General features: G+C 37.1%; 1 protein-coding gene and 2 long non-coding RNA genes across 18 annotated transcripts; 2 read left to right on the top strand and 1 right to left on the bottom strand.

Annotated features, from left to right (window-relative positions):
• Positions 1–15,309: 15,309 nt before the first annotated feature.
• LOC149129228 (uncharacterized) lies at positions 15,310–27,766 on the top strand. 2 transcript variants are annotated; one of them, XR_016240179.1, is made up of 2 exons: positions 15,310–15,362; positions 23,689–27,766. It is a non-coding gene; the product is annotated as an uncharacterized LOC149129228 (long non-coding RNA). The 2 variants fall into 2 exon arrangements; XR_016240178.1 differs by lacking the exon at positions 15,310–15,362 and adding an exon at positions 19,132–19,262.
• LOC149129226 (uncharacterized) lies at positions 24,352–68,791 on the bottom strand. Of its 15 annotated transcripts, none has more exons than XR_016240168.1 (8): positions 68,644–68,786; positions 65,301–65,319; positions 63,784–63,957; positions 59,004–60,078; positions 28,337–28,493; positions 27,257–27,683; positions 26,689–26,760; positions 24,352–24,689 (listed from the first exon to the last, which is right to left on the bottom strand). XR_016240168.1 is itself a non-coding variant. In XM_089346690.1 (5 exons), exons 1-5 carry the CDS (start codon positions 68,737–68,739, stop codon positions 24,668–24,670), a joined length of 261 nt encoding a protein of 86 aa, XP_089202816.1. In that variant the 5' UTR covers positions 68,740–68,790; the 3' UTR covers positions 24,352–24,667. The 15 variants fall into 15 exon arrangements, 4 of the variants coding, with proteins under 4 accessions (XP_089202816.1, XP_089202817.1, XP_089202814.1 ...); XR_016240171.1 differs by having other exon boundaries at positions 28,448–28,493; XR_016240170.1 differs by having other exon boundaries at positions 28,337–28,404.
• On the top strand, positions 57,955–65,087 carry LOC149129227 (uncharacterized). Its single transcript, XR_016240180.1, has 3 exons — positions 57,955–58,060; positions 58,189–58,491; positions 64,319–65,087. It is a non-coding gene; the product is annotated as an uncharacterized LOC149129227 (long non-coding RNA).
• Positions 68,792–72,089: the final 3,298 nt, after the last annotated feature.

Here is a 72,089-nt window from a genome sequence, read left to right as displayed (position 1 = left end):
TGAAGCACTTTCCCATACGGTGAAGCACTTTCCCATACGGTGAAGCACTTTCCCATACGGTGAAGCACTTTCCCATACGGTGAAGCGCTTTCCCATACGGTGAAGCGCTTTCCCATACGGTGAAGCGCTTTCCCATACGGTGAAGCGCTTTCCCATACGGTGAAGCGCTTTCCCATACGGTGAAGCGCTTTCCCATACGGTGAAGCGCTTTCCCATACGGTGAAGCGCTTTCCCATACGGTGAAGCGCTTTCCCATACGGTGAAGCACTTTGCCCTACGGTGAAGCACTTTCCCATACGGTGAAGCACTTTCCCATACGGTGAAGCACTTTCCCATACGGTGAAGCACTTTCCCATACGGTGAAGCACTTTCCCATACGGTGAAGCACTTTCCCATACGGTGAAGCACTTTCCCATACGGTGAAGCACTTTCCCATAGGGTGAAGCACTTTCCCATACGGTGAAGCACTTTCCCATACGGTGAAGCACTTTCCCATACGGTGAAGCACTTTCCCATACGGTGAAGCACTTTGCCCTACGGTGAAGCACTTTCCCATACGGTGAAGCACTTTCCCATACGGCGAAGCACTTTCCCATACGGCGAAGCACTTTCCCATACGGCGAAGCACTTTCCCATACGGCGAAGCACTTTCCCATACGGCGAAGCACTTTCCCATAGGGTGAAGCACTTTGCCATACGGCGAAGCACTTTCCCATACGGCGAAGCACTTTCCCATAGGGTGAAGCACTTTGCCATACGGTGAAGCACTTTCCCATACGGTGAAGCACTTTCCCATACGGTGAAGCACTTTCCCATACGGTGAAGCACTTTCCCATACGGTGAAGCACTTTCCCATACGGTGAAGCACTTTCCCATACGGTGAAGCACTTTGCCCTACGGTGAAGCACTTTCCCATATGGTGAAGCACTTTCCCATACGGTGAAGCACTTTGCCATACGGTGAAGCACTTTGCCATACGGTGAAGCACTTTCCCATACGGTGAAGCACTTTCCCATACGGTGAAGCACTTTGCCCTACGGTGAAGCACTTTCCCATACGGTGAAGCACTTTCCCATACGGTGAAGCACTTTCCCATACGGTGAAGCACTTTCCCATACGGTGAAGCACTTTCCCATACGGTGAAGCACTTTCCCATACGGTGAAGCACTTTCCCATACGGTGAAGCACTTTCCCATACGGTGAAGCACTTTCCCATACGGTGAAGCACTTTGCCATACGGTGAAGCACTTTCCCATACGGTGAAGCACTTTCCCATACGGTGAAGCACTTTCCCATACGGTGAAGCACTTTCCCATACGGTGAAGCACTTTCCCATACGGTGAAGCACTTTGCCATACGGTGAAGCACTTTGCCATACGGTGAAGCACTTTCCCATACGGTGAAGCACTTTCCCATACGGTGAAGCACTTTGCCCTACGGTGAAGCACTTTCCCATACGGTGAAGCACTTTCCCATACGGTGAAGCACTTTCCCATACGGTGAAGCACTTTCCCATACGGTGAAGCACTTTGCCATACGGTGAAGCACTTTCCCATACGGTGAAGCACTTTGCCATACGGTGAAGCACTTTCCCATACGGTGAAGCACTTTGCCCTACGGTGAAGCACTTTCCCATACGGTGAAGCACTTTCCCATACGGTGAAGCACTTTCCCATACGGCGAAGCACTTTCCCATACGGCGAAGCACTTTCCCATACGGCGAAGCACTTTCCCATACGGTGAAGCACTTTCCCATAGGGTGAAGCACTTTGCCATACGGTGAAGCACTTTCCCATACGGTGAAGCACTTTCCCATAGGGTGAAGCACTTTGCCATACGGTGAAGCACTTTCCCATACGGTGAAGCACTTTCCCATACGGTGAAGCACTTTCCCATACGGTGAAGCACTTTCCCATACGGTGAAGCACTTTCCCATACGGTGAAGCACTTTGCCCTACGGTGAAGCACTTTCCCATACGGTGAAGCACTTTCCCATACGGTGAAGCACTTTCCCATACGGTGAAGCACTTTCCCATACGGTGAAGCACTTTCCCATACGGTGAAGCACTTTCCCATACGGTGAAGCACTTTCCCATACGGTGAAGCACTTTCCCATACGGTGAAGCACTTTCCCATACGGTGAAGCACTTTCCCATACGGTGAAGCACTTTCCCATACGGTGAAGCACTTTCCCATACGGTGAAGCACTTTCCCATAGGGTGAAGCACTTTCCCATACGGTGAAGCACTTTCCCATACGGTGAAGCACTTTCCCATACGGTGAAGCACTTTCCCATACGGTGAAGCACTTTCCCATACGGTGAAGCACTTTCCCATACGGTGAAGCACTTTGCCATACGGTGAAGCACTTTCCCATACGGTGAAGCACTTTCCCATACGGTGAAGCACTTTCCCATACGGTGAAGCACTTTGCCCTACGGTGAAGCACTTTCCCATACGGTGAAGCACTTTCCCATACGGCGAAGCACTTTCCCATACGGCGAAGCACTTTCCCATACGGCGAAGCACTTTCCCATACGGCGAAGCACTTTCCCATACGGCGAAGCACTTTCCCATAGGGCGAAGCACTTTGCCATACGGCGAAGCACTTTCCCATACGGCGAAGCACTTTCCCATAGGGTGAAGCACTTTGCCATACGGTGAAGCACTTTCCCATACGGTGAAGCACTTTCCCATACGGTGAAGCACTTTCCCATACGGTGAAGCACTTTCCCATACGGTGAAGCACTTTCCCATACGGTGAAGCACTTTGCCCTACGGTGAAGCACTTTCCCATACGGTGAAGCACTTTCCCATACGGTGAAGCACTTTGCCCTACGGTGAAGCACTTTCCCATACGGTGAAGCACTTTCCCATACGGTGAAGCACTTTCCCATACGGTGAAGCACTTTCCCATACGGTGAAGCACTTTGCCATACGGTGAAGCACTTTCCCATACGGTGAAGCACTTTGCCATACGGTGAAGCACTTTCCCATACGGTGAAGCACTTTGCCCTACGGTGAAGCACTTTCCCATACGGTGAAGCACTTTCCCATACGGCGAAGCACTTTCCCATACGGCGAAGCACTTTCCCATACGGCGAAGCACTTTCCCATACGGCGAAGCACTTTCCCATACGGTGAAGCACTTTCCCATAGGGTGAAGCACTTTGCCATACGGTGAAGCACTTTCCCATACGGTGAAGCACTTTCCCATAGGGTGAAGCACTTTGCCATACGGTGAAGCACTTTCCCATACGGTGAAGCACTTTCCCATACGGTGAAGCACTTTCCCATAGGGTGAAGCACTTTGCCATACGGTGAAGCACTTTCCCATAGGGTGAAGCACTTTGCCATACGGTGAAGCACTTTCCCATACGGTGAAGCACTTTCCCATACGGTGAAGCACTTTCCCATACGGTGAAGCACTTTCCCATACGGTGAAGCACTTTCCCATACGGTGAAGCACTTTGCCCTACGGTGAAGCACTTTCCCATACGGTGAAGCACTTTCCCATACGGTGAAGCACTTTCCCATACGGTGAAGCACTTTCCCATACGGTGAAGCACTTTCCCATACGGTGAAGCACTTTCCCATAAGGTGAAGCACTTTCCCATACGGTGAAGCACTTTGCCCTACGGTGAAGCACTTTCCCATACGGTGAAGCACTTTCCCATACGGTGAAGCACTTTCCCATACGGTGAAGCACTTTCCCATACGGTGAAGCACTTTCCCATACGGTGAAGCACTTTCCCATACGGTGAAGCACTTTCCCATACGGTGAAGCACTTTCCCATACGGTGAAGCACTTTGCCCTACGGTGAAGCACTTTCCCATACGGTGAAGCACTTTCCCATACGGTGAAGCACTTTCCCATACGGTGAAGCACTTTGCCCTACGGTGAAGCACTTTCCCATACGGTGAAGCACTTTCCCATACGGTGAAGCACTTTCCCATACGGTGAAGCACTTTCCCATACGGTGAAGCACTTTCCCATACGGTGAAGCACTTTCCCATACGGTGAAGCACTTTGCCCTACGGTGAAGCACTTTCCCATACGGTGAAGCACTTTCCCATACGGTGAAGCACTTTCCCATACTGTGAAGCACTTTCCCATACGGTGAAGCACTTTCCCATACGGTGAAGCACTTTCCCATACGGTGAAGCACTTTCCCATACGGTGAAGCACTTTCCCATACGGTGAAGCACTTTGCCCTACGGTGAAGCACTTTCCCATACGGTGAAGCACTTTCCCATACGGTGAAGCACTTTCCCATACGGTGAAGCACTTTCCCATACGGTGAAGCACTTTCCCATACGGTGAAGCACTTTCCCATACGGTGAAGCACTTTCCCATACGGTGAAGCACTTTCCCATACGGTGAAGCACTTTCCCATACGGTGAAACACTTTGCCCTACGGTGAAGCACTTTCCCATACGGTGAAGCACTTTCCCATACGGTGAAGCACTTTCCCATACGGTGAAGCACTTTCCCATACGGTGAAGCACTTTCCCATACGGTGAAGCACTTTCCCATACGGTGAAGCACTTTCCCATACGGTGAAGCACTTTCCCATACGGTGAAGCACTTTCCCATACGGTGAAGCACTTTGCCCTACGGTGAAGCGCTTTCCCATACGGTGAAGCGCTTTCCCATACGGTGAAGCGCTTTCCCATACGGTGAAGCGCTTTCCCATACGGTGAAGCACTTTGCCCTACGGTGAAGCACTTTCCCATACGGTGAAGCACTTTCCCATACGGTGAAGCACTTTCCCATACGGTGAAGCACTTTCCCATACGGTGAAGCACTTTCCCATACGGTGAAGCACTTTGCCCTACGGTGAAGCACTTTCCCATACGGTGAAGCACTTTCCCATACGGTGAAGCACTTTCCCATACTGTGAAGCACTTTCCCATACGGTGAAGCACTTTCCCATACGGTGAAGCACTTTCCCATACGGTGAAGCACTTTCCCATACGGTGAAGCACTTTCCCATACGGTGAAGCACTTTGCCCTACGGTGAAGCACTTTCCCATACGGTGAAGCACTTTCCCATACGGTGAAGCACTTTCCCATACGGTGAAGCACTTTCCCATACGGTGAAGCACTTTCCCATACGGTGAAGCACTTTCCCATACGGTGAAGCACTTTCCCATACGGTGAAGCACTTTCCCATACGGTGAAGCACTTTCCCATACGGTGAAACACTTTGCCCTACGGTGAAGCACTTTCCCATACGGTGAAGCACTTTCCCATACGGTGAAGCACTTTCCCATACGGTGAAGCACTTTCCCATACGGTGAAGCACTTTCCCATACGGTGAAGCACTTTCCCATACGGTGAAGCACTTTCCCATACGGTGAAGCACTTTCCCATACGGTGAAGCACTTTCCCATACGGTGAAGCACTTTGCCCTACGGTGAAGCGCTTTCCCATACGGTGAAGCGCTTTCCCATACGGTGAAGCGCTTTCCCATACGGTGAAGCGCTTTCCCATACGGTGAAGCACTTTGCCCTACGGTGAAGCACTTTCCCATACGGTGAAGCACTTTCCCATACGGTGAAGCACTTTCCCATACGGTGAAGCACTTTCCCATACGGTGAAGCACTTTCCCATACGGTGAAGCACTTTCCCATACGGTGAAGCACTTTCCCATACGGTGAAGCACTTTCCCATAGGGTGAAGCACTTTCCCATACGGTGAAGCACTTTCCCATACGGTGAAGCACTTTCCCATACGGTGAAGCACTTTCCCATACGGTGAAGCACTTTCCCATACGGTGAAGCGCTTTCCCATACGGTGAAGCGCTTTCCCATACGGTGAAGCGCTTTCCCATACGGTGAAGCGCTTTCCCATACGGTGAAGCGCTTTCCCATACGGTGAAGCGCTTTGCCCTACGGTGAAGCACTTTCCCATACGGTGAAGCACTTTCCCATACGGTGAAGCACTTTCCCATACGGTGAAGCACTTTCCCATACGGTGAAGCACTTTCCCATACGGTGAAGCACTTTCCCATACGGTGAAGCACTTTCCCATACGGTGAAGCACTTTCCCATACGGTGAAGCACTTTCCCATACGGTGAAGCACTTTCCCATACGGTGAAGCACTTTCCCATACGGTGAAGCACTTTCCCATACGGTGAAGCACTTTCCCATACGGTGAAGCACTTTCCCATACGGTGAAGCACTTTCCCATAGGGTGAAGCACTTTCCCATACGGTGAAGCACTTTCCCATACGGTGAAGCACTTTCCCATACGGTGAAGCACTTTCCCATACGGTGAAGCACTTTGCCCTACGGTGAAGCACTTTCCCATACGGTGAAGCACTTTCCCATACGGTGAAGCACTTTCCCATACGGTGAAGCACTTTCCCATACGGTGAAGCACTTTCCCATACGGTGAAGCACTTTCCCATACGGTGAAGCACTTTCCCATACGGTGAAGCACTTTCCCATACGGTGAAGCACTTTGCCCTACGGTGAAGCACTTTCCCATACGGTGAAGCACTTTCCCATACGGTGAAGCACTTTCCCATACGGTGAAGCACTTTGCCCTACGGTGAAGCACTTTCCCATACGGTGAAGCACTTTCCCATACGGTGAAGCACTTTCCCATACGGTGAAGCACTTTCCCATACGGTGAAGCACTTTCCCATACGGTGAAGCACTTTCCCATACTGTGAAGCACTTTCCCATACGGTGAAGCACTTTCCCATACGGTGAAGCACTTTCCCATACGGTGAAGCACTTTCCCATACGGTGAAGCACTTTCCCATACGGTGAAGCACTTTGCCCTACGGTGAAGCACTTTCCCATACGGTGAAGCACTTTCCCATACGGTGAAGCACTTTCCCATACGGTGAAGCACTTTCCCATACGGTGAAGCACTTTCCCATACGGTGAAGCACTTTCCCATACGGTGAAGCACTTTCCCATACGGTGAAGCACTTTCCCATACGGTGAAGCACTTTCCCATACGGTGAAACACTTTGCCCTACGGTGAAGCACTTTCCCATACGGTGAAGCACTTTCCCATACGGTGAAGCACTTTCCCATACGGTGAAGCACTTTCCCATACGGTGAAGCACTTTCCCATACGGTGAAGCACTTTCCCATACGGTGAAGCACTTTCCCATACGGTGAAGCACTTTCCCATACGGTGAAGCACTTTCCCATACGGTGAAGCACTTTGCCCTACGGTGAAGCGCTTTCCCATACGGTGAAGCGCTTTCCCATACGGTGAAGCGCTTTCCCATACGGTGAAGCGCTTTCCCATACGGTGAAGCACTTTGCCCTACGGTGAAGCACTTTCCCATACGGTGAAGCACTTTCCCATACGGTGAAGCACTTTCCCATACGGTGAAGCACTTTCCCATACGGTGAAGCACTTTCCCATACGGTGAAGCACTTTCCCATACGGTGAAGCACTTTCCCATACGGTGAAGCACTTTCCCATAGGGTGAAGCACTTTCCCATACGGTGAAGCACTTTCCCATACGGTGAAGCACTTTCCCATACGGTGAAGCACTTTCCCATACGGTGAAGCACTTTCCCATACGGTGAAGCGCTTTCCCATACGGTGAAGCGCTTTCCCATACGGTGAAGCGCTTTCCCATACGGTGAAGCGCTTTCCCATACGGTGAAGCGCTTTCCCATACGGTGAAGCGCTTTGCCCTACGGTGAAGCACTTTCCCATACGGTGAAGCACTTTCCCATACGGTGAAGCACTTTCCCATACGGTGAAGCACTTTCCCATACGGTGAAGCACTTTCCCATACGGTGAAGCACTTTCCCATACGGTGAAGCACTTTCCCATACGGTGAAGCACTTTCCCATACGGTGAAGCACTTTCCCATACGGTGAAGCACTTTCCCATACGGTGAAGCACTTTCCCATACGGTGAAGCACTTTCCCATACGGTGAAGCACTTTCCCATACGGTGAAGCACTTTCCCATACGGTGAAGCACTTTCCCATAGGGTGAAGCACTTTCCCATACGGTGAAGCACTTTCCCATACGGTGAAGCACTTTCCCATACGGTGAAGCACTTTCCCATACGGTGAAGCACTTTGCCCTACGGTGAAGCACTTTCCCATACGGTGAAGCACTTTCCCATACGGTGAAGCACTTTCCCATACGGTGAAGCACTTTCCCATACGGTGAAGCACTTTCCCATACGGTGAAGCACTTTCCCATACGGTGAAGCACTTTCCCATACGGTGAAGCACTTTCCCATACGGTGAAGCACTTTGCCCTACGGTGAAGCACTTTCCCATACGGTGAAGCACTTTCCCATACGGTGAAGCACTTTCCCATACGGTGAAGCACTTTGCCCTACGGTGAAGCACTTTCCCATACGGTGAAGCACTTTCCCATACGGTGAAGCACTTTCCCATACGGTGAAGCACTTTCCCATACGGTGAAGCACTTTCCCATACGGTGAAGCACTTTCCCATACGGTGAAGCACTTTGCCCTACGGTGAAGCACTTTGCCCTACGGTGAAGCACTTTCCCATACGGTGAAGCACTTTCCCATACTGTGAAGCACTTTCCCATACGGTGAAGCACTTTCCCATACGGTGAAGCACTTTCCCATACGGTGAAGCACTTTCCCATACGGTGAAGCACTTTCCCATACGGTGAAGCACTTTGCCCTACGGTGAAGCACTTTCCCATACGGTGAAGCACTTTCCCATAGGGTGAAGCACTTTGCCATACGGTGAAGCACTTTCCCATACGGTGAAGCACTTTCCCATACGGTGAAGCACTTTCCCATACGGTGAAGCACTTTCCCATACGGTGAAGCACTTTCCCATACGGTGAAGCACTTTCCCATACGGTGAAGCACTTTCCCATAGGGTGAAGCACTTTCCCATACGGTGAAGCACTTTCCCATACGGTGAAGCACTTTCCCATACGGTGAAGCACTTTCCCATACGGTGAAGCACTTTGCCCTACGGTGAAGCACTTTCCCATACGGTGAAGCACTTTCCCATACGGTGAAGCACATTCCCATACGGTGAAGCACTTTGCCCTACGGTGAAGCACTTTCCCATACGGTGAAGCACTTTCCCATACGGTGAAGCACTTTCCCATACGGTGAAGCACTTTCCCATACGGTGAAGCACTTTCCCATACGGTGAAGCACTTTCCCATACGGTGAAGCACTTTCCCATACGGTGAAGCGCTTTCCCATACGGTGAAGCTCTTTCCCATACGGTGAGGCGCTTTCCCATACGGTGAGGCGCTTTCCCATACGGTGAGGCGCTTTCCCATACGGTGAGGCGCTTTCCCATACGGTGAAGCGCTTTCCCATACGGTGAAGCACATTCCCATACGGTGAAGCACTTTGCCCTACGGTGAAGCGCTTTCCCATACGGTGAAGCGCTTTCCCATACGGTGAAGCGCTTTCCCATACGGTGAAGCGCTTTCCCATACGGTGAAGCGCTTTCCCATACGGTGAAGCGCTTTCCCATACGGTGAAGCGCTTTCCCATACGGTGAAGCGCTTTCCCATACGGTGAAGCGCTTTCCCATACGGTGAAGCTCTTTCCCATACGGTGAGGCGCTTTCCCATACGGTGAGGCGCTTTCCCATACGGTGAGGCGCTTTCCCATACGGTGAGGCGCTTTCCCATACGGTGAAGCGCTTTGCCATACGGTGCAGCACTTTCCCATACGGTGAAGCACTTTCCCATGCGGTGAAGCACTTTGCCATGCGGTGAAGCACTTTGCCATGCGGTGAAGCACTTTGCCATGCGGTGAAGCACTTTGCCATGCGGTGAAGCACTTTGCCATGCGGTGAAGCACTTTGCCATGCGGTGAAGCACTTTGCCATGCGGTGAAGCACTTTGCCATGCGGTGAAGCACTTTGCCATGCGGTGAAGCACTTTGCCATGCGGTGAAGCACTTTGCCATGCGGTGAGGCACTTTGCCATGCGGTGAAGCACTTTGCCATACGGTGAAGCACTTTTCCATACGGTGAAGCTCTTTCCCATACGGTGAAGCACTTTCCCATACGGTGAAGCACTTTGCCATACGGTGAAGCACTTTGCCATACGGTGAGGCACTTTCCCATACGGTGAGGCACTTTCCCATACGGTGAAGCACTTTCCCATACGGTGAAGCACTTTCCCATACGGTGAAGCACTTTCCCATACGGTGAAGCACTTTCCCATACGGTGAAGCACTTTCCCATACGGTGAGGCACTTTCCCATACGGTGAAGCACTTTCCCATACGGTGAAGCACTTTCCCATACGGTGAGGCACTTTCCCATACGGTGAAGCACTTTCCCATACGGTGAAGCACTTTCCCATACGGTGAAGCACTTTCCCATACGGTGAGGCACTTTCCCATACGGTGAGGCACTTTCCCATACGGTGAGGCACTTTCCCATACGGTGAGGCACTTTCCCATACGGTGAAGCACTTTCCCATACGGTGAAGCACTTTTCCATACGGTGAGGCACTTTCCCATACGGTGAAGCACTTTCCCATACGGTGAAGCACTTTGCCATACGGTGAAGCACTTCCCATACGGTGAAGCACTTTGCCATACGGTGAAGCACTTTCCCATACGGTGAAGCACTTTCCCATACGGTGAAGCACTTTGCCATACGGTGAAGCACTTTCCCATACGGTGAAGCACTTTCCCATACGGTGAAGCACTTTCCCATACGGTGAAGCACTTTCCCATACGGTGAGGCACTTTCCCATACGGTGAGGCACTTTCCCATACGGTGAAGCACTTTCCCATACGGTGAGGCACTTTCCCATACGGTGAAGCACTTTCCCATACGGTGAAGCACTTTCCCATACGGTGAGGCACTTTCCCATACGGTGAAGCACTTTCCCATACGGTGAAGCACTTTCCCATACGGTGAAGCACTTTCCCATACGGTGAAGCACTTTCCCATACGGTGAAGCACTTTCCCATACGGTGAAGCACTTTCCCATACGGTGAAGCACTTTCCCATACGGTGAAGCACTTTGCCATACGGTGAAGCACTTTCCCATACGGTGAAGCACTTTCCCATACGGTGAAGCACTTTCCCATACGGTGAGGCACTTTCCCATACGGTGAGGCACTTTCCCATACGGTGAAGCACTTTCCCATACGGTGAAGCACTTTCCCATACGGTGAAGCACTTTCCCATACGGTGAAGCACTTTCCCATACGGTGAAGCACTTTCCCATACGGTGAGGCACTTTCCCATACGGTGAGGCACTTTCCCATACGGTGAAGCACTTTGCCATACGGTGAAGCACTTTCCCATACGGTGAAGCACTTTGCCATACGGTGAAGCACTTTGCCATACGGTGAAGCACTTTGCCATACGGTGAAGCACTTTGCCATACGGTGAAGCACTTTGCCATACGGTGAAGCACTTTCCCATACGGTGAAGCACTTTCCCATACGGTGAAGCACTTTCCCATACGGTGAAGCACTTTCCCATACGGTGAAGCACTTTCCCATACGGTGAAGCACTTTCCCATACGGTGAAGCACTTTCCCATACGGTGAAGCACTTTGCCATACGGTGAAGCACTTTGCCATACGGTGAAGCACTTTGCCATACGGTGAAGCACTTTCCCATACGGTGAAGCACTTTCCCATACGGTGAAGCGCTTTCCCATACGGTGAAGCGCTTTCCCATACGGTGAAGCGCTTTCCCATACGGTGAAGCGCTTTCCCATACGGTGAAGCGCTTTCCCATACGGTGAAGCGCTTTCCCATACGGTGAAGCGCTTTCCCATACGGTGAAGCGCTTTCCCATACGGTGAAGCGCTTTCCCATACGGTGAAGCGCTTTCCCATACGGTGAAGCGCTTTCCCATACGGTGAAGCGCTTTCCCATACGGTGAAGCTCTTTCCCATACGGTGAGGCGCTTTCCCATACGGTGAGGCGCTTTCCCATACGGTGAGGCGCTTTCCCATACGGTGAGGCGCTTTCCCATACGGTGAAGCGCTTTCCCATACGGTGCAGCACTTTCCCATACGGTGAAGCACTTTCCCATACGGTGAAGCGCTTTCCCATACGGTGAAGCGCTTTCCCATACGGTGAAGCGCTTTGCCATACGGTGAAGCGCTTTGCCATACGGTGAAGCGCTTTCCCATACGGTGAAGCGCTTTCCCATACGGTGAAGCGCTTTCCCATACGGTGAAGCGCTTTCCCATACGGTGAGGCGCTTTCCCATACGGTGAAGCGCTTTCCCATACGGTGAAGCGCTTTCCCATACGGTGAAGCGCTTTCCCATACGGTGAAGCGCTTTCCCATACGGTGAAGCGCTTTCCCATACGGTGAAGCGCTTTCCCATACGGTGAAGCGCTTTCCCATACGGTGAAGCACTTTGCCATACGGTGAAGCACTTTCCCATACGGTGAAGCACTTTCCCATACGGTGAAGCACTTTCCCATACGGTGAGGCACTTTCCCATACGGTGAGGCACTTTCCCATACGGTGAAGCACTTTCCCATACGGTGAAGCACTTTCCCATACGGTGAGGCACTTTCCCATACGGTGAAGCACTTTCCCATACGGTGAAGCACTTTCCCATACGGTGAAGCACTTTCCCATACGGTGAAGCACTTTCCCATACGGTGAGGCACTTTCCCATACGGTGAGGCACTTTGCCATACGGTGAAGCACTTTCCCATACGGTGAAGCACTTTGCCATACGGTGAAGCACTTTGCCATACGGTGAAGCACTTTGCCATACGGTGAAGCACTTTGCCATACGGTGAAGCACTTTGCCATACGGTGAAGCACTTTCCCATACGGTGAAGCACTTTCCCATACGGTGAAGCACTTTCCCATACGGTGAAGCACTTTCCCATACGGTGAAGCACTTTCCCATACGGTGAAGCACTTTCCCATACGGTGAAGCACTTTCCCATACGGTGAAGCACTTTCCCATACGGTGAAGCACTTTCCCATACGGTGAAGCACTTTGCCATACGGTGAAGCAGTTTCCCATACGGTGAAGCACTTTCCCATACGGTGAAGCACTTTCCCATACGGTGAAGCACTTTCCCATACGGTGAAGCACTTTCCCATACGGTGAAGCACTTTCCCATACGGTGAAGCGCTTTCCCATACGGTGAAGCGCTTTCCCATACGGTGAAGCGCTTTCCCATACGGTGAAGCGCTTTCCCATACGGTGAAGCGCTTTCCCATACGGTGAAGCGCTTTCCCATACGGTGAAGCGCTTTCCCATACGGTGAAGCGCTTTCCCATACGGTGAAGCGCTTTCCCATACGGTGAAGCGCTTTCCCATACGGTGAAGCGCTTTCCCATACGGTGAAGCGCTTTCCCATACGGTGAAGCGCTTTGCCATACGGTGAAGCGCTTTCCCATACGGTGAAGCGCTTTCCCATACGGTGAAGCGCTTTCCCATACGGTGAAGCGCTTTCCCATACGGTGAAGCGCTTTCCCATACGGTGAAGCGCTTTCCCATACGGTGAAGCGCTTTCCCATACGGTGAAGCGCTTTCCCATACGGTGAAGCGCTTTCCCATACGGTGAAGCGCTTTCCCATACGGTGAAGCGCTTTCCCATACGGTGAAGCGCTTTCCCATACGGTGAAGCGCTTTCCCATACGGTGAAGCGCTTTCCCATACGGTGAAGCGCTTTCCCATACGGTGAAGCGCTTTCCCATACGGTGAAGCGCTTTCCCATACGGTGAAGCGCTTTCCCATACGGTGAAGCGCTTTCCCATACGGTGAAGCGCTTTCCCATACGGTGAGGCGCTTTCCCATACGGTGAGGCGCTTTCCCATACGGTGAGGCGCTTTGCCATACGGTGAAGCGCTTTGCCATACGGTGAAGCGCTTTGCCATACGGTGAAGCGCTTTCCCATACGGTGAAGCGCTTTCCCATACGGTGAAGCGCTTTCCCATACGGTGAAGCACTTTCACATACGGTGAAGCACTTTCCCATGCGGTGAAGCACTTTCCCATGCGGTGAAGCACTTTCCCATGCGGTGAAGCACTTTGCCATGCGGTGAAGCACTTTGCCATGCGGTGAAGCACTTTGCCATGCGGTGAAGCACTTTCCCATGCGTTGAAGCACTTTCCCATGCGTTGAAGCACTTTCCCATGCGTTGAAGCACTTTGCCATGCGGTGAAGCACTTTGCCATGCGGTGAAGCACTTTGCCATGCGGTGAAGCACTTTGCCATGCGGTGAAGCACTTTGCCATGCGGTGAAGCACTTTGCCATGCGGTGAAGCACTTTGCCATGCGGTGAAGCACTTTGCCATGCGGTGAAGCACTTTGCCATGCGGTGAAGCACTTTGCCATGCGGTGAAGCACTTTGCCATGCGGTGAAGCACTTTGCCATGCGGTGAAGCACTTTGCCATGCGGTGAAGCACTTTGCCATGCGGTGAAGCACTTTGCCATGCGGTGAAGCACTTTGCCATGCGGTGAAGCACTTTGCCATGCGGTGAAGCACTTTGCCATGCGGTGAGGCACTTTGCCATGCGGTGAGGCACTTTGCCATGCGGTGAGGCACTTTGCCATGCGGTGAGGCACTTTGCCATGCGGTGAGGCACTTTGCCATGCGGTGAGGCACTTTGCCATGCGGTGAGGCACTTTCCCATGCGGTGAAGCACTTTGCCATGCGGTGAAGCACTTTGCCATGCGGTGAAGCACTTTGCCATGCGGTGAAGCACTTTGCCATGCGGTGAAGCACTTTGCCATGCGGTGAAGCACTTTGCCATGCGGTGAAGCACTTTGCCATGCGGTGAAGCACTTTGCCATGCGGTGAAGCACTTTGCCATGCGGTGAAGCACTTTGCCATGCGGTGAAGCACTTTGCCATGCGGTGAAGCACTTTGCCATGCGGTGAAGCACTTTGCCATGCGGTGAAGCACTTTCCCATGCGGTGAAGCACTTTCCCATGCGGTGAAGCACTTTGCCATGCGGTGAAGCACTTTGCCATGCGGTGAAGCACTTTGCCATGCGGTGAAGCACTTTGCCATGCGGTGAAGCACTTTCCCATGCGGTGAAGCACTTTCCCATGCGGTGAAGCACTTGTATATCTGCTGAATGTATATCTGCTGAATGGATGTCAGTGATTGGCTGAAATTATCGAAATAAGACAATTTTTTACATGAAATAAATTCGAATACAAAAATATTTTTCTGTTCTACAACATAAAATAGATAAGTATACGAAGTTTGAAAGTCTTTCGGTACCAAAAACACTACGTAAAACATTAATGAAAAATGTGGCCCCCGTTTTAAAAAAGATCTTATATATATATATATATATATATATATATATATATATATATATATATATATATATATATATATATACAATGATAATAATAAAGTGACAACAAAAGAATGAAACCTCAATATTAGGTAAATATAGCATTATTTATATATGTATATAGATAGGACAATCAGTAAGTTGTCATAATAGTGTTTGGAGTGTGGATATGTGTATACATATGAGTACGTACATGCACATATATGTTTGTGTGTGTATGCCCATATACATGTTTGTGTGAGTGTGTATGTATGTAGACATTATGAACACAGGAGGTGTTTCTTTCTTTTTTTTATAAATCTCCTTTTACAAAACCACTACATTATAGGGATGTCAAAAAACCGACACCGGCCCCTAAGTGATGGCCTTGAAAAATTCTGTTTTAGTCGAATGAATCGAATCCAGCACTTATTTTGGTCTGCTTTGCTGAACTGCTAGGTTATAGGAGCATAAACACCAACACCAGTTATCAAGCAGTGATGGGAGACAGACACACAGACATGAGGAGACACACACACACATATATATATTCGATGGGCTTCTTTCAGTTTCCATCCACCAAAACCACTCACAAGGCTTTGGTCGGCTTGAGACTATAGCAGAAGACACTTGCTCAAGGTGGCACGCAGTGAGACTGAACCCAGAACCATGTGGTTGGGAAGCAAGCCTCTTACTACACATAATATATGACAAAGATGGTGGGATAGGCTGGAAGTATAAGGTAAGTGATGACGTATGAACGGTCAAGGGGCCTTGCAAGTAAGACAGACATGTGAGCAGAAGGACAACTAGTGCGTATGACTTTTGCTTTCGGGCTTTCGCTTGGGACAGACATGGTGACCCCGCAAGAGTTCAGGGAAATTGGCGTTAGGTTCTGGCCAGAGGTTAGGTCGGTGTATCCTAAGTGGACAGTATAAATGTTGCGAGAGGACCCATGTGACAGATGAACCAAGCTTTTTAGCCCATTTCACACACCTGCTTATACCCACTGATCCACTGACTTGTACGAGTTAAGGCAGCTGGTGTATATATATATATACAAACATATATGCTGTGTGTAGCATCGTGTGAAAGAGGGAAACTAGTATATATTATATAAAAAAAACTTTAAGGCGCTGCTCCAGCATGGCCGCAGTCTAATGAATGAAACAAGTAAAAGAAAGAAAGGAACATGAGAAAAAAAACCCCATACATTTCGTACGTATACCTGCGGCTAAAGACACGCAGCTAGCTTTACTGATTGAGTGTGACAAGGGACGGATTGATGTCTAGCAAGATATATTTAAACGAAGTCTATGAAAAGCATTCGACAATCCAGAATCGACCCACCCTCTCTGATCGAAGTAACCAAGTCTCGAAGGTAAATTCTTCCATTTATTGTGAGATGATGGGGGGTGGATTGGTTCGCAAAAGTTTTGCTTCGTCTCGACGTTTCCATGGAACCTTTGATTTCTTTGTAGGATGCCAAGAAGATTCCGTCCAGATTCTCTGTTGTCGGCTGAATTCCTGATTGTTGTTTCTAAGTTATTTGGGGATGTAAGAGAGGTGGAGTTGCCTCCCCTTGTCCGTCCCTGGTTTGTTTTCGATAAGCCTGGGTTCATTTCTGTGTATGTTTTTGCTTTATTTTCCTTCAGCAAGGGCTTATCCGATGCCTATTCTACGATGAACTGTGTTTCGTAGTTAATAAACAAATTGCTTTGTCTTTGCCAGGCTTGTAGCGAGTTTGTTTCTTCAGATTCACAAGTTGTTTGCCACAGTTTAAAGACACTTTCCAAGCGTTGACCATCTCAATGTTTCTTTAATTCGTTGTAGATTTCCTCATCTATGTTCTTCAATTTTTCTTCATTGCTCAGCGCTCTAAGCTTAAGCAGTTCTATTTCTGTCTTCATGTTTTCCAAGTGTTAGTTTCTCCCATAATTGTCTTTGTTGGTCCTGTTCGTTTGGAATACGTTTAATTTGGAGTTTATGAGGCAGAATTTAACCAGTGTTCATAAATTTCTGCCTTGTGCTTGTTTTTGATGATGTTCCAGAAAGTAACCTTTCTGGCTTTAAGTTTTTCATTCTATATGTCTATAATGCGGTTTTTAATTGATAGTGGAGGGGGATGGGCTTCTATCTTGTGTATCATCTTTAGGTGGATTTTCATTTAAGCAATTATTATGTGGTAAAGAATGAAGAGTGGTGCATAATTTGGACAAATGTTGATTGAGCTGTTGCAGGGATTGTTCTTTCTCTTCTTTTCCTCTTGTGTGGAGCGAGTGAGTTCATCAGTGTTGCTAATCAAAAGTCTCAAATTCGTGTTCATCTCTCTCAGTTCCTTAAGAGTCTCTTCATTCCTTAAGAGTCTCTTCGTCTCAAGAAGATTAAGTTTGTCCAAAGACACCTGGAAAAGGTTTAGTTTTTGAAAGCATTATATTTCGGTTGCCTACTTCCATGAGAGTTACCTTGTCTGTTGGAATACATTTTTAGATTACTGGCGTGTACAATACATGCTCACACATGTATGTATGTATATATATATATATATATATATATATATATATATATATATATATATATATATGTATATATATATATATAGGTAAGTGGTAGGTTTGCCTCGATCCTTCAGGGGTAGTCTGAAGCATCCAAGCAACCAGGGGATGTTTAAATCCGGAGGCACTCCTGGGGATCACCTGTATGGGTACCGTCATGGGAAGAGGGCGTCCAGAGGCAGGTAATATGTTGCTTAAACCGTAGTTTATGCATTTACTTGGAGGACAATCAGTAAGTTGTCATAATAGTGTTTGGAGTGTGGATATGTGTATACATATGAGTACGAACATGCACATATATGTTTGTGTGTGTATGCCCATATACATGTTTGTGTGAGTGTGTATGTATGTAGACATTATGAACACAGGAGGTGTTTCTTTCTTTTTTTTATAAATCTCCTTTTACAAAACCACTACATTATAGGGATGTCAAAAAACCGACACCGGCCCCTAAGTGATGGCCTTGAAAAATTCTGTTTTAGTCGAATGAATCGAATCCAGCACTTATTTTGGTCTGCTTTGCTGAACTGCTAGGTTATAGGAGCATAAACACCAACACCAGTTATCAAGCAGTGATGGGAGACAGACACACAGACATGAGGAGACACACACACACATATATATATTCGATGGGCTTCTTTCAGTTTCCATCCACCAAAACCACTCACAAGGCTTTGGTCGGCTTGAGACTATAGCAGAAGACACTTGCTCAAGGTGGCACGCAGTGAGACTGAACCCAGAACCATGTGGTTGGGAAGCAAGCCTCTTACTACACATAATATATGACAAAGATGGTGGGATAGGCTGGAAGTATAAGGTAAGTGATGACGTATGAACGGTCAAGGGGCCTTGCAAGTAAGACAGACATGTGAGCAGAAGGACAACTAGTGCGTATGACTTTTGCTTTCGGGCTTTCGCTTGGGACAGACATGGTGACCCCGCAAGAGTTCAGGGAAATTGGCGTTAGGTTCTGGCCAGAGGTTAGGTCGGTGTATCCTAAGTGGACAGTATAAATGTTGCGAGAGGACCCATGTGACAGATGAACCAAGCTTTTTAGCCCATTTCACACACCTGCTTATACCCACTGATCCACTGACTTGTACGAGTTAAGGCAGCTGGTGTATATATATATATATACAAACATATATGCTGTGTGTAGCATCGTGTGAAAGAGGGAGGCTAGTATATATTATATAAAAAAAACTTTAAGGCGCTGCTCCAGCATGGCCGCAGTCTAATGAATGAAACAAGTAAAAGAAAGAAAGGAACATGAGAAAAAAAACCCCATACATTTCGTACGTATACCTGCGGCTAAAGACACGCAGCTAGCTTTACTGATTGAGTGTGACAAGGGACGGATTGATGTCTAGCAAGATATATTTAAACGAAGTCTATGAAAAGCATTCGACAATCCAGAATCGACCCACCCTCTCTGATCGAAGTAACCAAGTCTCGAAGGTAAATTCTTCCATTTATTGTGAGATGATGGGGGGTGGATTGGTTCGCAAAAGTTTTGCTTCGTCTCGACGTTTCCATGGAACCTTTGATTTCTTTGTAGGATGCCAAGAAGATTCCGTCCAGATTCTCTGTTGTCGGCTGAATTCCTGATTGTTGTTTCTAAGTTATTTGGGGATGTAAGAGAGGTGGAGTTGCCTCCCCTTGTCCGTCTCTGGTTTGTGTTCGATAAGCCTGGGTTCATTTCTGTGTATGTTTTTGCTTTATTTTCCTTCAGCAAGGGCTTATCCGATGCCTATTCTACGATGAACTGTGTTTCGTAGTTAATAAACAAATTGCTTTGTCTTTGCCAGCCTTGTAGCGAGTTTGTTTCTTCAGCTTCACAAGTTGTTTGCCACAGTTTAAAGACACTTTCCAAGCGTTGACCATCTCAATGTTTCTTTAATTCGTTGTAGATTTCCTCATCTATGTTCTTCAATTTTTCTTCATTGCTCAGCGCTCTAAGCTTAAGCAGTTCTATTTCTGTCTTCATGTTTTCCAAGTGTTAGTTTCTCCCATAATTGTCTTTGTTGGTCCTGTTCGTTTGGAATACGTTTAATTTGGAGTTTATGAGGCAGAATTTAACCAGTGTTCATAAATTTCTGCCTTGTGCTTGTTTTTGATGATGTTCCAGAAAGTAACCTTTCTGGAAAAGGTTTAGTTTTTGAAAGCATTATATTTCGGTTGCCTACTTCCATGAGAGTTACCTTGTCTGTTGGAATACATTTTTAGATTACTGGCGTGTACAATACATGCTCACACATGTATGTATGTATGTATATATATATATATATATACATATATATATATATATATATCATCATCATCGTTTAACGTCTGCTTTCCATGCTAGCATGGGTTGGACGATTTGACTGAGGACTGGTGAAACCGGATGGCAACACCAGGCTCCAGCCTGATTTGGCAGAGTTTCTACAGCTGGATGCCCTTCCTAACGCCAACCACTCAGAGAGTGTAGTGGGTGCTTTTACGTGTCACCCGCACGAAAACGGCCACGCTCGAAATGGTGTCTTTTATGTGCCACCCGCACAAGCCAGTCCAGGGGCACTGGCAACGATCTCGCTCGAAAATCCTACAGGAGCCAGTCAGGCGGTACTGGCAACGGCCACGCTCAAAATGGTGCATCTCATGTGCCACCCGCACAAGAACCAGTCCAGGGGCACTGGCAACGATCTTACTTGGCTTGCCGGGTCTTCTCACGCACAGCACATTTCCAAAGGTCTCGGTCCGTAGTCATCGCCTCGGTGAGGCCCAATGTACGAAGGTCTTGCCTCACCACCTCAGCCCAGGTCTTCCTGGGCCTACCTCTTCCACGGGTTCCCTCAACTGTTAGGGTGTGGCACTTTTTCACGCAGCTATCCTCCTCCATTCTCACCACATGTCCATACCAGCCCAATCGTCTCTCTTGCACGCCACAACTGATGCTTCTAATGTTCAGCTTTTCTCTCAAGATACTTACACTCTGACGGGTATTCACATTGACATTACACATCCAACGGAGCATACTGGCTTCATTCCTTGCGAGCTTACGTATGTCCTCAGCAGTTACAGCCCATGTTTCACTGCCATGTAGCATGGTTGTTCGTACGCATGCGTCATACAGTCTGCCTTTTACTCTGAGTGAGAGTCCCTTTGTCGCCAGCAGGGGTAAGAGCTCTCTAAACTTTGCCCAGGCTATTCTTATTCTAGCAGCTACACTTTCAGCGCACCCACCCCCACTACTAACTTGGTTGCCCAGATAGTGGAAGCTATCAACTACCTCTAGTTTTTCACCCTGGAATGAGATAGAAGTTGTTTCCTGTTTGTCTGCAGTCTTTATTGCACCTGAACATCTGCCACAAACAAAAACTAACTTGCTAGTTAACCTGCCTTTGATGTTGCTGCACCTCTTATGTGTCCATAGCTTGCACCGGGTACATCTTATAGAGTTACTACCTACTCCTTTTCTACATACTGAGCAGGGCCATCTACCTGAAGGGGTTTGTGTTTTATCTACCTTCCTACTTATTAGGCCCTTCAATTCTAGACCTTGCTTCCACACCTGAAACTTCTCCTCTAGTTCTGATAGTGACTCCGCAATTAGGGCAAGGTCATCAGCATAGAGGAGCTCCCAGGGGCAACCTGTCTTGAACTCCTCTGTGATTGCCTGGAGGACTATGGTAAATAATAGGGGGCTGAGGACGGAACCTTGGTGGACCCCTACCTCTACCCGGAATTCATTGCTGTACTCATTTCCAACCCTCACCTTACTGGCAGCATCTCTGTACATGGCTCGCACAGCTCTCACTAACCATTCTTCTATCCCAAGTTTCCTCATTGACCACCAGATAAGGGATCGGGGGACCCTGTCAAAGGCTTTCTCCATGTCAACGAAAGCCAGGTACAGAGGTTTATCCTTAGCTAGGTATTTCTCCTGCAACTGTCTCACTAGAAATAAGGCATCAGTAGTACTTTTACCTGGCACGAACCCAAACTGCATCTCATTTAATTGATTCGCTCCCTAATTAGTTGGGCTTTGACCCTCTCTGTAACTTTCATAACCTGATCTAACAGCTTGATGCCTCTGTAATTATTTGTATCTAAAGCGTCCCCTTTACCTTTGTAGCAGTTGACTATGATGCTGCTACACCAGTCATTGGGTATGACTCCTTCGTGTATCACCTGGTTCGTAATACGGGTGACTAGGCTATAGCCAACACTGCCAGATATTTTGAGCATCTCTGCAGTGATTCCTGATGGGCCGGGGGCTTTCCCGGTCTTCATACTCTTAATTGCTTTATCTACCCTGGTACTATCAACTCGGATAGCTGGTCCCTCTATTGGGTCGACATACGGCAGGCTCTCTTTCTCCCATTCATTCTCTTTATTATGCAATCTATCGTAGTGGCATCTCCAGACCTCTTTCTTTGCAGCCTCATTTAGTGCAAGCGTACCATCATCCATGCGAACACATTTCTCTCCTACAACATCACTATTCTCTCTCCTACACTGTCTTGCAACACGAAATACCTCGAGTCTTTGGTCCTCACGGCGCAGAACATTGGCAAATCTTTCCTTATCTGCTTCCCCTCTGGCTAAATAAACCTGTCGCCTAGCCTCCCTTCTGGCACATTGGTACAATTCCCTGCTACCACCGTTCTTCCAGTCCTTCCAAGCCTGTTTCTTTTGTCTAATAGCCCTGTCTACCTCCTTGTTCCACCACCACGTTACTCTGGGTTGGGAGGGGACCTTACACCACCCACAAATCTGGTCGGTGGCTTTCAACAGGTTGTCCCGCAGAAATCTCCAATTGTCTTCCACGTTGTATGATGCTTTTTAGCCCATTTCACACACCTGCTGTAAAGCGGTTGGCATTTGGAAGGGCATCCAGCTGTAGAAACCTTGCCAAATCAATTTGAGCGTGGTGCAGCCTCTTAGCTTGCCAGTCCTCAGTCAAACCGTCCATGGGAAGCAGAATTAAATGATGATGCTTTATTCACAATTTTATAGACTTCTCTCTCACGCTTCCCCTCTTTTTCTTCACTTTTCCCTTCAACCAATCACATGAAGAAGGCATTACAGTCAGACGAAATAACTAAGGAATAAGACTGAGTTAAAAAGAATTCCACGTTTCACTCGCAGCCTCCCCGACTTCAGCCAATCACATGACAGCCTCATGAATGGGCTGAGTAACGGAGGAAGAAGCAGAATTATTATAAGATTGAATTTTCGTTACCAACCCGGCTGAAACTGGCTCTGGCTCCAACTACAAATGTTGTGTTGTTTTTAGAAGTTCTCAATTAAAATCTCCCACCATACCTTAGTCACGTTCTGTTCCTAAAACTGGCTGAATGATAACTGAGTTATTCAACACAGAGCATCTCGAAATAAATGCACCACTGGGAATGATGTATATTGGCTAATACTGGGTTGGGTACACAAGAAAGTTTTAATATAGAGTTGCACATATTAGTGGATGATCAGTTTGTAATTCTGGATCATTTCCTTGTATCCAGAATAATGTGGCTCCTGGCCTTGCCCGGTTCCATGGTGGTAATGTAAAAAGCATCCTGAACACTATTTATTTATTTACTTATATATTTATTCATTTATTTATTTATGTATTTATTAATTTATATATATATATTTTTTATTTATCTATATTTTTATTTATTTATTTATTTATATATATATATATATATTTATTTATATGGTGTGGCTCCTGGCCTTGCCCAGTTGCTCCCAAGATGTCCAGCCGATGCCAGCAGACAAAATGGATGGTAAATGAGGATAGAATTTATCTATTTTGTATTGTTATTTTGTCTTTTTCGGGATTTGTGGTTTTATTGTCTAATCTTTTTTTCTTTTTTTTTTTTTTTCTTTGTCTTTGCAGCTTTTCCACATAGATGTTGGTATATATAACATTATACATTACATAAATGTGTATGTGCGTGTGTGTGTACAACATGTCCATATACGCATGCATATATACACAGACTGAGAGAAGAAGAAGAGGAGAAGGGGAGTTAGCTGCCTGCTTATATTTGTACTGATGATGTTATTGAAATTACAATAATTATTATTCTTATTAATCTCCCTTCCAACATTCTTGCCTCCTGTTTTCATTTCTTCCTTATTCCTCCTCTTCCTCCCCATCATACCACAACCTCTGACCCCTTGCTGCTTCTCCTTAACCATTTATAGACACGCTCGTGCACATAGACGTCATCTGCCAAATTTCTTTTCTGCTGTGGTGGCGGCAGTGCTGGTGTTGTCCTTTTCTCTCACTATCAGCTTGGTGTAATAATATTTTTCCTTCATAAATGGTAGCTGACCGCACCATACAGTAAGGTTTTAGCAAAGTTGTATTGGAATAATGGGGCTGGGGAGCGGGACATCTTTAAAAATGTGTGTGTGCATGCGTCTTTCTGTAAAAATATATACAAGTTGGGGGGGGGGGGGCCAAAGGTCATGTGCCAAGATTAAGACTAATATCTCTATTGCACATTTCAAAAACAACCCATTTATATTTAATTAGAAAGCAAAACAAATTAGCAAATGTCTGTAGCTTTTATTCTTCGTTGCATGAGGAATATCAACTCCCTGTGACAATGTGTGCACAAATTTCTTTGGACTTTTTTTCTTTTTAAAGCCTCTTTCTGACAGAGACATCTCGGTGGTGAGGGGTCCACTTTGCTATGTGTTGGGCACACCGTATTGCATGAACTTCTCGAACAAATTGACCGGCCGTTGTATGCGATGTTGCTTTTTCTCACGATGCTTTTGGTTGGAGATGTCCACAACTGTTCTGTTCTGTTTTGTTGCACCATCGCAACCAGACTGAAAAACAAGTCCAATGTGCTCCGGAATTGTCAAAGACGTGTTTCAGTTTTTCTAAAATGGAGTGAAATAAAATAATAATAGTAATAATAATAATAATAATGATTTCTTGTTACTCTTATCAAACTCATTGGGCCCCAGGTTAAGCTAAACTCTCCTTATTCTCCCCACCAAAGTGAGGGAGTTTGTGTGTGCTCAATGTTTTCCCATTAGATAGTCTGGTAGGTCTGTTGTCCCTTCATTTAGTTCCTTAGCCATCATAACTGCCCCCATTTCTCTCTCTCTCTCTCTCTCTCTGCCTCTTCAGTATGTATGTGTTGGGGGAGTCTGTAATGTCGTCATGGTTAGTTTTTTTTTTTTCGTTTGTTTTTTCACCACCACAGCTTTACTATTAACAATATTTCAGTCGCATTTTTAAATCTGATAATTTCAGGGCAGGAAACTCATGATTGTCACCTCATCCCTCCCTCCCTATTTCTAATATCTTTCTAAATTCTGTTGCTACAACTACTTTGACGACCACCACCACCACCCACAAGTACTGCTACTACTACTACTACTACTGTCATGTCTCTGAATCGGCAGAGTGTCAGACAAAAGGTGCTTTATGGGTAGGTAAGTCTGTTTCCCTTGCTAGCTTTGAATCTGTCAAAATACAGGATGGGCCCAAAGTCACACACTGAGACCCCCCTCTCCCCCATATTTCAAAAACAGCACTTTATGGTTAATTACAACACAAAACTAATTAGGAAATGTCAACATCCTGATTACAAGGGTTCGAAACATTCACCATTTGCAGATTTTTTTATTGTTTGTTGTACAAGGAACAGAATTTCCTGCAGAGATCTTTGCACTGGTTTCTTTGGACTTTTCTTTAGCACAGATAGGGGAGGGGGCAACCATTGGTATTTGTCCTGCACACTGCATGTTGCATGGACTCTTTGCACTAATCAGGCACAGGCTGTGTGGTAAAGAAGCTTGCTTTCCAACCACATGGTTCCTGGTTCAGTCCCACTGTGTGGCACTTTAAATAAGTGTCCACTAAGCCTCGGGCCAACCAAAGCCTTGCGAGTGGATTTGGTTGACAGAAACTGAAAGAAGCCCGTCGTGTGTATATATATATATATATGTGTGAGTGTATCTGTCTGTCCCTGCCACCATTGTTTGATAGCCGATGGTGTGTTTACGTCCCCCGTAACTTAGCAGTTTGGCAAAAGAGATAGAATAAGTACTAGGCTTAGAAAAAATAATTCCTAGAGTCAATTTGTTCGACTGAGAGGCAGTGCTCCAGCATGGCTGCAGTCATGTGACTGAAACAAATAAAACAATAATCGACCAACAGTGTTTCAATGTTACACAAAATAATAATGATGATTAATAGTAGTATAAGATGTTATATTTTCGTGTGTGACTTTTGGCCCACCCTGTACCCAGAAATATGACCACCACCACAAAAAATAATAATTTTTTTTGCTATTGAAGTATCGAACGGGGTAGACAACTCTAGATATGTTTTGCTCTTATTTGACCTCCGTGAATTACAGCTTGTTTTTGCCAGATGGTAAGATGCATCTGTATACACACACATATACATACATGCTGCTGCATGCAGATAGAGAGATTTGAGTGCACACGGAATTACATTGTGTGTGCATGGTGCGAGATATATAAATTCTGTGCACACATACTTCAATGCACATGTATATCTCTAGTCTTTAAACATATTTAAAGCTGTGGTCATGCTGGGGCACCACCGTTGCCTGTGCTACACTATTATTTGGAACCTCCTCTGATAGGTGGCATTCGGTCAATGAGAGAGTCTGATCACTGCTGCTCTCACCTGCCGTGAAGTAGTCTCATCTGGAACCCTTGGCAGGAAGAGACCCCGTTTTGTGTGTATATATATATCTAAATGTATATGTATAAATCTTGTGTGATCTTAGTTATTGTCTGGTTGCTTGAGGAGGTCAATAACACTGAAACCTATCCAAGGTTGTCCCCCCACTATTGCAATTTATTTTAATTTCTAAACCTTCTTTCTCATTTAATTTACCTTTGTTGGGTTCGTTCTCTTCAAATGAACCTTCATACTTAATTACTTCTTCTCTCGTTATGGATGTAACTTCTGTAATAAAAGTCAGTGGTAGTTTTAACTCTGGGGCAGTGTTCCAACCATGGCCATCTCGTCTTAGAGGGGAATATCTAGCATTTTAATCTATTGTTTTTTTTTTCATTCTTTATTCAAAGCAATTAGAACGGAAGGGTTGATTGGTCACTATATCTAGCGAGGGAGAGGTTAGTAGTTGTGGTGGGAGTAGTGTGAAGCACAGCAGAAGCTGTTGTAACCATTAACAACTTGGATCATTACCATAGTAACTGGTTGTGGTGGTAGTAACAGCAGTTTGGGTTAGTGGATGTCTAAGTGCACCTTAGTAAGTGGTTGATGGAAGGTGACAGCAGAAGCAACTAGTGGTCAAGGGTCCTTTTTCTTCTTCCTCCCATCCACTCCATGCCAATCACTCCCCCCTTCTATCATGTATACATACCTCTTCCTTCATCATTTCAATTTCAACTCTATTTTGAGAGGGTAAAAAAAAAAAAGGATTGACCCTCCCACTTACAGTGTTTGTCTTTTTTATTTGACTGGTGGGTCCACCTGCTGTGTGGTCCTGATCCCTTTCGTCTTTGGACAAAAGGATTCTAGCTGTAGTGAATTATTTTGACTGTGGCCATGTTGGAGCAAATCAACCCTGGGACTTCTGAAGCCTAGTACTTATTATTCTATTGGTCTCTTGTTAAACTGCTAAGTTATGGGGGACGTAAACACACCAACATTGGTTGTCAAGCGATGGGAAAGTGTCTTCTACTTATAGCCTCAGGCCAATCAAGGCCTGGAGGAAGCCTGTCGTATCTATGTGTATGTTTGTCTCTCCACCATCGCTTGGCAACCAATGTTGGTATGTTTAGCAAAAAGAGACGGTACTAGACTTACAAAGTGTATGTCCTGGGGTCGAATTGGTTTGACTGAGCATGGCTGCAGTCAATTGACTGAAAACAAATAAAAGAATGTCTACATAGTCTTTTTTATCATCGAAAATATGTTTTTCTCGAATAAAAAAAAATCATTTAAAGATGGTTTTTGATGAATAAATAAAATAAAAACCACAAAAATTATGCAAAGAAGAAAACACGTCTTAATCCAGAAAATCCCATCGTGGGACGCGCGGAAGGTAATAATGTCAAATCGATAATGTTTATAGTATAACCAACAGGTGAGGAGTAGCTAAAAACAAAAAAAACGACGCCATTATAAGGCCCCCCCCTTAAAAATTTTTCCGGGTTTTGACACTTTAGCGACATCAAATCTCGAAAATTTTCTGGAGAAAATCTAGGGAACCGGTGTCGCTAAAGTGTCAAAATTTTCTAATTTTTGACACTTTAGCGACATCGGTTCCCTAGATTTTCTCCAGAAAATTTTCGAGATTTGATGTTGCTAAAGTGTCAAAACCCGGAAAAATTTTTAAGGGGGTGGACCAATGAAATGGCGTTTTTTTTTTTTTTTGTTTTTTAGACTTACTCTTCCCGTATTTTTCGATTTTCTGGTTATCGGAAAGACACCGGGTTTCCGACACATTTTTTATTATTTTTATTTCCAGGTAATTGAATAGTATTTTTAATTACGATAATTAAATAAATATTACATTTTCGAAATGCTTCACTTGGGTCGTCGCGTTGGTTTCAAGGGAGGTAACTCTCTGCATTTTCCATTCTGTTTGGTGGTCAAGAGATAAATAAAATAAAACTATATTTACGTTGTGATTTCGAATCCTGGCTTTGTCAGCTTTATTTTTCAAGTTTCTACAACATTTAAGTATGATAATTTAGTGTCTACAATGTCTAGTAAGGTATGTGTATATATTATGAATCAAGTAGTAATGTGTGTATATTATGAACCTAGTGATCTATGTGTGTGTATATATTATGAATCTAGTAGTGTATGTATATTATGAATCTAGTAAGGTGTATGTGTATTATGAATGGAGTAATGTATGTATGTGTATATATTATGAATCGAGTAATGTATGTACTTGTGTGTACATATTATGAATGTAGTAATGTGTGTGTGTGTATATATTATGAATCGAGCAATGTATGTACTTGTGTGTATATATTATGAATGTAGTAATGTGTGTGTGTGTGTATATATTATGAATCGAGTAATGTATATATTATGAATGGAGTAATGTATGTATGTGTATATATTATGAATCTAGTAGTGTGTGTGTATATATTATGAATCAAGTCATGTATGTATGTGTATATATTATGAATCGAGTAATGTATGTGTATATATTATGAATCTAGTAAGGTGTGTGTATATATTATGAATCGAGTAATGTGTGTGTATATATTATGAATCAAGTCATGTATGTATGTGTATATATTATGAATCGAGTAATGTATGTGTATATATTATGAATAGCGTAATATATGTGTATATATTATGAATTGAGTAATGTGTGTGTATATATTATGAATCGAGTAATGTGTGTGTGTATATATTATGAATCGAGTAATGTGTGTGTATATGTTATGAATGGAGTAATGGATGTATGTGTATTTATTATGAATCGAGTAATGTATGTGTATATATTATGAATCTAGTAAGGTGTGTGTGTATTATGAATGGAGTAATGTGTGTGCTTGTGTGTATATATTATGAATCGAGTAATGTATGTATGTGTATATATTATGAATCGAGTAATGTATGTACTTGTGTGTACATATTATGAATGTAGTAATGTGTGTGTGTATATATTATGAATCGAGTAATGTATATATTATGAATCTAGTAATGTGTGTGTATATATTATGAATCGAGTAATGTATATATTATGAATCTAGTAAGGTGTGTGTGTGTATTATGAATGGAGTAATGTGTGTGCTTGTGTGTATATATTATGAATCGAGTAATGTGTGTGTGTGTGTATATATATTATGAATCGAGTAATGTATGTATGTGTATATATTATGAATCTAGTAATGTGTGTGTATATATTATGAATCGAGTAATGTGTGTGTATATATTATGAATCAAGTCATGTATGTATGTGTATATATTATGAATCGAGTAATGTATGTGTATATATTATGAATAGCGTAATATATGTGTATATATTATGAATCGAGTAATGTGTGTGTATATATTATGAATCGAGTAATGTGTGTGCTTGTGTGTATATATTATGAATCAAGTAGTAATGTGTGTATATTATGAGCCTAGTGATCTATGTGTGTGTATATATTATGAATCGAGTAATGTATGTATATTATGAACCTAGTAATGTATGTGTATATATTATGAATTGAGTAATGTATGTGCTTGTGTGTATATATTATGAATCTAGTAATGTGTGTGTGTGTGTGTAAATATTATGAATCGAGTAATGTACATGCTTGTGTGTATATATTATAAATCTAGTAGTGAGAGTGTGTGTGTATATATTATGAATCTAGTAGTGTATGTATATTATGAATCTAGTAAGGTGTATGTGTATTATAAATGGAGTAATGTATGTATGTGTATATATTATGAATTGAGTAATGTATGTATGTGTATATATTATGAATCGAGTAATGTATGTATGTGTATATATTATGAATCGAGCAATGTATGTACTTGTGTGTATATATTATGAATGTAGTAATGTGTGTGTATATATATTATGAATCGAGTAATGTATATATTATGAATCTAGTAATGTGTGTGTATATATTATGAATGGAGTAATGTATGTATGTGTATATATTATGAATCTAGTAGTGTGTGTGTGTATATATTATGAATCGAGTAATGTGTGTGGGTATATATTATGAATCGAGTAATGTGTGTGTATATGTTATGAATGGAGTAATGGATGTATGTGTATATATTATGAATCGAGTAATGTATGTGTATATATTATGAATCTAGTAAGGTGTGTGTGTATTATGAATGGAGTAATGTGTGTGCTTGTGTGTATATATTATGAATCGAGTAATGTATGTATGTGTATATATTATGAATCTAGTAATGTGTGTGTGTGTGTATATATATTATGAATCGAGTAATGTATGTATGTGTATATATTATGAATCTAGTAATGTGTGTGTATATATTATGAATCGAGTAATGTGTGTGTATATATTATGAATCAAGTCATGTATGTATGTGTATATATTATGAATCGAGTAATGTATGTGTATATATTATGAATAGCGTAATATATGTGTATATATTATGAATCAAGTCATGTATGTATGTGTATATATTATGAATCGAGTAATGTATGTGTATATATTATGAATAGCGTAATATATGTGTATATATTATGAATCAAGTAATGTGTGTGTATATATTATGAATCGAGTAATGTGTGTGCTTGTGTGTATATATTATGAATCAAGTAGTAATGTGTGTATATTATGAGCCTAGTGATCTATGTGTGTGTATATATTATGAATCGAGTAATGTATGTATATTATGAACCTAGTAATGTATGTGTATATATTATGAATTGAGTAATGTATGTGCTTGTGTGTACATATTATGAATCTAGTAATGTGTGTGTGTGTGTGTAAATATTATGAATCGAGTAATGTACATGCTTGTGTGTATATATTATAAATCTAGTAGTGAGAGTGTGTGTGTATATATTATGAATCTAGTAGTGTATGTATATTATGAATCTAGTAAGGTGTATGTGTATTATAAATGGAGTAATGTATGTATGTGTATATATTATGAATTGAGTAATGTATGTATGTGTATATATTATGAATCGAGTAATGTATGTATGTGTATATATTATGAATCGAGCAATGTATGTACTTGTGTGTATATATTATGAATGTAGTAATGTGTGTGTATATATATTATGAATCGAGTAATGTATATATTATGAATCTAGTAATGTGTGTGTATATATTATGAATGGAGTAATGTATGTATGTGTATATATTATGAATCTAGTAGTGTGTGTGTGTATATATTATGAATCGAGTAATGTGTGTGGGTATATATTATGAATCGAGTAATGTGTGTGTATATGTTATGAATGGAGTAATGGATGTATGTGTATATATTATGAATCGAGTAATGTATGTGTATATATTATGAATCTAGTAAGGTGTGTGTGTATTATGAATGGAGTAATGTGTGTGCTTGTGTGTATATATTATGAATCGAGTAATGTATGTATGTGTATATATTATGAATCTAGTAACGTGTGTGTGTGTGTATATATATTATGAATCGAGTAATGTATGTATGTGTATATATTATGAATCTAGTAATGTGTGTGTATATATTATGAATCGAGTAATGTGTGTGTATATATTATGAATCAAGTCATGTATGTATGTGTATATATTATGAATCGAGTAATGTATGTGTATATATTATGAATAGCGTAATATATGTGTATATATTATGAATCGAGTAATGTGTGTGCTTGTGTGTATATATTATGAATCAAGTAGTAATGTGTGTATATTATGAACCTAGTGATCTATGTGTGTGTATATATTATGACTCGAGTAATGTATGTATATTATGAACCTAGTAATGTATGTGTATATATTATGAATTGAGTAATGTATGTGCTTGTGTGTATATATTATAAATCTAGTAGTGAGAGTGTGTGTGTATATATTATGAATCTAGTAGTGTATGTATATTATGAATCTAGTAAGGTGTATGTGTATTATAAATGGAGTAATGTATGTATGTGTATATATTATGAATCGAGTAATGTATGTATGTGTATATATTATGAATCGAGTAATGTATGTATGTGTATATATTATGAATCGAGTAATGTATGTACTTGTGTGTACATATTATGAATGTAGTAATGTGTGTGTGTGTATATATTATGAATCGAGCAATGTATGTACTTGTGTGTATATATTATGAATGTAGTAATGTGTGTGTGTATATATTATGAATCGAGTAATGTATATATTATGAATCTAGTAATGTGTGTGTATATATTATGAATGGAGTAATGTATGTATGTGTATATATTATGAATCTAGTAAGGTGTGTGTGTATTATGAATGGAGTAATGTGTGTGCTTGTGTGTATATATTATGAATCGAGTAATGTATGTGTATATATTATGAATCGAGTAATGTGTGTGTGTGTGTATATATATTATGAATCGAGTAATGTATGTATGTGTATATATTATGAATCTAGTAATGTGTGTGTATATATTATGAATCGAGTAATGTGTGTGTATATATTATGAATCAAGTCATGTATGTATGTGTATATATTATGAATCGAGTAATGTATGTGTATATATTATGAATAGCGTAATATATGTGTATATATTATGAATTGAGTAATGTGTGTGTATATATTATGAATCGAGTAATGTGTGTGTTTGTGTGTATATATTATGAATCAAGTAGTAATGTGTGTATATTATGAACCTAGTAATGTATGTGTATATATTATGAATCTAGTAATGTGTGTGTGTGTGTATATATATTATGAATCGAGTAATGTATGTATGTGTATATATTATGAATCTAGTAAGGTGTGTGTGTATTATGAATGGAGTAATGTGTGTGCTTGTGTGTATATATTATGAATCGAGTAATGTATGCATGTGTATATATTATGAATCTAGTAATGTGTGTGTGTGTGTATATATATTATGAATCGAGTAATGTATGTATGTGTATATATTATGAATCTAGTAATGTGTGTGTATATATTATGAATCGAGTAATGTGTGTGTATATATTATGAATCAAGTCATGTATGTATGTGTATATATTATGAATCGAGTAATGTATGTGTATATATTATGAATAGCGTAATATATGTGTATATATTATGAATCGAGTAATGTGTGTGTATATATTATGAATCGAGTAATGTGTGTGCTTGTGTGTATATATTATGAATCAAGTAGTAATGTGTGTATATTATGAACCTAGTGATCTATGTGTGTGTATATATTATGAATCAAGTAATGTATGTATATTATGAACCTAGTAATGTATGTGTATATATTATGAATTGAGTAATGTATGTGCTTGTGTGTATATATTATGAATCTAGTAATGTATGTGTGTGTGTGTAAATATTATGAATCGAGTAATGTATATGCTTGTGTGTATATATTATAAATCTAGTAGTGAGAGTGTGTGTGTATATATTATGAATCAAGTAATGTATGTATATTATGAATCTAGTAAGGTGTATGTGTATTATGAATGGAGTAATGTAGGTATGTGTATATATTATGAATCGAGTAATGTATGTATGTGTATATATTATGAATCGAGTAATGTATGTACTTGTGTGTACATATTATGAATGTAGTAATGTGTGTGTGTGTATATATTATGAATCGAGCAATGTATGTACTTGTGTGTATATATTATGAATGTAGTAATGTGTGTGTGTATATATTATGAATCGAGTAATGTATATATTATGAATCTAGTAATGTGTGTGTATATATTATGAATGGAGTAATGTATGTATGTGTATATATTATGAATGGAGTAATGTATGTATGTGTATATATTATGAATCTAGTAGTGTGTGTGTGTATATATTATGAATCGAGTAATGTGTGTGTGTATATATTATGAATCGAGTAATGTGTGTGTATATGTTATGAATGGAGTAATGGATGTATGTGTATATATTATGAATCGAGTAATGTATGTATGTGTATATATTATGAATCTAGTAATGTGTGTGTATATATTATGAATCGAGTAATGTGTGTGTATATATTATGAATCAAGTCATGTATGTATGTGTATATATTATGAATCGAGTAATGTATGTGTATATATTATGAATAGCGTAATATATGTGTATATATTATGAATCAAGTAGTAATGTGTGTATATTATGAACCTAGTGATCTATGTGTGTGTATATATTATGACTCGAGTAATGTATGTATATTATGAACCTAGTAATGTATGTGTATATATTATGAATTGAGTAATGTATGTGCTTGTGTGTATATATTATGAATCTAGTAATGTGTGTGTGTGTGTGTAAATATTATGAATCGAGTAATGTATATGCTTGTATGTATATATTATAAATCTAGTAGTGAGAGTGTGTGTGTATATATTATGAATCTAGTAGTGTATGTATATTATGAATCTAGTAAGGTGTATGTGTATTATAAATGGAGTAATGTATGTATGTGTACATATTATGAATCGAGTAATGTATGTATGTGTATATATTATGAATCGAGTAATGTATGTACTTGTGTGTACATATTATGAATGTAGTAATGTGTGTGTGTGTATATATTATGAATCGAGCAATGTATGTACTTGTGTGTATATATTATGAATGTAGTAATGTGTGTGTGTATATATTATGAATCGAGTAATGTATATATTATGAATCTAGTAATGTGTGTGTATATATTATGAATGGAGTAATGTATGTATGTGTATATATTATGAATCTAGTAAGGTGTGTGTGTATTATGAATGGAGTAATGTGTGTGCTTGTGTGTATATATTATGAATCGAGTAATGTATGTGTATATATTATGAATCGAGTAATGTGTGTGTGTGTGTATATATATTATGAATCGAGTAATGTATGTATGTGTATATATTATGAATCTAGTAATGTGTGTGTATATATTATGAATCGAGTAATGTGTGTGTATATATTATGAATCAAGTCATGTATGTATGTGTATATATTATGAATCGAGTAATGTATGTGTATATATTATGAATAGCGTAATATATGTGTATATATTATGAATTGAGTAATGTGTGTGTATATATTATGAATCGAGTAATGTGTGTGTTTGTGTGTATATATTATGAATCAAGTAGTAATGTGTGTATATTATGAACCTAGTAATGTATGTGTATATATTATGAATCTAGTAATGTGTGTGTGTGTGTATATATATTATGAATCGAGTAATGTATGTATGTGTATATATTATGAATCTAGTAAGGTGTGTGTGTATTATGAATGGAGTAATGTGTGTGCTTGTGTGTATATATTATGAATCGAGTAATGTATGCATGTGTATATATTATGAATCTAGTAATGTGTGTGTGTGTGTATATATATTATGAATCGAGTAATGTATGTATGTGTATATATTATGAATCTAGTAATGTGTGTGTATATATTATGAATCGAGTAATGTGTGTGTATATATTATGAATCAAGTCATGTATGTATGTGTATATATTATGAATCGAGTAATGTATGTGTATATATTATGAATAGCGTAATATATGTGTATATATTATGAATCGAGTAATGTGTGTGTATATATTATGAATCGAGTAATGTGTGTGCTTGTGTGTATATATTATGAATCAAGTAGTAATGTGTGTATATTATGAACCTAGTGATCTATGTGTGTGTATATATTATGAATTGAGTAATGTATGTGCTTGTGTGTATATATTATGAATCTAGTAATGTATGTGTGTGTGTGTAAATATTATGAATCGAGTAATGTATATGCTTGTGTGTATATATTATAAATCTAGTAGTGAGAGTGTGTGTGTATATATTATGAATCAAGTAATGTATGTATATTATGAATCTAGTAAGGTGTATGTGTATTATGAATGGAGTAATGTAGGTATGTGTATATATTATGAATCGAGTAATGTATGTATGTGTATATATTATGAATCGAGTAATGTATGTACTTGTGTGTACATATTATGAATGTAGTAATGTGTGTGTGTGTATATATTATGAATCGAGCAATGTATGTACTTGTGTGTATATATTATGAATGTAGTAATGTGTGTGTGTATATATTATGAATCGAGTAATGTATATATTATGAATCTAGTAATGTGTGTGTATATATTATGAATGGAGTAATGTATGTATGTGTATATATTATGAATGGAGTAATGTATGTATGTGTATATATTATGAATCTAGTAGTGTGTGTGTGTATATATTATGAATCGAGTAATGTGTGTGTGTATATATTATGAATCGAGTAATGTGTGTGTATATGTTATGAATGGAGTAATGGATGTATGTGTATATATTATGAATCGAGTAATGTATGTATGTGTATATATTATGAATCTAGTAATGTGTGTGTATATATTATGAATCGAGTAATGTGTGTGTATATATTATGAATCAAGTCATGTATGTATGTGTATATATTATGAATCGAGTAATGTATGTGTATATATTATGAATAGCGTAATATATGTGTATATATTATGAATCAAGTAGTAATGTGTGTATATTATGAACCTAGTGATCTATGTGTGTGTATATATTATGACTCGAGTAATGTATGTATATTATGAACCTAGTAATGTATGTGTATATATTATGAATTGAGTAATGTATGTGCTTGTGTGTATATATTATGAATCTAGTAATGTGTGTGTGTGTGTGTGTAAATATTATGAATCGAGTAATGTATATGCTTGTGTGTATATATTATAAATCTAGTAATGTATGTATGTGTATATATTATGAATCTAGTAACGTGTGTGTGTGTGTATATATATTATGAATCGAGTAATGTATGTATGTGTATATATTATGAATCTAGTAATGTGTGTGTATATATTATGAATCGAGTAATGTGTGTGTATATATTATGAATCAAGTCATGTATGTATGTGTATATATTATGAATCGAGTAATGTATGTGTATATATTATGAATAGCGTAATATATGTGTATATATTATGAATCGAGTAATGTGTGTGCTTGTGTGTATATATTATGAATCAAGTAGTAATGTGTGTATATTATGAACCTAGTGATCTATGTGTGTGTATATATTATGACTCGAGTAATGTATGTATATTATGAACCTAGTAATGTATGTGTATATATTATGAATTGAGTAATGTATGTGCTTGTGTGTATATATTATAAATCTAGTAGTGAGAGTGTGTGTGTATATATTATGAATCTAGTAGTGTATGTATATTATGAATCTAGTAAGGTGTATGTGTATTATAAATGGAGTAATGTATGTATGTGTATATATTATGAATTGAGTAATGTATGTATGTGTATATATTATGAATCGAGTAATGTATGTACTTGTGTGTACATATTATGAATGTAGTAATGTGTGTGTGTGTATATATTATGAATCGAGCAATGTATGTACTTGTGTGTATATATTATGAATGTAGTAATGTGTGTGTGTATATATTATGAATCGAGTAATGTATATATTATGAATCTAGTAATGTGTGTGTATATATTATGAATGGAGTAATGTATGTATGTGTATATATTATGAATCTAGTAAGGTGTGTGTGTATTATGAATGGAGTAATGTGTGTGCTTGTGTGTATATATTATGAATCGAGTAATGTATGTGTATATATTATGAATCGAGTAATGTGTGTGTGTGTGTATATATATTATGAATCGAGTAATGTATGTATGTGTATATATTATGAATCTTGTAATGTGTGTGTATATATTATGAATCGAGTAATGTGTGTGTATATATTATGAATCAAGTCATGTATGTATGTGTATATATTATGAATCGAGTAATGTATGTGTATATATTATGAATAGCGTAATATATGTGTATATATTATGAATTGAGTAATGTGTGTGTATATATTATGAATCGAGTAATGTGTGTGTTTGTGTGTATATATTATGAATCAAGTAGTAATGTGTGTATATTATGAACCTAGTGATCTATGTGTGTGTATATATTATGAATCGAGTAATGTATGTATATTATGAACCTAGTAATGTATGTGTATATATTATGAATCTAGTAATGTGTGTGTGTGTGTATATATATTATGAATCGAGTAATGTATGTATGTGTATATATTATGAATCTAGTAAGGTGTGTGTGTATTATGAATGGAGTAATGTGTGTGCTTGTGTGTATATATTATGAATCGAGTAATGTATGCATGTGTATATATTATGAATCTAGTAATGTGTGTGTGTGTGTATATATATTATGAATCGAGTAATGTATGTATGTGTATATATTATGAATCTAGTAATGTGTGTGTATATATTATGAATCGAGTAATGTGTGTGTATATATTATGAATCAAGTCATGTATGTATGTGTATATATTATGAATCGAGTAATGTATGTGTATATATTATGAATAGCGTAATATATGTGTATATATTATGAATCGAGTAATGTGTGTGTATATATTATGAATCGAGTAATGTGTGTGCTTGTGTGTATATATTATGAATCAAGTAGTAATGTGTGTATATTATGAACCTAGTGATCTATGTGTGTGTATATATTATGAATCAAGTAATGTATGTATATTATGAACCTAGTAATGTATGTGTATATATTATGAATTGAGTAATGTATGTGCTTGTGTGTATATATTATGAATCTAGTAATGTATGTGTGTGTGTGTAAATATTATGAATCGAGTAATGTATATGCTTGTGTGTATATATTATAAATCTAGTAGTGAGAGTGTGTGTGTATATATTATGTATCAAGTAATGTATGTATATTATGAATCTAGTAAGGTGTATGTGTATTATGAATGGAGTAATGTAGGTATGTGTATATATTATGAATCGAGTAATGTATGTATGTGTATATATTATGAATCGAGTAATGTATGTACTTGTGTGTACATATTATGAATGTAGTAATGTGTGTGTGTGTATATATTATGAATCGAGCAATGTATGTACTTGTGTGTATATATTATGAATGTAGTAATGTGTGTGTGTATATATTATGAATCGAGTAATGTATATATTATGAATCTAGTAATGTGTGTGTATATATTATGAATGGAGTAATGTATGTATGTGTATATATTATGAATCTAGTAGTGTGTGTGTGTGTATATATTATGAATCGAGTAATGTGTGTGTGTATATATTATGAATCGAGTAATGTGTGTGTATATGTTATGAATGGAGTAATGGATGTATGTGTATATATTATGAATCGAGTAATGTATGTATATATATTATGAATCTAGTAAGGTGTGTGTGTATTATGAATGGAGTAATGTGTGTGCTTGTGTGTATATATTATGAATCGAGTAATGTATGTATGTGTATATATTATGAATCTAGTAATGTGTGTGTATATATTATGAATCGAGTAATGTGTGTGTATATATTATGAATCAAGTCATGTATGTATGTGTATATATTATGAATCGAGTAATGTATGTGTATATATTATGAATAGCGTAATATATGTGTATATATTATGAATTGAGTAATGTGTGTGTATATATTATGAATCGAGTAATGTGTGTGTTTGTGTGTATATATTATGAATCAAGTAGTAATGTGTGTATATTATGAACCTAGTAATGTATGTGTATATATTATGAATCTAGTAATGTGTGTGTGTGTGTATATATATTATGAATCGAGTAATGTATGTATGTGTATATATTATGAATCTAGTAAGGTGTGTGTGTATTATGAATGGAGTAATGTGTGTGCTTGTGTGTATATATTATGAATCGAGTAATGTATGCATGTGTATATATTATGAATCTAGTAATGTGTGTGTGTGTGTATATATATTATGAATCGAGTAATGTATGTATGTGTATATATTATGAATCTAGTAATGTGTGTGTATATATTATGAATCGAGTAATGTGTGTGTATATATTATGAATCAAGTCATGTATGTATGTGTATATATTATGAATCGAGTAATGTATGTGTATATATTATGAATAGCGTAATATATGTGTATATATTATGAATCGAGTAATGTGTGTGTATATATTATGAATCGAGTAATGTGTGTGCTTGTGTGTATATATTATGAATCAAGTAGTAATGTGTGTATATTATGAACCTAGTGATCTATGTGTGTGTATATATTATGAATTGAGTAATGTATGTGCTTGTGTGTATATATTATGAATCTAGTAATGTATGTGTGTGTGTGTAAATATTATGAATCGAGTAATGTATATGCTTGTGTGTATATATTATAAATCTAGTAGTGAGAGTGTGTGTGTATATATTATGAATCAAGTAATGTATGTATATTATGAATCTAGTAAGGTGTATGTGTATTATGAATGGAGTAATGTAGGTATGTGTATATATTATGAATCGAGTAATGTATGTATGTGTATATATTATGAATCGAGTAATGTATGTACTTGTGTGTACATATTATGAATGTAGTAATGTGTGTGTGTGTATATATTATGAATCGAGCAATGTATGTACTTGTGTGTATATATTATGAATGTAGTAATGTGTGTGTGTATATATTATGAATCGAGTAATGTATATATTATGAATCTAGTAATGTGTGTGTATATATTATGAATGGAGTAATGTATGTATGTGTATATATTATGAATGGAGTAATGTATGTATGTGTATATATTATGAATCTAGTAGTGTGTGTGTGTATATATTATGAATCGAGTAATGTGTGTGTGTATATATTATGAATCGAGTAATGTGTGTGTATATGTTATGAATGGAGTAATGGATGTATGTGTATATATTATGAATCGAGTAATGTATGTATGTGTATATATTATGAATCTAGTAATGTGTGTGTATATATTATGAATCGAGTAATGTGTGTGTATATATTATGAATCAAGTCATGTATGTATGTGTATATATTATGAATCGAGTAATGTATGTGTATATATTATGAATAGCGTAATATATGTGTATATATTATGAATCAAGTAGTAATGTGTGTATATTATGAACCTAGTGATCTATGTGTGTGTATATATTATGACTCGAGTAATGTATGTATATTATGAACCTAGTAATGTATGTGTATATATTATGAATTGAGTAATGTATGTGCTTGTGTGTATATATTATGAATCTAGTAATGTGTGTGTGTGTGTGTGTAAATATTATGAATCGAGTAATGTATATGCTTGTGTGTATATATTATAAATCTAGTAATGTATGTATGTGTATATATTATGAATCTAGTAACGTGTGTGTGTGTGTATATATATTATGAATCGAGTAATGTATGTATGTGTATATATTATGAATCTAGTAATGTGTGTGTATATATTATGAATCGAGTAATGTGTGTGTATATATTATGAATCAAGTCATGTATGTATGTGTATATATTATGAATCGAGTAATGTATGTGTATATATTATGAATAGCGTAATATATGTGTATATATTATGAATCGAGTAATGTGTGTGCTTGTGTGTATATATTATGAATCAAGTAGTAATGTGTGTATATTATGAACCTAGTGATCTATGTGTGTGTATATATTATGACTCGAGTAATGTATGTATATTATGAACCTAGTAATGTATGTGTATATATTATGAATTGAGTAATGTATGTGCTTGTGTGTATATATTATAAATCTAGTAGTGAGAGTGTGTGTGTATATATTATGAATCTAGTAGTGTATGTATATTATGAATCTAGTAAGGTGTATGTGTATTATAAATGGAGTAATGTATGTATGTGTATATATTATGAATTGAGTAATGTATGTATGTGTATATATTATGAATCGAGTAATGTATGTACTTGTGTGTACATATTATGAATGTAGTAATGTGTGTGTGTGTATATATTATGAATCGAGCAATGTATGTACTTGTGTGTATATATTATGAATGTAGTAATGTGTGTGTGTATATATTATGAATCGAGTAATGTATATATTATGAATCTAGTAATGTGTGTGTATATATTATGAATGGAGTAATGTATGTATGTGTATATATTATGAATCTAGTAAGGTGTGTGTGTATTATGAATGGAGTAATGTGTGTGCTTGTGTGTATATATTATGAATCGAGTAATGTATGTGTATATATTATGAATCGAGTAATGTGTGTGTGTGTGTATATATATTATGAATCGAGTAATGTATGTATGTGTATATATTATGAATCTTGTAATGTGTGTGTATATATTATGAATCGAGTAATGTGTGTGTATATATTATGAATCAAGTCATGTATGTATGTGTATATATTATGAATCGAGTAATGTATGTGTATATATTATGAATAGCGTAATATATGTGTATATATTATGAATTGAGTAATGTGTGTGTATATATTATGAATCGAGTAATGTGTGTGTTTGTGTGTATATATTATGAATCAAGTAGTAATGTGTGTATATTATGAACCTAGTGATCTATGTGTGTGTATATATTATGAATCGAGTAATGTATGTATATTATGAACCTAGTAATGTATGTGTATATATTATGAATCTAGTAATGTGTGTGTGTGTGTATATATATTATGAATCGAGTAATGTATGTATGTGTATATATTATGAATCTAGTAAGGTGTGTGTGTATTATGAATGGAGTAATGTGTGTGCTTGTGTGTATATATTATGAATCGAGTAATGTATGCATGTGTATATATTATGAATCTAGTAATGTGTGTGTGTGTGTATATATATTATGAATCGAGTAATGTATGTATGTGTATATATTATGAATCTAGTAATGTGTGTGTATATATTATGAATCGAGTAATGTGTGTGTATATATTATGAATCAAGTCATGTATGTATGTGTATATATTATGAATCGAGTAATGTATGTGTATATATTATGAATAGCGTAATATATGTGTATATATTATGAATCGAGTAATGTGTGTGTATATATTATGAATCGAGTAATGTGTGTGCTTGTGTGTATATATTATGAATCAAGTAGTAATGTGTGTATATTATGAACCTAGTGATCTATGTGTGTGTATATATTATGAATCAAGTAATGTATGTATATTATGAACCTAGTAATGTATGTGTATATATTATGAATTGAGTAATGTATGTGCTTGTGTGTATATATTATGAATCTAGTAATGTATGTGTGTGTGTGTAAATATTATGAATCGAGTAATGTATATGCTTGTGTGTATATATTATAAATCTAGTAGTGAGAGTGTGTGTGTATATATTATGTATCAAGTAATGTATGTATATTATGAATCTAGTAAGGTGTATGTGTATTATGAATGGAGTAATGTAGGTATGTGTATATATTATGAATCGAGTAATGTATGTATGTGTATATATTATGAATCGAGTAATGTATGTACTTGTGTGTACATATTATGAATGTAGTAATGTGTGTGTGTGTATATATTATGAATCGAGCAATGTATGTACTTGTGTGTATATATTATGAATGTAGTAATGTGTGTGTGTATATATTATGAATCGAGTAATGTATATATTATGAATCTAGTAATGTGTGTGTATATATTATGAATGGAGTAATGTATGTATGTGTATATATTATGAATCTAGTAGTGTGTGTGTGTGTATATATTATGAATCGAGTAATGTGTGTGTGTATATATTATGAATCGAGTAATGTGTGTGTATATGTTATGAATGGAGTAATGGATGTATGTGTATATATTATGAATCGAGTAATGTATGTATATATATTATGAATCTAGTAAGGTGTGTGTGTATTATGAATGGAGTAATGTGTGTGCTTGTGTGTATATATTATGAATCGAGTAATGTATGTATGTGTATATATTATGAATCTAGTAATGTGTGTGTATATATTATGAATCGAGTAATGTGTGTGTATATATTATGAATCAAGTCATGTATGTATGTGTATATATTATGAATCGAGTAATGTGTGTGTATATATTATGAATCAAGTCATGTATGTATGTGTATATATTATGAATCGAGTAATGTATGTGTATATATTATGAATAGCGTAATATATGTTTATATATTATGAATCGAGTAATGTGTGTGCTTGTGTGTATATATTATGAATCAAGTAGTAATGTGTGTATATTATGAACCTAGTGATCTATGTGTGTGTATATATTATGACTCGAGTAATGTATGTATATTATGAACCTAGTAATGTATGTGTATATATTATGAATTGAGTAATGTATGTGCTTGTGTGTATATATTATGAATCTAGTAATGTGTGTGTGTGTGTGTAAATATTATGAATCGAGTAATGTATATGCTTGTGTGTATATATTATAAATCTAGTAGTGAGAGTGTGTGTGTATATATTATGAATCTAGTAGTGTATGTATATTATGAATCTAGTAAGGTGTATGTGTATTATAAATGGAGTAATGTATGTATGTGTATATATTATGAATCGAGTAATGTATGTATGTGTATATATTATGAATCGAGTAATGTATGTACTTGTGTGTACATATTATGAATGTAGTAATGTGTGTGTGTGTATATATTATGAATCGAGCAATGTATGTACTTGTGTGTATATATTATGAATGTAGTAATGTGTGTGTGTATATATTATGAATCGAGTAATGTATATATTATGAATCTAGTAATGTGTGTGTATATATTATGAATGGAGTAATGTATGTATGTGTATATATTATGAATCTAGTAAGGTGTGTGTGTATTATGAATGGAGTAATGTGTGTGCTTGTGTGTATATATTATGAATCGAGTAATGTATGTGTATATATTATGAATCGAGTAATGTGTGTGTGTGTGTATATATATTATGAATCGAGTAATGTATGTATGTGTATATATTATGAATCTTGTAATGTGTGTGTATATATTATGAATCGAGTAATGTGTGTGTATATATTATGAATCAAGTCATGTATGTATGTGTATATATTATGAATCGAGTAATGTATGTGTATATATTATGAATAGCGTAATATATGTGTATATATTATGAATTGAGTAATGTGTGTGTATATATTATGAATCGAGTAATGTGTGTGTTTGTGTGTATATATTATGAATCAAGTAGTAATGTGTGTATATTATGAACCTAGTGATCTATGTGTGTGTATATATTATGAATCGAGTAATGTATGTATATTATGAACCTAGTAATGTATGTGTATATATTATGAATCTAGTAATGTGTGTGTGTGTGTATATATATTATGAATCGAGTAATGTATGTATGTGTATATATTATGAATCTAGTAAGGTGTGTGTGTATTATGAATGGAGTAATGTGTGTGCTTGTGTGTATATATTATGAATCGAGTAATGTATGCATGTGTATATATTATGAATCTAGTAATGTGTGTGTGTGTGTATATATATTATGAATCGAGTAATGTATGTATGTGTATATATTATGAATCTAGTAATGTGTGTGTATATATTATGAATCGAGTAATGTGTGTGTATATATTATGAATCAAGTCATGTATGTATGTGTATATATTATGAATCGAGTAATGTATGTGTATATATTATGAATAGCGTAATATATGTGTATATATTATGAATCGAGTAATGTGTGTGTATATATTATGAATCGAGTAATGTGTGTGCTTGTGTGTATATATTATGAATCAAGTAGTAATGTGTGTATATTATGAACCTAGTGATCTATGTGTGTGTATATATTATGAATCAAGTAATGTATGTATATTATGAACCTAGTAATGTATGTGTATATATTATGAATTGAGTAATGTATGTGCTTGTGTGTATATATTATGAATCTAGTAATGTATGTGTGTGTGTGTAAATATTATGAATCGAGTAATGTATATGCTTGTGTGTATATATTATAAATCTAGTAGTGAGAGTGTGTGTGTATATATTATGTATCAAGTAATGTATGTATATTATGAATCTAGTAAGGTGTATGTGTATTATGAATGGAGTAATGTAGGTATGTGTATATATTATGAATCGAGTAATGTATGTATGTGTATATATTATGAATCGAGTAATGTATGTACTTGTGTGTACATATTATGAATGTAGTAATGTGTGTGTGTGTATATATTATGAATCGAGCAATGTATGTACTTGTGTGTATATATTATGAATGTAGTAATGTGTGTGTGTATATATTATGAATCGAGTAATGTATATATTATGAATCTAGTAATGTGTGTGTATATATTATGAATGGAGTAATGTATGTATGTGTATATATTATGAATCTAGTAGTGTGTGTGTGTGTATATATTATGAATCGAGTAATGTGTGTGTGTATATATTATGAATCGAGTAATGTGTGTGTATATGTTATGAATGGAGTAATGGATGTATGTGTATATATTATGAATCGAGTAATGTATGTATATATATTATGAATCTAGTAAGGTGTGTGTGTATTATGAATGGAGTAATGTGTGTGCTTGTGTGTATATATTATGAATCGAGTAATGTATGTATGTGTATATATTATGAATCTAGTAATGTGTGTGTATATATTATGAATCGAGTAATGTGTGTGTATATATTATGAATCAAGTCATGTATGTATGTGTATATATTATGAATCGAGTAATGTGTGTGTATATATTATGAATCAAGTCATGTATGTATGTGTATATATTATGAATCGAGTAATGTATGTGTATATATTATGAATAGCGTAATATATGTTTATATATTATGAATCGAGTAATGTGTGTGCTTGTGTGTATATATTATGAATCAAGTAGTAATGTGTGTATATTATGAACCTAGTGATCTATGTGTGTGTATATATTATGACTCGAGTAATGTATGTATATTATGAACCTAGTAATGTATGTGTATATATTATGAATTGAGTAATGTATGTGCTTGTGTGTATATATTATGAATCTAGTAATGTGTGTGTGTGTGTGTAAATATTATGAATCGAGTAATGTATATGCTTGTGTGTATATATTATAAATCTAGTAGTGAGAGTGTGTGTGTATATATTATGAATCTAGTAGTGTATGTATATTATGAATCTAGTAAGGTGTATGTGTATTATAAATGGAGTAATGTATGTATGTGTATATATTATGAATCGAGTAATGTATGTATGTGTATATATTATGAATCGAGTAATGTATGTACTTGTGTGTACATATTATGAATGTAGTAATGTGTGTGTGTGTATATATTATGAATCGAGCAATGTATGTACTTGTGTGTATATATTATGAATGTAGTAATGTGTGTGTGTATATATTATGAATCGAGTAATGTATATATTATGAATCTAGTAATGTGTGTGTATATATTATGAATGGAGTAATGTATGTATGTGTATATATTATGAATCTAGTAAGGTGTGTGTGTATTATGAATGGAGTAATGTGTGTGCTTGTGTGTATATATTATGAATCGAGTAATGTATGTGTATATATTATGAATCGAGTAATGTGTGTGTGTGTGTATATATATTATGAATCGAGTAATGTATGTATGTGTATATATTATGAATCTTGTAATGTGTGTGTATATATTATGAATCGAGTAATGTGTGTGTATATATTATGAATCAAGTCATGTATGTATGTGTATATATTATGAATCGAGTAATGTATGTGTATATATTATGAATAGCGTAATATATGTGTATATATTATGAATTGAGTAATGTGTGTGTATATATTATGAATCGAGTAATGTGTGTGTTTGTGTGTATATATTATGAATCAAGTAGTAATGTGTGTATATTATGAACCTAGTGATCTATGTGTGTGTATATATTATGAATCGAGTAATGTATGTATATTATGAACCTAGTAATGTATGTGTATATATTATGAATCTAGTAATGTGTGTGTGTGTGTATATATATTATGAATCGAGTAATGTATGTATGTGTATATATTATGAATCTAGTAAGGTGTGTGTGTATTATGAATGGAGTAATGTGTGTGCTTGTGTGTATATATTATGAATCGAGTAATGTATGTATGTGTATATATTATGAATCTAGTAATGTGTGTGTGTGTGTATATATATTATGAATCGAGTAATGTATGTATGTGTATATATTATGAATCTAGTAATGTGTGTGTATATATTATGAATCGAGTAATGTGTGTGTATATATTATGAATCAAGTCATGTATGTATGTGTATATATTATGAATCGAGTAATGTATGTGTATATATTATGAATAGCGTAATATATGTGTATATATTATGAATCGAGTAATGTGTGTGTATATATTATGAATCGAGTAATGTGTGTGCTTGTGTGTATATATTATGAATCAAGTAGTAATGTGTGTATATTATGAACCTAGTGATCTATGTGTGTGTATATATTATGAATCAAGTAATGTATGTATATTATGAACCTAGTAATGTATGTGTATATATTATGAATTGAGTAATGTATGTGCTTGTGTGTATATATTATGAATCTAGTAATGTATGTGTGTGTGTGTAAATATTATGAATCGAGTAATGTATATGCTTGTGTGTATATATTATAAATCTAGTAGTGAGAGTGTGTGTGTATATATTATGAATCTAGTAGTGTATGTATATTATGAATCTAGTAAGGTGTATGTGTATTATGAATGGAGTAATGTAGGTATGTGTATATATTATGAATCGAGTAATGTATGTATGTGTATATATTATGAATCGAGTAATGTATGTACTTGTGTGTACATATTATGAATGTAGTAATGTGTGTGTGTGTATATATTATGAATCGAGCAATGTATGTACTTGTGTGTATATATTATGAATGTAGTAATGTGTGTGTGTATATATTATGAATCGAGTAATGTATATATTATGAATCTAGTAATGTGTGTGTATATATTATGAATGGAGTAATGTATGTATGTGTATATATTATGAATCTAGTAGTGTGTGTGTGTATATATTATGAATCGAGTAATGTGTGTGTGTATATATTATGAATCGAGTAATGTGTGTGTATATGTTATGAATGGAGTAATGGATGTATGTGTATATATTATGAATCGAGTATTGTATGTGTATATATTATGAATCTAGTAAGGTGTGTGTGTATTATGAATGGAGTAATGTGTGTGCTTGTGTGTATATATTATGAATCGAGTAATGTATGTATGTGTATATATTATGAATCTAGTAATGTGTGTGTGTGTGTGTGTGTATATATATTATGAATCGAGTAATGTATGTATGTGTATATATTATGAATCTAGTAATGTGTGTGTATATATTATGAATCGAGTAATGTGTGTGTATATATTATGAATCAAGTCATGTATGTATGTGTATATATTATGAATCGAGTAATGTATGTGTATATATTATGAATAGCGTAATATATGTGTATATATTATGAATCGAGTAATGTGTGTGTATATATTATGAATCGAGTAATGTGTGTGCTTGTGTGTATATATTATGAATCAAGTAGTAATGTGTGTATATTATGAGCCTAGTGATCTATGTGTGTGTATATATTATGAATCGAGTAATGTATGTATATTATGAACCTAGTAATGTATGTGTATATATTATGAATTGAGTAATGTATGTGCTTGTGTGTATATATTATGAATCTAGTAATGTGTGTGTGTGTGTAAATATTATGAATCGAGTAATGTACATGCTTGTGTGTATATATTATAAATCTAGTAGTGAGAGTGTGTGTGTATATATTATGAATCTAGTAGTGTATGTATATTATGAATCTAGTAAGGTGTATGTGTATTATAAATGGAGTAATGTATGTATGTGTATATATTATGAATTGAGTAATGTATGTATGTGTATATATTATGAATCGAGTAATGTATGTATGTGTATATATTATGAATCGAGCAATGTATGTACTTGTGTGTATATATTATGAATGTAGTAATGTGTGTGTATATATATTATGAATCGAGTAATGTATATATTATGAATCTAGTAATGTGTGTGTATATATTATGAATGGAGTAATGTATGTATGTGTATATATTATGAATCTAGTAGTGTGTGTGTGTATATATTATGAATCGAGTAATGTGTGTGGGTATATATTATGAATCGAGTAATGTGTGTGTATATGTTATGAATGGAGTAATGGATGTATGTGTATATATTATGAATCGAGTAATGTATGTGTATATATTATGAATCTAGTAAGGTGTGTGTGTATTATGAATGGAGTAATGTGTGTGCTTGTGTGTATATATTATGAATCGAGTAATGTATGTATGTGTATATATTATGAATCTAGTAATGTGTGTGTGTGTGTATATATATTATGAATCGAGTAATGTATGTATGTGTATATATTATGAATCTAGTAATGTGTGTGTATATATTATGAATCGAGTAATGTGTGTGTATATATTATGAATCAAGTCATGTATGTATGTGTATATATTATGAATCGAGTAATGTATGTGTATATATTATGAATAGCGTAATATATGTGTATATATTATGAATCGAGTAATGTGTGTGCTTGTGTGTATATATTATGAATCAAGTAGTAATGTGTGTATATTATGAACCTAGTGATCTATGTGTGTGTATATATTATGACTCGAGTAATGTATGTATATTATGAACCTAGTAATGTATGTGTATATATTATGAATTGAGTAATGTATGTGCTTGTGTGTATATATTATGAATCTAGTAATGTGTGTGTGTGTGTGTAAATATTATGAATCGAGTAATGTATATGCTTGTGTGTATATATTATAAATCTAGTAGTGAGAGTGTGTGTGTATATATTATGAATCTAGTAGTGTATGTATATTATGAATCTAGTAAGGTGTATGTGTATTATAAATGGAGTAATGTATGTATGTGTATATATTATGAATCGAGTAATGTATGTATGTGTATATATTATGAATCGAGTAATGTATGTACTTGTGTGTACATATTATGAATGTAGTAATGTGTGTGTGTGTATATATTATGAATCGAGCAATGTATGTACTTGTGTGTATATATTATGAATGTAGTAATGTGTGTGTGTATATATTATGAATCGAGTAATGTATATATTATGAATCTAGTAATGTGTGTGTATATATTATGAATGGAGTAATGTATGTATGTGTATATATTATGAATCTAGTAAGGTGTGTGTGTATTATGAATGGAGTAATGTGTGTGCTTGTGTGTATATATTATGAATCGAGTAATGTATGTGTATATATTATGAATCGAGTAATGTGTGTGTGTGTGTATATATATTATGAATCGAGTAATGTATGTATGTGTATATATTATGAATCTAGTAATGTGTGTGTATATATTATGAATCGAGTAATGTGTGTGTATATATTATGAATCAAGTCATGTATGTATGTGTATATATTATGAATCGAGTAATGTATGTGTATATATTATGAATAGCGTAATATATGTGTATATATTATGAATTGAGTAATGTGTGTGTATATATTATGAATCGAGTAATGTGTGTGTTTGTGTGTATATATTATGAATCAAGTAGTAATGTGTGTATATTATGAACCTAGTGATCTATGTGTGTGTATATATTATGAATCGAGTAATGTATGTATATTATGAACCTAGTAATGTATGTGTATATATTATGAATCTAGTAATGTGTGTGTGTGTGTATATATATTATGAATCGAGTAATGTATGTATGTGTATATATCATGAATCTAGTAAGGTGTGTGTGTATTATGAATGGAGTAATGTGTGTGCTTGTGTGTATATATTATGAATCGAGTAATGTATGTATGTGTATATATTATGAATCTAGTAATGTGTGTGTGTGTGTATATATATTATGAATCGAGTAATGTATGTATGTGTATATATTATGAATCTAGTAATGTGTGTGTATATATTATGAATCGAGTAATGTGTGTGTATATATTATGAATAGCGTAATATATGTGTATATATTATGAATCGAGTAATGTGTGTGTATATATTATGAATCGAGTAATGTGTGTGCTTGTGTGTATATATTATGAATCAAGTAGTAATGTGTGTATATTATGAACCTAGTGATCTATGTGTGTGTATATATTATGAATCAAGTAATGTATGTATATTATGAACCTAGTAATGTATGTGTATATATTATGAATTGAGTAATGTATGTGCTTGTGTGTATATATTATGAATCTAGTAATGTATGTGTGTGTGTGTAAATATTATGAATCGAGTAATGTATATGCTTGTGTGTATATATTATAAATCTAGTAGTGAGAGTGTGTGTGTATATATTATGAATCTAGTAGTGTATGTATATTATGAATCTAGTAAGGTGTATGTGTATTATGAATGGAGTAATGTAGGTATGTGTATATATTATGAATCGAGTAATGTATGTATGTGTATATATTATGAATCGAGTAATGTATGTACTTGTGTGTACATATTATGAATGTAGTAATGTGTGTGTGTGTATATATTATGAATCGAGCAATGTATGTACTTGTGTGTATATATTATGAATGTAGTAATGTGTGTGTGTATATATTATGAATCGAGTAATGTATATATTATGAATCTAGTAATGTGTGTGTATATATTATGAATGGAGTAATGTATGTATGTGTATATATTATGAATCTAGTAGTGTGTGTGTGTATATATTATGAATCGAGTAATGTGTGTGTGTATATATTATGAATCGAGTAATGTGTGTGTATATGTTATGAATGGAGTAATGGATGTATGTGTATATATTATGAATCGAGTAATGTATGTGTATATATTATGAATCTAGTAAGGTGTGTGTGTATTATGAATGGAGTAATGTGTGTGCTTGTGTGTATATATTATGAATCGAGTAATGTATGTATGTGTATATATTATGAATCTAGTAATGTGTGTGTGTGTGTATATATATTATGAATCGAGTAATGTATGTATGTGTATATATTATGAATCTAGTAATGTGTGTGTATATATTATGAATCGAGTAATGTGTGTGTATATATTATGAATCAAGTCATGTATGTATGTGTATATATTATGAATCGAGTAATGTATGTGTATATATTATGAATAGCGTAATATATGTGTATATATTATGAATCGAGTAATGTGTGTGCTTGTGTGTATATATTATGAATCAAGTAGTAATGTGTGTATATTATGAACCTAGTGATCTATGTGTGTGTATATATTATGACTCGAGTAATGTATGTATATTATGAACCTAGTAATGTATGTGTATATATTATGAATTGAGTAATGTATGTGCTTGTGTGTATATATTATGAATCTAGTAATGTGTGTGTGTGTGTGTAAATATTATGAATCGAGTAATGTATATGCTTGTGTGTATATATTATAAATCTAGTAGTGAGAGTGTGTGTGTATATATTATGAATCTAGTAGTGTATGTATATTATGAATCTAGTAAGGTGTATGTGTATTATAAATGGAGTAATGTATGTATGTGTATATATTATGAATCGAGTAATGTATGTATGTGTATATATTATGAATCGAGTAATGTATGTACTTGTGTGTACATATTATGAATGTAGTAATGTGTGTGTGTGTATATATTATGAATCGAGCAATGTATGTACTTGTGTGTATATATTATGAATGTAGTAATGTGTGTGTGTATATATTATGAATCGAGTAATGTATATATTATGAATCTAGTAATGTGTGTGTATATATTATGAATGGAGTAATGTATGTATGTGTATATATTATGAATCTAGTAAGGTGTGTGTGTATTATGAATGGAGTAATGTGTGTGCTTGCGTGTATATATTATGAATCGAGTAATGTATGTGTATATATTATGAATCGAGTAATGTGTGTGTGTGTGTATATATATTATGAATCGAGTAATGTATGTATGTGTATATATTATGAATCTAGTAATGTGTGTGTATATATTATGAATCGAGTAATGTGTGTGTATATATTATGAATCAAGTCATGTATGTATGTGTATATATTATGAATCGAGTAATGTATGTGTATATATTATGAATAGCGTAATATACGTGTATATATTATGAATTGAGTAATGTGTGTGTATATATTATGAATCGAGTAATGTGTGTGTTTGTGTGTATATATTATGAATCAAGTAGTAATGTGTGTATATTATGAACCTAGTGATCTATGTGTGTGTATATATTATGAATCGAGTAATGTATGTATATTATGAACCTAGTAATGTATGTGTATATATTATGAATCTAGTAATGTGTGTGTGTGTGTATATATATTATGAATCGAGTAATGTATGTATGTGTATATATTATGAATCTAGTAAGGTGTGTGTGTATTATGAATGGAGTAATGTGTGTGCTTGTGTGTATATATTATGAATCGAGTAATGTATGTATGTGTATATATTATGAATCTAGTAATGTGTGTGTGTGTGTATATATATTATGAATCGAGTAATGTATGTATGTGTATATATTATGAATCTAGTAATGTGTGTGTATATATTATGAATCGAGTAACGTGTGTGTATATATTATGAATCAAGTCATGTATGTATGTGTATATATTATGAATCGAGTAATGTATGTGTATATATTATGAATAGCGTAATATATGTGTATATATTATGAATCGAGTAATGTGTGTGTATATATTATGAATCGAGTAATGTGTGTGCTTGTGTGTATATATTATGAATCAAGTAGTAATGTGTGTATATTATGAACCTAGTGATCTATGTGTGTGTATATATTATGAATCAAGTAATGTATGTATATTATGAACCTAGTAATGTATGTGTATATATTATGAATTGAGTAATGTATGTGCTTGTGTGTATATATTATGAATCTAGTAATGTATGTGTGTGTGTGTAAATATTATGAATCGAGTAATGTATATGCTTGTGTGTATATATTATAAATCTAGTAGTGAGAGTGTGTGTGTATATATTATGAATCTAGTAGTGTATGTATATTATGAATCTAGTAAGGTGTATGTGTATTATGAATGGAGTAATGTAGGTATGTGTATATATTATGAATCGAGTAATGTATGTATGTGTATATATTATGAATCGAGTAATGTATGTACTTGTGTGTACATATTATGAATGTAGTAATGTGTGTGTGTGTATATATTATGAATCGAGCAATGTATGTACTTGTGTGTATATATTATGAATGTAGTAATGTGTGTGTGTATATATTATGAATCGAGTAATGTATATATTATGAATCTAGTAATGTGTGTGTATATATTATGAATGGAGTAATGTATGTATGTGTATATATTATGAATCTAGTAGTGTGTGTGTGTATATATTATGAATCGAGTAATGTGTGTGTGTATATATTATGAATCGAGTAATGTGTGTGTATATGTTATGAATGGAGTAATGGATGTATGTGTATATATTATGAATCGAGTATTGTATGTGTATATATTATGAATCTAGTAAGGTGTGTGTGTATTATGAATGGAGTAATGTGTGTGCTTGTGTGTATATATTATGAATCGAGTAATGTATGTATGTGTATATATTATGAATCTAGTAATGTGTGTGTGTGTGTGTGTGTATATATATTATGAATCGAGTAATGTATGTATGTGTATATATTATGAATCTAGTAATGTGTGTGTATATATTATGAATCGAGTAATGTGTGTGTATATATTATGAATCAAGTCATGTATGTATGTGTATATATTATGAATCGAGTAATGTATGTGTATATATTATGAATAGCGTAATATATGTGTATATATTATGAATCGAGTAATGTGTGTGTATATATTATGAATCGAGTAATGTGTGTGCTTGTGTGTATATATTATGAATCAAGTAGTAATGTGTGTATATTATGAACCTAGTGATCTATGTGTGTGTATATATTATGAATCGAGTAATGTATGTATATTATGAACCTAGTAATGTATGTGTATATACTATGAATTGAGTAATGTATGTGCTTGTGTGTATATATTATGAATCTAGTAATGTGTGTGTGTGTGTGTAAATATTATGAATCGAGTAATATATATGCTTGTGTGTATATATTATAAATCTAGTAGTGAGAGTGTGTGTGTATATATTATGAATCTAGTAGTGTATGTATATTATGAATCTAGTAAGGTGTATGTGTATTATGAATGGAGTAATGTATGTATGTGTATATATTATGAATCGAGTAATGTATGTATGTGTATATATTATGAATCTAGTAAGGTGTGTGTGTATTATGAATGGAGTAATGTGTGTGCTTGTGTGTATATATTATGAATCGAGTAATGTATGTATGTGTATATATTATGAATCTAGTAATGTGTGTGTGTGTGTATATATATTATGAATCGAGTAATGTATGTATGTGTATATATTATGAATCTAGTAATGTGTGTGTATATATTATGAATCAAGTCATGTATGTATGTGTATATATCATGAATCGAGTAATGTATGTGTATATATTATGAATAGCGTAATATATGTGTATATATTATGTATCGAGTAATGTGTGTGTATATATTATGAATCGAGTAATGTGTGTGCTTGTGTGTATATATTATGAATCAAGTAGTAATGTGTGTATATTATGAACCTAGTGATCTATGTGTGTGTATATATTATGAATCGAGTAATGTATGTATATTATGAACCTAGTAATGTATGTGTATATATTATGAATTGAGTAATGTATGTGCTTGTGTGTATATATTATGAATCTAGTAATGTGTGTGTGTGTGTGTGTAAATATTATGAATCGAGTAATGTATATGCTTGTGTGTATATATTATAAATCTAGTAGTGAGAGTGTGTGTGTATATATTATGAATCTAGTAGTGTATGTATATTATGAATCTAGTAAGGTGTATGTGTATTATGAATGGAGTAATGTAGGTATGTGTATATATTATGAATCGAGTAATGTATGTATGTGTATATATTATGAATCGAGTAATGTATGTACTTGTGTGTACATATTATGAATGTAGTAATGTGTGTGTGTGTATATATTATGAATCGAGCAATGTATGTACTTGTGTGTATATATTATGAATCGAGTAATGTATATATTATGAATCTAATAATGTGTGTGTATATATTATGAATGGAGTAATGTATGTATGTGTATATATTATGAATCTAGTAGTGTGTGTGTGTATATATTATGAATCGAGTAATGTGTGTGTGTATATATTATGAATCGAGTAATGTGTGTGTATATGTTATGAATGGAGTAATGGATGTATGTGTATATATTATGAATCGAGTAAGCTGTGTGTATATATTATGAATCGAGTAATGTGTGTGCTTGTGTGTATATATTATGAATCTAGTAAGGTGTGTGTGTATTATGAATGGAGTAATGTGTGTGCTTGTGTGTATATATTATGAATCGAGTAATGTATGTATGTGTATATATTATGAATCTAGTAATGTGTGTGTGTGTGTATATATATTATGAATCGAGTAATGTATGTATGTGTATATATTATGAATCTAGTAATGTGTGTGTATATATTATGAATCGAGTAATGTGTGTGTATATATTATGAATCTAGTAATGTGTGTGTACATATTATGAATCGAGTAATGTATGTATGTGTATATATTATCAATCTAGTAGTGTGTGTATATATTATGAATCGAGTAATGTATGTGTATATATTATGAATCTAGTAATGTATGTATGTGTATATATTATGAATCTAGTAAGGTGTGTGTACATATTATGAATCGAGTAACGTGTGTGCATATATTATGAATCGAGTTATGTATGTGCTTGTGTGTATATATTATGAATCGAGTAATGTATGTATGTGTATATATTATCAATCTAGTAAGGTGTGTGTACATATTATGAATCTAGTAAGGTGTGTGCATATATTATGAATCGAGTTATGTATGTATATATTATGAATCTAGTAATGTATGTGCTTGTGTGTATATATTATGAATCTAGTAATGTATGTGTATATATTTGTCAGCTTTATTTTTCAAGGTCAATAAAACAGTATGAAGCGAAAGTGACATATCGATTACAATTCAATCAACAGAAAATTAGCATGCATGTGGCTCAGTACTCCGCAGACACGTCTTCTTCACGTAATTTACAAAGAAATACAATGTGACAAGGCCGGTCCCTTTGAATTACAGGTGTAAGTGATTTTTGCCAGGTAAGTGGACTGGGGTACGGTGAAATTAATGTTTAAGTGGCTGTGTATTCCACAGACGTGTTCCCTGTGAACGGTTTTCGTCGAACGAATCAAACTTAATAAATTATCGAAAAGAAAATAAAATGTCTGGTCCTGGGGTTGTAAACAAGTGATGGCGGATACAAATACTGACTGAAACCGGTCAAAGAAATAAGACAGAGAAAGAAATAAAGACCGTAAGGAGTGGATTTGGTAGGCGGAAACTGAAAGAAGCCCGTTGTATATATGTATGTGTGTGTATATGTTTGTGTGTCTGTTTGTCCCCACCTCCCAACATCGCTTGACAACCGATGCTGGTGTGTTTACGTCAACGTAAATTAGCGGTTTCGGCAAAAGAGACCGATAGAATAAGTACCAGGCTTACAAAGAGTAAGTCCTGCGGTCGATTTGACCGACTATAAAGGCGGTGCTCCAGCTTGGACGCAGTCAAAAGGACTGAAACAAGGAAAAGAGTAATTTTAACGAGTTCCTACCGCCATCTTCACCGCCATTGCTATGACAAACCAACAACAAACACCAGCGCCATCTATCTGTAACGTCTCTATTTTACTCTGGCTTCTCCGAGTTACTTCCCTTTGTTTCTCTGCGATCAGAATCTTTATTTCGCTGGACGAATGTGTTTTAGCTTCTAAGATCCTTCTGGGATCGATTATTAATTAAAAGACGAACATTGAGGGGTCAATGTAATTAACTACCCCCGCCCATGCGTATAATTGAAAGGATTACGAACATTATTATTATTTTTAAAGGCAGAATCGTTAGCACGCCGGAGAAAGTGCTTAACGGTGTTCAGTCCGTCTTTACGTTCTGAGTTCAAATTCCGCCGATGTCGACTGTTCCTTTCAACCTATAAGGGTTAGGGTAATTAAAACGCTAGGGGGTCAACATAATCGACTAGTCCCCTCCCTCAAAATATGTAGGTGTGTTTGTGTGTCTGTGTTTGTCCCCCCACCATCGCTTGACAATCGATGCTGGTGTGTTTACGTCCCCGTAACTTAGTGGTTTCGGCAAAAGAGAATAAGTATTAGGCTTACAAAGAATAAGTCCTGGGGTCGGTTTACTCGACTATAAAGGCGGTGCTCCAGCATGGCCGCAGTCAAATGAGTGAAACAAGCAAAGGGAGCTGGCTGAGTCGTTAGCACGTGTGGGCGAAATGTTTGGCAGCCGTTCGTTTGTCTTTATGTTTCGAGTTCAATTTCCAGAGGCCTCTCGTTCTTTCGGGGGTCGATAAAATAGGTGCCAGTTGACCACTGGAGTCCATGTAACCAACTAGTCCAACATTTTAGGCGTTCTACCCCCACAAGCCACATTCCTAGCGCTCCCCACCCCCATCTAACCATTACAAACATGCATACAATTCGTATAAATTAATTAAAGAAACTGTCCCTGTCAGATGACCGCACAGACCTATTATGGGGCCAACTGACCCCATAATGGTTTCTGTCAAATGATGTAAGATTAAAAGAAAAAATTCCTGAGGTTGATTCATTTGGTTGTAGAATTCTTCAAGCTTCAAGGTGGTACTCCAGCATGGCCACGGGCTCGTGCCTAAAACAAGTGAAAGATAAAAGAAATACAGATTTCTAAGTGTCCGGAGATGCCTGTTCGTGGAATTGCAGTCTTACTTTTGGCTAATTACTCTTAATTGATTTAATTAAAATATATGTTCAGTAATTTCCTTAATTAAGATTTAAACAAACATTAAATAATTTAATGAGTAACAATATTATTATTATAGGTTGTGTGTGAGTAAAAGATGGGATGGTCACAACTGGAACGTCTGACTGGATCAGGAGTGACCTGGGGCTAAAGAACGACTACAGCCACTAATACTAACTGCTACGCTGTACATTAGATAATGTAGTTCTAGATACACTATGCCTGAATATAAGGTGGGGTGGTCACGACTGGAACATGTTTAATCGTAGGTCTGCCTGGATCAGGACTGACCTGGGGCTAAACAACACCTATAGCCACTAATACTAACTACTATACTATACATTAAGATAATGTAGTCCTAGATACACTATGCCTGAATAAAAGATGGGATGGTCACGACTGGAACATGTTTAATCGTAGGTCTGCCTGGATCAGGACTGACCTGGGGTGAAATAACAATAATTAATTAAAGAATACAATTAATTAATGAAATGAATCTTTCTGTTTCATCACTGTGTACTTTAAATTAATTAAAATGTTTCCGTTAATTATAATTACAGTAATCTTCACCATTTGGCCTCAGTTCAGTGACCTGGCAACATTTCTAGCACCCTGGACAAAATGCTTGGCTGCAGCCATGCTGGAGCACCACATTCAAAGGTTGAACCATTCAAGTCAAACCTGGCAGTGTTTTATTTTTAAAGTTCAGTTCTTATTCTATCAGTTTTATTCTGCCAAACCACTAAGTGATGGGGCCATAAACACACCAACACCGGCTGTGAAGTGGTGGCGGAGGACAAACACAGATGCAAAGAGAATCTGGAACTCGACTGAGGAAAGAAAACTCCGAATGACCCATCCTTGATTTCTTTGTATCATCTCTCTGGATGTTTTGCGTTCTTGTCCCTTTTTTGTATTTTACATATATATATATAATAATACAAAGGATATATATGCATGTATACACACATATATGTACATACTCACATTTACATGTGTATAGAGATGCATATCAGGGTACAGGACGTTAGAACAATGAACTACAGACAACGGAACGAACACATAAGAAAACAGAAAGCCACTTGGAATTATTCCTTCGTCAGCTGCCTCTATTCTAACTAGACGTTTCGAAGATATGGAGCCTGGTGTAGCCATCTGGTTTCACCAGTCCTCAGTCAAATCGTCCAACCCATGCTAGCATGGAAAGCGGACGTTAAACGACGATGATGGTGATTCACAAAAAGTATGGGGGTTTAGTTTACAGGTGATTTAAATGATTAGGTACACTAGATAAGTACTGTAACGGATTACTAGGGCTCCAGGGGTTATAGCCGGGACGGTATTTATGGACTCATTGCAGATTTCCAATGCATCGGATACATAACTTTTAAACCGGACACTAAACATTAAGGCAAGGCAAACATTTCAAGACATATACAATATTATTATTACAGGAAGAAATTCAAAATCTATATAAGATACAAATAAGGAAATAATTTTATTCTCAAATGCAGGATAAACGCTCGGCAATAGAGAAAGACTTTGACGTTTCGAGCCTACGCTCTTCAACTAAAATAATATATATATATATATATATATATATATATATATACACATACAAACTCCACAGGCTTTTTTCAGTGTCCGTCAACCAAATCCACTCACCAGGCTTTGGTTGGCCGAGGGCTATAGTAGAAGACACTTGCCCAAGGTGGCATGCAGTGGGACTGAACCCAGGACCATGTGGTTGGTCAGCAGGCTACGTACCACACAGCCACTCCTGCACCTATACATATGTATGTAGTTTATAGATTAGAGACAGGTAGTCTCAACATAGAATACACTTCATAGTGTTCAAGAGATTTCAACTTGAGCAGGAAGAGGAGTAAATGTAAGGAGAAGCAAGTTAGACATGTTGGTATACAAAAAATATACACATGTATGCAGATAAAAAGGTCCGACTTACACAGAATATAAATGGTATCAGGAATTAAAGGGGTTGACTAAGAGCTTTGAGAATCCAGCAGTTGTTTGTGGAGGAGGGGCTTGGTGGTCCAAAATAATGATTGTAACTTGATTCCATCATTGGGTAACACCAGCCTCTGTCTTCAGGGAAGAATTTTACATTTGGGGTGTTGACAGAATGCACTGTGCTTTTTTATTAACCACAAGGGGCCACAAAGAGGGGACAAACAAAGTATGTGGGGACATATAACATTGACGAACATTGAGGGGTCAATGTAATTAACTACCCCCGCCCATGCGTATAATTGAAAGGATTACGAACATTATTATTATTTTTAAAGGCAGAATCGTAAAGAATCGTTAGCACGCCGGACAAAGTGCTTAACGGTGTTCAGTCCGTCTTTACGTTCTGAGTTCAAATTCCGCCGATGTCGACTGTTCCTTTCAACCTATAAGGGTTAGGGTAATTAAAACGCTAGGGGGTCAACATAATCGACTAGTCCCCTCCCTCAAAATATATATAGGTGTGTTTGTCCCCCCACCATCGCTTGACAATCGATGCTGGTGTGTTTACGTCCCCGTAACTTAGTGGTTTCGGCAAAAGAGAATAAGTATTAGGCTTACAAATCTCTCTATCTGTATGCAGCAGCATGTATGTACATGTGTGTGTATACAGATGCATCTTACCATCTGGCAAAAACAAGCTGTAATTCACGGAGGTCAAATAAGAGCAAAACATATCTAGAGTTGTCTACCCCGTTCGATACTTCAATAGCAAAAAAAATTATTATTTTTTGTGGTGGTGGTCATATTTCTGGGTACAGGGTGGGCCAAAAGTCACACACGAAAATATAACATCTTATACTACTATTAATCATCATTATTATTTTGTGTAACATTGAAACACTGTTGGTCGATTATTGTTTTATTTGTTTCAGTCACATGACTGCAGCCATGCTGGAGCACTGCCTCTCAGTCGAACAAATTGACTCTAGGAATTATTTTTTCTAAGCCTAGTACTTATTCTATCTCTTTTGCCAAACTGCTAAGTTACGGGGGACGTAAACACACCATCGGCTATCAAACAATGGTGGCAGGGACAGACACACTCACACATATATATATATATATACACACGACGGGCTTCTTTCAGTTTCTGTCAACCAAATCCACTCGCAAGGCTTTGGTTGGCCCGAGGCTTAGTGGACACTTATTTAAAGTGCCACACAGTGGGACTGAACCAGGAACCATGTGGTTGGAAAGCAAGCTTCTTTACCACACAGCCTGCGCCTGATTAGTGCAAAGAGTCCATGCAACATGCAGTGTGCAGGACAAATACCAATGGTTGCCCCCTCCCCTATCTGTGCTAAAGAAAAGTCCAAAGAAACCAGTGCAAAGATCTCTGCAGGAAATTCTGTTCCTTGTACAACAAACAATAAAAAAATCTGCAAATGGTGAATGTTTCGAACCCTTGTAATCAGGATGTTGACATTTCCTAATTAGTTTTGTGTTGTAATTAACCATAAAGTGCTGTTTTTGAAATATGGGGGAGAGGGGGGTCTCAGTGTGTGACTTTGGGCCCATCCTGTATTTTGACAGATTCAAAGCTAGCAAGGGAAACAGACTTACCTACCCATAAAGCACCTTTTGTCTGACGCTCTGCCGATTCAGAGACATGACAGTAGTAGTAGTAGTAGCAGTACTTGTGGGTGGTGGTGGTCGTAGTTGTAGCAACAGAATTTAGAAAGATATTAGAAATAAGGAGGGAGGGAGGGATGAGGTGACAATCATGAGTTTCCTGCCCTGAAATATTGTTAATAGTAAAGCTGTGGTGGTGAAAAAGCAAACGAACAAACGAAAAAAAAACCCAGTAACCATGACGACATTACAGACTCCCCCAACACATACATACTGAAGAGGCAGAGAGAGAGAGAGAGAGAGAGAAACGGGGGCAGTTATGATGGCTAAGGAACTAAATGAAGGGACAACAGACCTACCAGACTATCTAATGGGAAAACATTGAGCACACACAAACTCCCTCACTTTGGTGGGGAGAATAAGGAGAGTTTAGCTTAACCTGGGGCCCAATGAGTTTGATAAGAGTAACAAGAAATCATTATTATTATTATTATTACTATTATTATTTTATTTCACTCCATTTTAGAAAAACTGAAACACGTCTTTGACAATTCCGGAGCACATTGGACTTGTTTTTCAGTCTGGTTGCGATGGTGCAACAAAACAGAACAGAACAGTTGTGGACATCTCCAACCAAAAGCATCGTGAGAAAAAGCAACATCGCATACAACAGCCGGTCAATTTGTCCGAGAAGTTCATGCAATACGGTGTGCCCAACACATAGCAAAGTGGACCCCTCACCACCGAGATGTCTCTGTCAGAAAGAGGCTTTAAAAAGAAAAAAAGTCCAAAGAAATTTGTGCACACATTGTCACAGGGAGTTGATATTCCTCATGCAACGAAGAATAAAAGCTACAGACATTTGCTAATTTGTTTTGCTTTCTAATTAAATATAAATGGGTTGTTTTTGAAATGTGCAATAGAGATATTAGAGTCTTAATCTTGGCACATGACCTTTGGCCCCCCCCCCCAACTTGTATATATTTTTACAGAAAGACGCATGCACACACACATTTTTAAAGATGTCCCGCTCCCCAGCCCCATTATTCCAATACAACTTTGCTAAAACCTTACTGTATGGTGCGGTCAGCTACCATTTATGAAGGAAAAATATTATTACACCAAGCTGATAGTGAGAGAAAAGGACAACACCAGCACTGCCGCCACCACAGCAGAAAAGAAATTTGGCAGATGACGTCTATGTGCACGAGCGTGTCTATAAATGGTTAAGGAGAAGCAGCAAGGGGTCAGAGGTTGTGGTATGATGGGGAGGAAGAGGAGGAATAAGGAAGAAATGAAAACAGGAGGCAAGAATGTTGGAAGGGAGATTAATAAGAATAATAATTATTGTAATTTCAATAACATCATCAGTACAAATATAAGCAGGCAGCTAACTCCCCTTCTCCTCTTCTTCTTCTCTCAGTCTGTGTATATATGCATGCGTATATGGACATGTTGTACACGCACACGCACATACACATTTATGTAATGTATAATGTTATATATACCGACATCTATGTGGAAAAGCTGCAAAGACAAAGAAAAAAAGATTAGACAATAAAACCACAAATCCCGAAAAAGACAAAAAAACAATACAAAATAGATAAATTCTATCCTCATTTACCATCCATTTTGTCTGCTGGCATCGGCTGGACATCTTGGGAGCAACTGGGCAAGGCCAGGAGCCACACCATATAAATAAATATATATATATATATATATATATATATATATAAATAAATAAATAAAAAATATATATATATAAATTAATAAATACATAAATAAATAAATGAATAAATATATAAGTAAATCAATAAATAGTGTTCAGGATGCTTTTTACATTACAACCATGGAACCGGGCAAGGCCAGGAGCCACATTATTCTGGATACAAGGAAATGATCCAGAATTACAAACTGATCATCCACTAATATGTGCAACTCTATATTAAAACTTTCTTGTGTACCCAACCCAGTATTAGCCAATATACATCATTCCCAGTGGTGCATTTATTTCGAGATGCTCTGTGTTGAATAACTCAGTTATCATTCAGCCAGTTTTAGGAACAGAACGTGACTAAGGTATGGTGGGAGATTTTAATTGAGAACTTCTAAAAACAACACAACATTTGTAGTTGGAGCCAGAGCCAGTTTCAGCCGGGTTGGTAACGAAAATTCAATCTTATAATAATTCTGCTTCTTCCTCCGTTACTCAGCCCATTCGTGAGGCTGTCATGTGATTGGCTGAAGTCAGGGAGGCTGCGAGTGAAACGTGGAATTCTTTTTAACTCAGTCTTATTCCTTAGTTATTTCATCTGACTGTAATGCCTTCTTCATGTGATTGGTTGAAGGGAAAAGTGAAGAAAAAGAGGGGAAGCGTGAGAGAGAAGTCTATAAAATTGTGAATAAAGCATCATCATTTAATTCTGCTTCCCATGGACGGTTTGACTGAGGACTGGCAAGCTAAGAGGCTGCACCATGCGCAAATTGATTTGGCAAGGTTTCTACAGCTGGATGCCCTTCCAAATGCCAACCGCTTTACAGCAGGTGTGTGAAATGGGCTAAAAAGCTTGGTTCATCTGTCACATGGGTCCTCTCGCAACATTTATACTGTCCACTTAGGATACACCGACCTAACCTCTGGCCAGAACCTAACGCCAATTTCCCTGAACTCTTGCGGGGTCACCATGTCTGTCCCAAGCGAAAGCCCGAAAGCAAAAGTCATACGCACTAGTTGTCCTTCTGCTCACATGTCTGTCTTACTTGCAAGGCCCCTTGACCGTTCATACGTCATCACTTACCTTATACTTCCAGCCTATCCCACCATCTTTGTCATATATTATGTGTAGTAAGAGGCTTGCTTCCCAACCACATGGTTCTGGGTTCAGTCTCACTGCGTGCCACCTTGAGCAAGTGTCTTCTGCTATAGTCTCAAGCCGACCAAAGCCTTGTGAGTGGTTTTGGTGGATGGAAACTGAAAGAAGCCCACCGAATATATATGTGTGTGTGTGTCTCCTCATGTCTGTGTGTCTGTCTCCCATCACTGCTTGATAACTGGTGTTGGTGTTTATGCTCCTATAACCTAGCAGTTCAGCAAAGCAGACCAAAATAAGTGCTGGATTCGATTCATTCGACTAAAACAGAATTTTTCAAGGCCATCACTTAGGGGCCGGTGTCGGTTTTTTGACATCCCTAAAATGTAGTGGTTTTGTAAAAGGAGATTTATAAAAAAAAGAAAGAAACACCTCCTGTGTTCATAATGTCTACATACATACACACTCACACAAACATGTATATGGGCATACACACACAAACATATATGTGCATGTACGTACTCATATGTATACACATATCCACACTCCAAACACTATTATGACAACTTACTGATTGTCCTCCAAGTAAATGCATAAACTACGGTTTAAGCAACATATTACCTGCCTCTGGACGCCCTCTTCCCATGACGGTACCCATACAGGTGATCCCCAGGAGTACCTCCGGATTTAAACATCCCCTGGTTGCTTGGATGCTTCAGACTACCCCTGAAGGATCGAGGCAAACCTACCACTTACCTATATATATATATATATATATATATATATATATATATATATATATATATATATATGTATGTATATATATGTATGTATACATATGTATGTATATATATATATATATATATATATATATATATATATATATACATACATACATACATGTGTGAGCATGTATTGTACGTGCCAGTAATCTAAAAATGTATTCCAACAGACAAGGTAACTCTCATGGAACTAGGCAACCGAAATATAATGCTTTCAAAAACTAAACCTTTTCCAGGTGTCTTTGGACAAACTTAATCTTCTTGAGACGCAGAGACTCTTAAGGAATGAAGAGACTCTTAAGGAACTGAGAGAGATGAACACGAATTTGAGACTTTTGATTAGCAACACTGATGAACTCACTCGCTCCACACAAGAGGAAAAGAAGAGAAAGAACAATCCCTGCAACAGCTCAATCAACATTTGTCCAAATTATGCACCACTCTTCATTCTTTACCACATAATAATTGCTTAACTGAAAATCCACCTAAAGATGATACACAAGATAGAAGCCCATCCCCCTCCACTAGCAACTAAAAACCGCATTATACACATATAGAATGAAAAACTTAAAGCCAGAAAGGTTACTTTCTGGAACATGATCAAAAACAAGCACAAGGCAGAAATTTATGAACACTGGTTAAATTCTGCCTCATAAACTTCAAATTAAACGTATTCCAAACGAACAGGACCAACAAAGACAATTATGGGAGAAACTAACACTTGGAAAACATGAAGACAGAAATAGAAGTGCTTAAGCTTAGAGCGCTGAGCAATGAAGAAAAATTGAAGAACATAGATGAGGAAATCTACAACGAATTAAAGAAACATTGAGATGGTCAACGCTTGGAAAGTGTCTTTAAACTGTGGCAAACAACTTGTGAAGCTGAAGAAACAAACCCGCTACAAGGCTGGCAAAGACAAAGCAATTTGTTTATTAACTACGAAACACAGTTCATCGTAGAATAGGCATCGGATAAGCCCTTGCTGAAGGAAAATAAACCAAAAACATACACAGAAATGTACCCAAGCTTATCGAACACAAACCAGAGACGGACAAGGGGAGGCAACTTCACCGACCTTACATCCCCAAATAACTTAGAAACAACAATCAGGAATTCAGCCGACAACAGAGAATCTGGACGGAATCTTCTTGGCATCCTACAAAGAAATCAAAGGTTCCATAGAAACGTCGAGACGAAGCAAAACTTTTGCGAACCAATCCACCCCCCATCATCTCACAATAAATGGAAGAATTTACCTTCGAGACTTGGTTACTTCGATCAGAGAGGGTGGGTCGATTCTGGATTGTCGAATGCTTTTCATAGACTTCGTTTAAATATATCTTGCTAGACATCAATCCGTCCCTTGTCACACTCAATCAGTAAAGCTAGCTGCGTGTCTTTAGCCGCAGGTATACGTACGAAATGTATGGGTTTTTTTTTCTCATGTTCCTTTCTTTCTTTTACTTGTTTCATTCATTAGACTGCGGCCATGCTGGAGCAGCGCCTTAAAGTTTTTTTTATATAATATATACTAGCCTCCCTCTTTCACACGATGCTACACACAGCATATATGTTTGTATATATATATATACACCAGCTGCCTTAACTCGTACAAGTCAGTGGATCAGTGGGTATAAGCAGGTGTGTGAAATGGGCTAAAAAGCTTGGTTCATCTGTCACATGGGTCCTCTCGCAACATTTATACTGTCCACTTAGGATACACCGACCTAACCTCTGGCCAGAACCTAACGCCAATTTCCCTGAACTCTTGCGGGGTCACCATGTCTGTCCCAAGCGAAAGCCCGAAAGCAAAAGTCATACGCACTAGTTGTCCTTCTGCTCACATGTCTGTCTTACTTGCAAGGCCCCTTGACCGTTCATACGTCATCACTTACCTTATACTTCCAGCCTATCCCACCATCTTTGTCATATATTATGTGTAGTAAGAGGCTTGCTTCCCAACCACATGGTTCTGGGTTCAGTCTCACTGCGTGCCACCTTGAGCAAGTGTCTTCTGCTATAGTCTCAAGCCGACCAAAGCCTTGTGAGTGGTTTTGGTGGATGGAAACTGAAAGAAGCCCACCGAATATATATGTGTGTGTGTGTCTCCTCATGTCTGTGTGTCTGTCTCCCATCACTGCTTGATAACTGGTGTTGGTGTTTATGCTCCTATAACCTAGCAGTTCAGCAAAGCAGACCAAAATAAGTGCTGGATTCGATTCATTCGACTAAAACAGAATTTTTCAAGGCCATCACTTAGGGGCCGGTGTCGGTTTTTTGACATCCCTAAAATGTAGTGGTTTTGTAAAAGGAGATTTATAAAAAAAAGAAAGAAACACCTCCTGTGTTCATAATGTCTACATACATACACACTCACACAAACATGTATATGGGCATACACACACAAACATATATGTGCATGTACGTACTCATATGTATACACATATCCACACTCCAAACACTATTATGACAACTTACTGATTGTCCTCCAAGTAAATGCATAAACTACGGTTTAAGCAACATATTACCTGCCTCTGGACGCCCTCTTCCCATGACGGTACCCATACAGGTGATCCCCAGGAGTACCTCCGGATTTAAACATCCCCTGGTTGCTTGGATGCTTCAGACTACCCCTGAAGGATCGAGGCAAACCTACCACTTACCTATATATATATATATATATATATATATATATATATATATATATATGTATGTATATATATGTATGTATACATATGTATGTATATATATATATATATATATATATATATATACATACATACATACATGTGTGAGCATGTATTGTACGTGCCAGTAATCTAAAAATGTATTCCAACAGACAAGGTAACTCTCATGGAACTAGGCAACCGAAATATAATGCTTTCAAAAACTAAACCTTTTCCAGGTGTCTTTGGACAAACTTAATCTTCTTGAGACGCAGAGACTCTTAAGGAATGAAGAGACTCTTAAGGAACTGAGAGAGATGAACACGAATTTGAGACTTTTGATTAGCAACACTGATGAACTCACTCGCTCCACACAAGAGGAAAAGAAGAGAAAGAACAATCCCTGCAACAGCTCAATCAACATTTGTCCAAATTATGCACCACTCTTCATTCTTTACCACATAATAATTGCTTAACTGAAAATCCACCTAAAGATGATACACAAGATAGAAGCCCATCCCCCTCCACTAGCAACTAAAAACCGCATTATACACATATAGAATGAAAAACTTAAAGCCAGAAAGGTTACTTTCTGGAACATGATCAAAAACAAGCACAAGGCAGAAATTTATGAACACTGGTTAAATTCTGCCTCATAAACTTCAAATTAAACGTATTCCAAACGAACAGGACCAACAAAGACAATTATGGGAGAAACTAACACTTGGAAAACATGATGACAGAAATAGAAGTGCTTAAGCTTAGAGCGCTGAGCAATGAAGAAAAATTGAAGAACATAGATGAGGAAATCTACAACGAATTAAAGAAACATTGAGATGGTCAACGCTTGGAAAGTGTCTTTAAACTGTGGCAAACAACTTGTGAAGCTGAAGAAACAAACTCGCTACAAGGCTGGCAAAGACAAAGCAATTTGTTTATTAACTACGAAACACAGTTCATCGTAGAATAGGCATCGGATAAGCCCTTGCTGAAGGAAAATAAACCAAAAACATACACAGAAATGTACCCAAGCTTATCGAACACAAACCAGAGACGGACAAGGGGAGGCAACTCCACCTCTCTTACATCCCCAAATAACTTAGAAACAACAATCAGGAATTCAGCCGACAACAGAGAATCTGGACGGAATCTTCTTGGCATCCTACAAAGAAATCAAAGGTTCCATAGAAACGTCGAGACGAAGCAAAACTTTTGCGAACCAATCCACCCCCCATCATCTCACAATAAATGGAAGAATTTACCTTCGAGACTTGGTTACTTCGATCAGAGAGGGTGGGTCGATTCTGGATTGTCGAATGCTTTTCATAGACTTCGTTTAAATATATCTTGCTAGACATCAATCCGTCCCTTGTCACACTCAATCAGTAAAGCTAGCTGCGTGTCTTTAGCCGCAGGTATACGTACGAAATGTATGGGTTTTTTTTTCTCATGTTCCTTTCTTTCTTTTACTTGTTTCATTCATTAGACTGCGGCCATGCTGGAGCAGCGCCTTAAAGTTTTTTTTATATAATATATACTAGCCTCCCTCTTTCACACGATGCTACACACAGCATATATGTTTGTATATATATATATACACCAGCTGCCTTAACTCGTACAAGTCAGTGGATCAGTGGGTATAAGCAGGTGTGTGAAATGGGCTAAAAAGCTTGGTTCATCTGTCACATGGGTCCTCTCGCAACATTTATACTGTCCACTTAGGATACACCGACCTAACCTCTGGCCAGAACCTAACGCCAATTTCCCTGAACTCTTGCGGGGTCACCATGTCTGTCCCAAGTGAAAGCCCGAAAGCAAAAGTCATACGCACTAGTTGTCCTTCTGCTCACATGTCTGTCTTACTTGCAAGGCCCCTTGACCGTTCATACGTCATCACTTACCTTATACTTCCAGCCTATCCCACCATCTTTGTCATATATTATGTGTAGTAAGAGGCTTGCTTCCCAACCACATGGTTCTGGGTTCAGTCTCACTGCGTGCCACCTTGAGCAAGTGTCTTCTGCTATAGTCTCAAG

Source organism: Octopus bimaculoides, unplaced genomic scaffold, assembly GCF_046866305.1.
Source record: "Octopus bimaculoides isolate indiv1 unplaced genomic scaffold, ASM4686630v1 contig95, whole genome shotgun sequence".
Classification (NCBI taxonomy): domain Eukaryota; kingdom Metazoa; phylum Mollusca; class Cephalopoda; order Octopoda; family Octopodidae; genus Octopus; species Octopus bimaculoides.
The sequence above is the reverse complement of the archived record's forward strand: the minus strand, read 5'-3'. Positions and strand labels throughout refer to the sequence as shown.

Bases quoted from the DNA above. Each gene is read 5' to 3' on its own strand.
- LOC149129226 (XM_089346688.1), bottom strand. From the start codon at position 68,739: ATGTCTAGCAAGATATATTTAAACGAAGTCTATGAAAAGCATTCGACA. The intron at 60,079-63,783 runs GTAAGTCTGTTT...CACTTGTTTTAG, and splicing joins AAAAGGTGCTTTATGGGTAG to GCACGAGCCCGTGGCCATGC.